The 72089-nt window shown below is 39.5% G+C and overlaps 1 protein-coding gene across 5 annotated transcripts; it reads right to left on the bottom strand.

Annotated features, from left to right (window-relative positions):
* Positions 1 to 17749: 17749 nt before the first annotated feature.
* On the bottom strand, positions 17750 to 67947 carry MYB (MYB proto-oncogene, transcription factor). Of its 5 annotated transcripts, XM_070733563.1 has the most exons (17): positions 67812 to 67922; positions 62057 to 62174; positions 56864 to 56935; positions 56071 to 56163; positions 54814 to 55034; positions 52215 to 52434; positions 50275 to 50355; positions 49525 to 49629; positions 46036 to 46290; positions 43892 to 44242; positions 43048 to 43116; positions 42654 to 42796; positions 40351 to 40465; positions 38611 to 38736; positions 36481 to 36591; positions 35397 to 35501; positions 17750 to 19176 (listed from the first exon to the last, which is right to left on the bottom strand). In XM_070733563.1, exons 1-17 carry the CDS (start codon positions 67832 to 67834, stop codon positions 19060 to 19062), a joined length of 2325 nt encoding a protein of 774 aa, XP_070589664.1. In that variant the 5' UTR covers positions 67835 to 67922; the 3' UTR covers positions 17750 to 19059. The 5 variants fall into 5 exon arrangements, with proteins under 5 accessions (XP_070589664.1, XP_070589661.1, XP_070589662.1 ...); XM_070733560.1 differs by lacking the exon at positions 43048 to 43116 and having other exon boundaries at positions 67812 to 67947; XM_070733561.1 differs by lacking the exon at positions 43892 to 44242 and having other exon boundaries at positions 67812 to 67929.
* Positions 67948 to 72089: the final 4142 nt, after the last annotated feature.

The following is a 72089-nucleotide window of genomic DNA, read 5'->3' as shown; positions in this document are numbered from 1 at the left end:
GGTATTGGATTTGTTATTATGTATTGTTTTTATCTTGTTGTGAGCTGCCCCGAGTTTTCGGAGAGGGGCGGCATATAAATCCAATAAATCTAAAATCTAATCTACTGGGGAGTGGGACAGGGAGCTGAGGCTCTGAGTTTGTCTTTATAAACATGTTTCTCCTTTAAAGAAGGAGAATATTTCATTTTCCTAGGAGAGAGGTGGGTGCTAACTTCCTACACCAGCAACATTAGTGAAAGCTGTGGCAAAGTTTTGAATGCAGGATCTTTTTATACATGTTTTGTAACACATATTGCAACATCCTCCCACCGTCCTGAGATCCCTCTCTTGGTGGACCTCCTCCGCCCTGGACAAAGGATCTCCTTTCAGGATTCCATGAGCAAAATGGCTTGAACTTTCTAATGAAAACAGCACCTTCTTGTAATCCATTATAAAGCATCCCTTTAGCTTCAGTTATTTAGGTTACAATAATATTAATTTGAAAGTATAGTTACATCAAATTGCCTTAAAGCTTTATACCATGGCTTCTTTCCTGTCTATTTGTCAATCCTCTGGGTAAGTACCGTAATAAACACTACTGCTTTCCCATTTTTGTGTCTTGAACTTTGAAGAAATGACATATTTGTCCTCTTAATAGCCCCTATGGCTTCCTTTTACATTGCCTAGTGAATTTGGGCTATCTTTTTGGTTTTGCTCTAGACAGTGTATTTACTGCATTCCTATCCCTTAACATCCAGTATTGGACTCAAAATGAATCTGGAAGCCTTCTATGATTCTGTTTCCAATGTTGAGAAATTTAGGAATATAAATGTTTATAGGAACAGATGTCAATGCTTGGGCGTTAGGCAGGAAAGAGTTATATATCCCTGGGAACGAACATTAATATGTCTATAATGCCCTTTCAAGTTATGGAGGAACCATTTTTTTATTTTTAAGGGGATTATTTTTTTAATGTTTCTTTATGTACTCAAATACTTTCTCAAACGTCTGGAATATAATCTATATGAAGGTCATTGATTTGAGGAAATCTGGAATAAGCCAAACATACTTAGCGCTGAATTACCAAATTATTTGAAACTGAAGGAAGAATAAAAGCCAAGATCCAATTTGTCTGCTAGGTTGAATATACAACAAATGTCTTAACAATCTATTCCACAAAAGCTAAAATGTTGCAACAATGTGTCAAGCAGCTTACTTACATGGGTAAAAAACAATTTTCCAAAACTGAAAAACTGTTCTAGCCTATCAAAAATACTTTTTGTACAAGTAATTAACTCCAAATTTTTAATAAATAAAACACTTTTAAAATAAATGCCAGTGGATTGCAGATCCCTGCTCCTTCACTAAAGAAAGAAGCAGAATCTTTGTACTGAACAGATAATTTAGCATTGGGCCAGAACCTTAATTATGAAATAAATAAACATGGCACTCTTTGAATACATTCTCGCACATTTTAAATTCATTATTGATTCAGTCTTGTAATTGCAAAATAAAGGTCACCGAGATTCTTCCTGAGAGCCACAGATTTCTCTATAGGCATTGCCTGCATAATTTGTTTGGGGTTTTTTTCAATTTGGTGGTCTTTCATTATTGGACAGTGCAATTCTATAGGGATAGGAGAGAAGAAATTGAGAGAGAAACAAAATAAAATTAACCAGATCTCTAGTGTTTAGTGAATTCATTAATGCTCTCTTTGAACAACTTACCGCACGAATCCCAGCGACCGATAAGGTCCCACAGAGTTGGCCTTCTCCGGGTCCCGTCGACTAAACAATGTCGTTTGGCGGGCCCCAGGGGAAGAGCCTTCTCTGTGGCGGCACCGACCCTCTGGCACCAACTCCCCCCGGAGATTAGAACTGCCCCCACCCTCCCTGTCTTTCGTAAACTACTCAAGACTCATTTATACTGCCAGGCATGGGGGAGTTGAGATAGCTCTTCCCCCTAGGCCATTACAAGTTATGCATGTATGTTTAGTTTTATAATAGGGGTTTGTAGTTGTTTTTATTATTGGATTGTACATGTTATGTTTATTATTGTTGTTAGCCGCCTCGAGTCTACGGAGAGGGGCGGCATACAAATCCAATAAATTATTATTATTATTATTATTATTATTATTATTATTATTATTATTATGCCGAAATATCTGTTTTTGCCATTATTAACAAAGCAGAAATGGCGAGAATAAAGCAATGAAGGTTTTTGTAACTGTTATAGTGAGTCTCTATAAGTCAGTAACAAGACCCCTCTCAGTCCTAAATTCTTCAAAATATTCTCTTAGAGACTCAATGAATGTAACCTTACTCTAATGTGATTGGATGTTGATGAATAGATTGACTTCTGGGTTCCATTTCCTTAAAAAGTCATCTGACTTAAGTCTGGGGTGAGGTGAGGTAATATAATATCCACATTCAATATGCTATTAACTCAGTGTATAGGGGAAAAAATCTTTGGTTCCCTTTTATCTTCCACCTTCAATAGTACAAAGAACAGTCTTTGATAGACATGTAGCCAAAGCACTGAAATCGGATTAATCTGAGCACTGATCCTTAAACACCTTTTATGACTAAGCAGAAATACTGCTGATATATTTTTTTTAAATATCAGAACTGTTTGGATGCAAGGTTGATTGTATCTGCCAAATTAAATTCCACAGAAGTTAATTGACTACCGTAAGTCTGCCCCCTCTTTCAAAAACATAATAAGTCTTTGGGTACATTTGCCTCAATTAGCATGCTCAATGTTACAGTAGACAGGTATTTCCTTTTCTGAACTATTACCTGCCAAATAATAGATCAATTGCCACTTTCAAAGTGGATAAGCTTTGAAAAAAAACCAAGAGAGAGAGAGAGAGATGAAGATGCATATGACTTAATCTAGTTTTTACAGGTGGCAATTATGTTACCAGGAGATTTGATGTGTGGAATATTTGTGTGGAATTATGGCATGCTACCTGTATTTTTGCAGAGCCAAAAGTAAATATACCCCAAGGTAAATTATTACAGCTCATTCTTATTCATTGCAACATTTTAATAAGCATTTTAACCTGATGTGTGTGTTCTTTTTTTTTCATGTGCCGTGGTCTTAAATTTGATGGCAATTAGATAAGACTAATCAAAGGAAGAAATAGAATGTTGACAGAACTTTTTCAGCCCAGGTGTTCCTAAAGAGCAAAGTTTCAATTTGCTGCCAAAGTAGTCAAAAGTTTTGCATGTGGATTCTTATGAATGGTTGTGAAGATGTTTGCTCTGTGACAGCACAATTCCCCTCTGTGTCGGATTAGCATAGACAGCTGTGTCTTTCAACAATGGGAGGCATTGTTAGGACAACTTTAAAGGAGGCTCTTTAAGTTAATGTGATTATGCAAATATTGCTTGAACTACCTTCTATCTTTCACAAGTGAACACATTTCATTGTATGCCTCTAGTTCTGCTGTTCAACCTTGAACTCTCCGTTAAGCAAACCAATTCTAACCTATAAATACAGCCTGGTGTTGCCAGTTTGCTTACTCTAAAGCTTCTGATTTCGAGAAACTACCAGCAATAGACTGCACTGGAAGACTACATTTCATTAAGGAACAGTTTTTGATACACATAGATTTCCTTGTCCTCAAATAAGATAGTATTCTCAGTCGTCTTTAGCTACTGTGGAAGGGGAATAGCTCCTGTGATTCATTAGTGTAGGGCTGTCAAAATAGCAGCTCATGGGCCAGGTGCAGCGGTGGGCTACGAGCCAGAAAGCTAAATTGCACTCACCGCCACAGCTCATAAGTTCTTGCAGGATCAGTGCAATTTTGCTGCTGCACCTGTGGAGGAAGCAAAATGTGCAGAGAGTAGCAGGTGCGCCCGTGTTTCAGCATGCGCTGAAGCAAAAAAAACCTTGTCAAAACACGGGCACACCTGTGGCTCTGTGCGCAATTTTGCTTCCTCCACATGTGCAGCAGCAAAATTGCACTTGCCCCGCAAGAACTTACGAGCCACGGCGGCAAGTGCAATTTAACATTCCGGCTCGTAACCAACCACTGGCTGGGTGCATCATGTGCTGGTCACGCCCATGCCTGATTTAGCAAAGGGGAAGGGAAGTTGCGACATGTTACGTGATGCTGCCATGATAACGTGAGTTCGACACCCTTACACTAACGGAACAGAGTCATTTGGTTCTTTTGCTACAAGTGGTACTTCTACTTACGAACTTAATTCGTTCCGTGACCAGGTTCTTAAGTAGAAAAGTTTGTAAGAAGAAGCAATTTTTCCCATAGGAATCAATATAAAAGCAAATCATATGTGCAATTGGGGAAACCACGGGGAGGGTGGAGGACCTGTTTCCTCCCAGGAGATTCCTAGAGAGGCCCCACGGAGGCTTCTCCTTGCCTTTTCCGGTTACAGGTTTCGGAGGCTTGGGTTTGTAAGTGGAAAATGGTTCTTGAGAAGAGACAAAAAAATCTTGAACACCTGGTTCTTATCTAGAAAGGTTTGTAAGTAGAGGCATTTGTAGGTAGAGGTACCACTCTAGTAGTAGAGCTTTTTGTTACTATTTGAATATGTAAGAAGGGCTGATTATGTAATCTGGTTAGAAGTTTCCCAATTCCTTGTCTCTAGCCAATCTAGATTGTCATAGCAGAGGTTTGCCATGGAAAACACAGATTTTGTTTGGTCATTTGCGGAAGGGTTCATGCTCAATTCAGATGTGATTTCAACTTGATGATGATTTTATAGAACAAGGGTGTCCAACTGGTAGCCTGCAGGGCTGATGCATTATGCACAGGCCACAGCCACCCCAGCTCCACGAAGGGGAAAAATATTGTGTACATCATGTGATGGCAATGTGACGCTGTAGAAGATGTAGCTACAGGTAAGAAAAGTCAATAAAGATAACTTTATCATCATTTAGAATTTGCTCATTAAATTAAGTATCAAAATAGAAAATTTTGATGGAAGTTTTCCATTGCAAATGTTTAAAATGATAACACATTTAAATTTCTGGTATACCGCACCAAATATTAAACAGAAAGAATACTACAGTAAACCACATAAGCAAATTGTTAAATCTGAATTGGATAATATATGGCTAGTAGGGGATTTTAGCATGGTAGTGGACCCAAAAAAAGATTACAAAACAGTCAGGAGTAAAATTTTAGAACACTACCAAAGACCTTTTTCGAAATGATTCAAGAATTAAATTTAAAAGATGTTTGGAGAGAAATCAATCAATAAAAAAAATCAATATACATACTTCTCCAACGCACACAATTTATGGTCCAGGATTGATATGGTTTGGATGGACCCAGAAATGGTAAAAGATGTACAAGAAGTAGAAATAAAATATTTATTTGGGAAAATCATAATCCGCTAATAGTTAAATGGAAAGGGAAGGGAAGAAAGAAAAAGAGATGGATCATGAATCAAAGGGTGACGAAAGAAAAGAAATTAGTGTCTTTTCTGAAAGATAATTGGAATGAAGAAACAACTATTCAAAACCTGTGGGATACAACTAAAGCCTAAGTCTGGGGCCTAACATTGACATATACAATACGGGGGGGGGACACAATATATAGAACTGCAAGAGAAATTGAGGAAATTGGAATATAAAAAAGAACCTCAAAACCAAGAAATTAAGGAAGAAAAAGATATACTTAAACACAAATTAAATTTAATAACATAAGAAGTGGCCCAGAAATTATATTAAGTAGACAAAATTACTTTGAAAATGGCAATAAAGCAGGGAGATGGTTGGCCTATAAATTAAAAAAGAAAAAGAAAAGAAACTAATAGAACAATTGGAAGATGAAGGGGGGGTGATACATTACTAGCAGAGAAAAATATATTAATATGATATTTTTAAAATTTGTATAGACAAGAGAATATAGAACAAGATGACATTAAAACTACTCAGATCAGAGAAACCTGCAAGATACATCAAAGGGACTACTGAATGCGCAAATAACAATGTCAGAATTAAAAAGAACAATCCATAATAAAATAAAATAAAACTTTGGCCTGGAGGGAATCCCAGCGGAATTTTATAAAGAACTACATAAACTATTTGAGAATCTAGTACTAGAAGCATAACGAAGTACTAGAGTGAACCAAGACACCAGAATCTTGGACAGAGGCACTGATAATCTTAATCCCCCAAAATAATACAAAAATGTCAAAACTATAGGCCAATTTTGCTGCTGAATGCCGACTATAAGATATTCATGACAATGTCAGAAAGGATGGAAAATATACTAAATGAAAGCATTCACTCAGAGCAGAATGGATTTCAATCCAATAGACATATACAAAATCATATAAGAATAATAAACACATTAGAATATTACAAAATACAGTCAGAAAAAAAGGTAGCACAAAAAGCATTTGATAATCTAAATTTGGACTTATTAATTATCAATTAGCAGAAATTTCTGGTATACCTTGTGAAAACATTAGGAATTCATTAAGCAACTTTTTCATCAAGAATTCTAATCAGTTTTGACAATGCATCACAGAAGGTAAATGTCATAGTATTTTAAAATTAATAATACTTTGTTAACAGTATATATTTATTTTTTAGAGTTGGAAGGGACCTTGTAGGTCATCTACACTGCTCCCATCCTACTGGCCTTCTGTAAGGCCACAAAGACCTGGCTCTACCGGCAAGCCTGGGGGCCACGAATTGTACATCTTTCATGGCCAAACTGTATGAATGGGAATTCTCAAGGCTGAAATTTTAGTACTCTGGAAATTGGGAAGGCTGCTCTAGAGAACAGAGAGCATAGTAGTAATACAGAGAAGATTATAGTATCTCCTATTTAAATGTCATTGGCAACAGTGTGCGAGTCATTTCCAATTTTGTCCCCTATTATTCTATTATTATTTTATTGATTGATTGATTCAATTTTTATGCCGCCCTTCTCCTTAAACTCAGGGCGGCTTACATCATATTAGCAATAGCACTTTTTAAGAGAGCCAGCATATTTCCCCCACAATTTTACCCACCTCGGAAGGATGGAAGGCTGAGTCAACCTGGAGCCGGTGATGAGATTTGAACCGCTGACCTACAGATCTACAGTCAGCTTTAGTGGCCTGCAGTACAGCACTCTACCTGCTGTACCACACCAGCTCTATTAATGTTGAAGATGGCAGGCTGTTAATCATTTAACATGCACCCCAAAACAAGAGCTTCACGAACTTTTAGGAGCCAGCAAGTACCTACCTAATCTGATGAAACTAGAGCTTGGACGATCTATTGCGGGTCAGATGGCACTCTATGGTTAGGCAACTGAAAGGAATTGAGACCCTAGAGTCGTGGATTGCTAGAGAGAACATGAAACTTTGTCTTCCTGCTTCCTAATGGAGGATTGCGTGGCTCTTGTACTTTTTCTTGGGTCAAAGTGGCAGCTGGAAGGTGAGTGGAGGGCAAGTTGGGCTGTTTGGCTTGCTCCACGTTGTAGTAGCAGATAAACAACTATGCTGAAATATGTCGTCTCCTGCATATCCCCCACTCCCATTTCTCCAGCCCAATTTTATTCCACAGAGCTGCATGTTTTAAGTTGCCTGCATCTTTCTGTTGATTGGGAGATTTCACCTAAAAGCAGGACTTTTTAAAAATGCAATGACATGCAGGAAAATGGCTAAAAATTGGGACTGTCCAGCCAAAAGCAGGACTTCTGGTCACCTTATTTAAGTTACATTAATTATTTTATTTAGACCTCACCAACTCCAAACTGACTCTGTGCAGGCTTGAATGTAAATAAAATTACTATATTTTAAAAGCAACAATACAAACAAAAATTGCAATCATGCTAGTTTTCACACAAGCTTATTTATTCTGTGTTTCAGAAGCATCACTGGTTGATACTACTCAGTGACTTAGTTACGTGCAGGACTGACCAAGGTCTGTTTCCTACCTGAACATTTGCAACGTAGCCTTAGAGTCTGGAAGGAGGATTAGGTATGTTCACTGCCTTGAGTTATTTATAAAAATAATAAAGATGGGATAAAATAATCTCAATTGTTGGGGAGGCACTTATTCGGCAGATGTAGAACAAACAATGGATTATATCAGGCACTATTTTGCCAGAACTGAATTTACCCATCCAACGTGTACATTTTTGGAAGATAATGTTAACAGCCCTGTTCTGTCTGAAGTGAGGGTGACATGGACAGAACAACAGGTCTTTTCTGTAGGTAGCTGCCTTTAGAATGGCAGCTTTATACCCCAAAATATATAAAGTTTCTTACCTTATGGGTTTTAGAATATTTTTAAGACTGGTTTTATTTTTGCAGGCTAACTCTAAAATAAAATACATTTTAAATACATCCTTCCTTTAATTATATCCCATCTTCCTGGGAGAAAAAAATTATTGCATTGTCGATTTTTAATTATTCTGATCTATTTATTGTTGCATCAATAGTTTTAACTTGTTGTAAGTTGCTTGGAAGCCTTTTGAGTTGGATGACTTAAGAAAACTGTAAATTAATAAACAAACAGATAAATTATGCAAATTAAGGAAACAACAGGCAGGGAACATTTTGATATTAAACTATACACTAATATAGGAGGAGTGCAGCAATATTTCTATATAAGCATTTTCAGATGCATCAATGGGTTTTTTCTATGAATATCAGTCACATAGATAGGCACTTTACTCTGAAAAGGCTGCCAAATGCCAGCCACATATTGCATGATGGGGCTAGTATTTTAACAGCTTATATTGGGTGTCAGTTCTCCAGGGCAACTACAACATTCTGAGATTAAATACTACTGATGTAATGCTGGGAACCCGGGCACATATTTGACTGAGAGCACTGTAGAAGCATGTCTAATTAAGATTCATGTTCGCGATATAGATGGGAAGCAGTGGCATCATACACCATGTGTGCAGCTTTTCTCTGTGGGCATAAATCCTCAAAACCTTCCAGTGATGCTATCATGATGACTCACTCTGTTTTAAAAGCAACAACATGTATTTCCTTTATATATGTTTATATATATGCTTATATATATAAAATGTATCATATTTTTCGGAGTATAAGACACACCTTAGTTTTGGGGGAGGAAAATGGGGAGAAGAGTCTGCTTACCAGGTATTTATCTGGCTAGTGTCTTTAGTCTGGTCATCTTCAGTACATTATTTTATCCCCTGGTTAGGGCTTTTTAAAAAAAAACCCTTATTTAGAGAGAGTAACAATGAAAGAGCTTGCAAGCCAGTAAGAGCTGGGAACATCATTAGTACCCAGGAAGAAATGCTTGGAGCAAGTGGAGCAAGGAAAAAAACCTGCAAAGACTTAGGGTTTTGAAAACATTCTTTGCAGAGAATAACAATGAAAGAGCTTACAAGCCAGTAAAAGCTGGGAGCATTGTTAGCACCTGGTTAGGACTGGAAAGAAACATTTGGAGCAAGTAGAGAATGAAAAAAAAAATCCTGCAAAGACAGGGTTTGGGAAACATTCTTCGCAGAGAGTAACAATGAAAGAGCTTGCAAGCCAATAAGAGCCGGGAACATTGTTAGCACAGGTCTAGGGCTGGAAAGAAACTTATTCAGAGCAAGTTAGAGAAATGAAAAAAAAAACCTGCAAAGACTTAGAACTTGGAACACATTCTTCACAGAGAGAAACAATGAAAGATCCTGCAAGGTAAGCTGGGAAGATAATTAGCAGCTAGTTAGGGTTGAAAAAAAAGCTACATTCAGATTATAAGCCGCACCCAAATTAGGGAGGAAAAAGGTGCATCTTATACTCCAAAAAATATGGTACTTTTATGATTGTACTGATCTGTAATAATCAATTGCCCCCAGAGATTCGTATTGCCCCCAACCTCCCAGCATTCCACAAAATTTTAAAAACTTACCTCTACTGACAGGCCTGGGGCCATTGAATTTTTAACATCCAGCCCCGACCAACGATTGAATGCACAATGTATATGGTAAGATAGGATGAAATGTGTATGATTGGCTTTAATGTATTGGGGTTTTAGAACATATTTTTAATATTAGATTTTTTAAAATGTGTTTTGTGTTTTCCTCTGTTGTGAGCCTCCCTGAGTCTGCAGAGAAGGACGGCATAGAAATCTGATACGTAAGTAAGTAAGTAAGTAAGTAAGTAAGTAAGTAAGTAAACAAACAAACAAACAAACAAACAAACAAACAAACAAATAAACAAATAAACAAACAAACAAATAAACAAATAAACAAACAAACAAACAAATAAATAAATAGTAGGTAAGTAAGTAAATTTATCAATAAACAAACAAACAAACAAACAAACAAACAAACAAACAAACAGATGCATTGAAATATGTGCTGTGAATCTATTGTCTTGCCTTGTATTTTTTGGTGTCCCAGACCTGTTGTTTGAACCAAGGCTGCCATTTTGGTGATCAACTTTCTCTGGTAGATCCTAGATCTCAATGGAGCATGGCTTTTGGAGAAAGTGTGTCAAGTGGACATGTTTCTCTACCAACACCAGGCTGCAGTCTGTAATTTTTTTTTAAATTTCTCAAGAAGGCCTCCCAGGGGTACCTGGGACTCAGAAGCATTCCTAGAAATAAAGATTATTTGGGGAAGGGTGGTTATTTCCAATATGTTGATACTGGCAGATACTAAAGGCTTCTCTGTGGCTCAATTTCACCAACATGCTCTGTATGTTTGTGTTCTGCCAGCAAGTCCCAACCGCCCGTAATTACAGGGTAATTGGTCCAGAAAGACACACACCACACGATAGAAGGAAAACCAAAAGTCTTTAGCAACAGAAAAGCAGAAAAAACTCCCTTTTTAAATATCAAAGAGATTTTCTGGTATACACAAGGCACAGGTTAAATGCAATCCAATTTCTCACCCAGTAACTGGGAAATTGAGTCCAATCCCAAAGTCCAGAAAGTCCACACACAGTCTTGAACATGGAAACAGCAAAACCACGATCTTGACGAAGCTATGAATCAGATAAACTTCTAAGAGGCTAAATCAGCACACTGCTCTTTTTGTCTGTAGCACTAATTACAGCAGCCCCACCCAACCACAGGTGGCCTCACTTATCTCCTGTAATAATCCTTCAGTTGTTCTCTCCTATGCATCACTCTAAGCATGCGTGGGTCTGTGATACGCTCTTGTTCAGAATCCAGGGATGATAAGGATGATTGATCTCCTTCTGGGCTGTCTGCCAAACTTCCCTGCTACTCATGCTTCCTTCGTCAGAGGAGCCTTTGTCGGGAGATTCTATCGGGAGCAAAACAGGCCTGTGGCATGTGGATGTTTCCCCCACCTCCACCTCCACATTCCTTGGGGCAGGAGCTGGGCCAGAGCCAACCACAACAGTTTGACACATAAAAGCTTTGCAGTGTAGCTTTTTATCACATAGCATGCAGAAATATTATCCAAGTGACTTGAGATTTTCTATGTATGCTTGATGACACTAGCATGATATTGTACCCTACTATTACTAAATCAGGGAGGGGTCACCTGTTCAGATGCTGGGCCTTACCTCCCCATGCTAACAAACCAAAAAAGAAACAAGGTGTCTGCAACTAATGTTAAATCTGTAAAATTCAGCTACCTTATATTCCGTTCTTCTCACATCTTTCATAATGCCTCATGCAAATCAATTGAAAGTTTGTGAGTGACATTAAGGTCATCTCCCAAGATTTTACATTTCAAGCTTCATATTTACTTCTCCTTCTCTCCTTCCTTGCTTTCCTTCCCTTCCTTCGCTCCTTCCTTCCCTTCCCCTTGCTTCCTTCTTTTCTTCTCTCAATTCCTTCCTTCTTTCTCTCCCCTCACTCTTTTCTTCCTTCCTTCTCTCCCTTCCCTCCTTCCTTCTCTCCCTTCCCTCCTTCCTTCTCTCCCTTCCTTCTTTCCTTCTCTCCCTTCCTTCCTTCTCTCCCTCCCTCCCTCCTTCCTTCCTTCTCTCCCTTCCCTTCCTTCTTTCCTTCCTCCCTCCCCTCCCCTTCTCATTTGCCTGCCTGCCTGCCTCCCTGGCCTCTTTCTGCCAAATTCTGTCCTTATGTCTATAGAGGCTGAGCAGTGCTATGCAAAACTTTGAAAAGTGCTTGATTTCGACAAAGATTTGTGTCATTCTTGAAACTACTTTGCAAGGTGACTCTTCTGTTTAAAGATTGCTACATTGATTTGCTTCAGCTGTAGATTCAGCTCTAAGAATCAGCATGTCAAAACAGTCACCTTGGTCTCTTCAGTCTTGAAAGACGGCATTTAAGGGGTGACTTGATCGAAGTGTATAAAATCATGCATGGGATAGAAAAGGTGGATAGAGAAAAAATATTTTCTCTATCACACAATACTAGGATGAGTGGGCACTCCCTAAAGCTCATAGGTAAGAAAGTGAGGACAAATAAAGGGAACTACAGTATTTCTTCACCCAGAGGGTTGTTGGTTTATGGAATTCACTTCCAGAAGAGGTCGTGACAGCTGTCAGCCTTGAGAGCTTCAAGGCAGAATTAGACAGATTCATGGATGCCAAGTGTATCGGTGGTTATTGAAACGGATGTCCATGTGCCGCCTCTATGTTGGTTGAGGCAGGCAGGATTTCCTTGAGTACCATTTGTTGGGGGTCAAGGCAAAGGGAGGGGTTTGCCTTCTCTTTCTGCTCAAGATCCCCAAGGACAATTGATGGGCCACGGGTGACACAGAATGCTGGACTCGACGGGCTTTGGCCTGATCCAGCATGGCTCTTCTTATGTTCTTATGCCACAATTGCTATTGAAACTAAAGGCTTGTTACAACTGCATTGCTTTCTTAGAAGCATATTCCAGGAATATAAACCTGTTTTTGAGTAATTAGGGTTCCCAATTAAACTTTTAAAATATTGGATTAGATTAGATTAGATTAAATCTCTCTTGGAATTGTTGAACTCCTTCTGATAAAACATGCAGGAGGTATGACAATGATAATCCTAGATAATGCTGATAGATATGTCTACAATTTCTTATCCTTTTTTAAAATATGCTTATTTAGATTTATATTCCACCTTCCCTTCCAGAGCTGTGTGGCATATATGGTATGCTTTTGTATTTCCCCCCCTTCCAGCAGCTATGACTATTTGTTCTTAATAGTTTGCTATTGCTGATTTCTTCTATTATTATTATTATTATTATTATTATTATTATTATTATTATTATTATTATTGGATTTGTATGCCGCCCCTCTCCGTAGACTCAGGGCGGCTAACAACAGTGGTAAAAACAACATGCGACAATCCAATACTTAAGCAGCTAAAAACCCTTATTTTAAACCCAATCATACATACAAACATACCATACATAAATTGTAGAAGCCTAGGGGGAAAGAATATCTCAGTTCCCCCATGCCTGACGACAGAGGTGGGTTTTAAGAAGCTTACGAAAGGCAAGAAGGGTGGGGGCTATTCTAATCTCTGGAGGGAGTTGGTTCCAGAGGGCCGGGGCCGCCACAGAGAAGGCTCTTCCCCTGGGTCCCGCCAAACAACATTGTTTAGTTGACGGGACCCGGAGAAGGCCCACTCTGTGGGACCTAATTGGTCGCTGGGATTCATGCGGCAGAAGAGTTATAATAGTATCTTCATTTTATGCTCTTGAAAAATGCTATGCAATTCTCTGGTGTGGATATATGAAAAAAAAAGATAGGCAGAGGACAGGAGTATCTAAATTTATCAAATTAAAATAATATAGTGTGGTCATTGGGGAAATCTAACACTGATGGCTAAGCCAAAGTGGCTATCTAAGAACTAACTTTTTCTATCTACTGTACAGGTAAAAAAGGAAGTGAAATACAAACCAAGCTAAAAAATATGTCAAAGAATTGTGGTTTAAGAAGGGACACTTAGAAGAGACACAGCTGGGCTATTTTACTACGGTACAGCTGGGATATTTTATTATACTTACAACTCATCTGAGTAGTTCTAGTCTGAGAACCTGAATAGTTGCCAAACTTCTTAACAGGTAGCAGGGGAAAGGCAATATTTATTGCAGTGCTTAACCCGTCCTTCACCCTGTTTTTCTACTTCTCTAGTTATATGTCACAGATGAGGAATAAAGGGCTTCGCTTTCCACTTCTCCAGATCTGCCCAACTTTGAATGGCTAGCGCAGGGGTGTCAAATCCCGCAGTTGGCAGGCCAAATGCCTCAAGATTTGGCCATCCCCACCCCTCTTTTAGTGGAGAGAAAAGTGATACGTCACATGATGACATGACGCTACAAGTTTGACACACCTGGACTATAGGATCACTCATCCAATAGGATCCATTCCATTTGCTTCAAAATGTAACACTCATGAGCATAGTTCCCTCTAAGCTGAGCAGTGAGCAATCGCTCACTTAAAAATCATCATCAACTCAGAGTTTTCCAAACCTGCCCAGAAGCCGAGAGGGAAATTTTATTATTATTTCTGTGCCGCCCAGTCCCGAAGGGACTGCCGCTCAGACACTATACTTTTCCGCTCACCCCCAAAAAAATTTAGAGAGAACACTGCTGAGTTAATAAGGACACCACAATCAGGTTGTAGTTTAATTGGTATCTACGTTTACGGATCAGTCTTTTCTTATCATATAATCTATCTTTATAGGTAGTTATGGAAGAAGTAAATGCCAATTAAGTTAATAATGGTGGAAATGAGTAGTGATATTTTGCAACATGCTATTGAAATTTTTTTGTGCATCAGCATGAGTAAGATTTCCTGAACATAACTCTCTTGAACCTGCCATTTCAAGGTTTCAACTATGAGGTTTCAAAAACTTAATGGATAAAGAACATCAGTTTAGACTGTTGATAGTGGTGACCAGAGGACAATGAAGAAATATCATAACACTAATTCCACCTCTTACGTATTTGCACGAAATATTGATATATTAAGAGATGTGGCATGCATTGTAATACAGTGATCCCCCGGTTATTGCGTCCCCAACCATTGCGAACAGGGTAATTTGCGATTTTTGAACCCAGAAGTCAAAACACCATCTACGCATGCGTGCCCTTTTTTTCTATGGGCACGCATGCGTAGATGGGGCCCGGCAGATCAGCTGCTGGGCGGCTTCCCTGGGTCTTCCCCCTCTTGCTGGCGGGAGGGCGAGCAGCGGGCATCAGCAAGGAGTTTCCCTACCGCCCACGCAAACTCCTCGCTGCCGCCCGCCCTTCGCCCGCCCACGCCGTTCATTCTTGCCGCTTTCGAGCTGAGTCCTGAAGCGAATTCGCTCCAGGACTCAGATCGAAAGCGGCGAGAGCCAGCGCGGAGAAGCCGTTCGCCGGCGCTGGCTGTCGGCGCTTTCGAGCTGAGTCCTGAAGCGAATTCGCTCCAGAACTCAGATCGAAAGCGGCGAGAGCCAGCGCGGAGAAGCCGTTCGCTGGCGCTGGCTGTCGGCGCTTTTGAGCTGAGTCCTGGAGCGAATTCGCTCCAGAACTCAGATCGAAAGCGGCGAGAGCCAGCGCGGAGAAGCCGTTCGCTGGCGCTGGCTGTCGGCGCTTTTGAGCTGAGTCCTGAAGCGAATTCGCTCCAGGACTCAGATCGAAAGCGGCGAGAGCCAGCGCGGAGAAGGAAGCCGTTCGCTGGCGCTGGCTGTCGGCGCTTTTGAGCTGAGTCCTGGAGCGAATTCGCTCCAGGACTCAGATCGAAAGCGGCGACAGCCAGCGCGGAGAAGGAAGCCGTTCGCTGGCGCTGGCTGTCGGCGCTTTTGAGCTGAGTCCTGGAGCGAATTCGCTCCAGGACTCAGATCGAAAGCGGCGACAGCCAGCGCCAGCGAACGGCTTGTCCGCCGCCTGCCTGCCCGCTAGCGAGGAGCCGAAGATTGGGGGCGGCGCGGCTGTTTTAAAATGTCGCCGCCGGCATGGGGGCTTGCCAGCACCCCCCGGACCCCCAACCCGGGTTTGGGGGGCTGCTAGGAAGCCCCCCATGCCGGCGGCGACGTTTTAAAACAGCCGTGCCGCCCCCAATCTTCGGCTCCTCGCTTGCGCTGCGGGAGTAAAAACACCATCTGCACATGCGCAGATGGTGTTTTTACTTCCACAGCGCTACTTCGCGAAAACCCGCTCGTTGCGGGGGGTCCTGGAACGGAACCCTCGCAACGAGCGGGGGATCACTGTATAACAATAATTATTTCTATTTGGTGTTTATTTATTTATTTATTTAATTTATTGGATTTGTATGCCGCCCCTCTCCGCAGACTCGGGGCGGCTAACAACAGAATAAAACAGCATATAACAATAATCCATGGTAGATCCATGTCATGGTAGATTAAGTGGAACAGTATTATATATTTTTGTAGTCAGCCATTTTAATTTTTACTGCACCTTTGTTGATTAATACGGAGAGTTAGATTTAGAGATGAGTTCATAGAAAATGGGTCGAGGTATGGAATGGAGGTATTTAGTTTTTTAATAAGGTAATGTTGAATATACTTGCTGAGGACAAAGGGGGAAAGTTTATTTTTCTTACTATTTCTCCTTTTGGGTGAGTTAATTTTTAATATTTCTTTTTTAATGTATTTTTGTGTTAGATTCATGTTATTTTGATCTGCTTAATATAGTTCTTAATAAAATTCATTGAAAACTTGGTGTAATGCCTGTTTGATGTTTATAGAGAATTACTTAAAAATGGAACAAATTATATTGTAAATAATTAGTCATGTTTGATATGAAAGATGCACAGTACATTACTATATGGTAAAATAGGTTTTTGTTCCTAATAATCTTGCAATATTCTCATGGATAGGTTGGGAATTGGTTTATGCCATGTAATTTGTATTATTTTCTGCAAAGGCTGGATTATCATTACTTTTTCAGAGATTATTTCAAATTCTCCTGAAGCTGCAACACATATCAATTATAATTAAAACCAAAATTGTATCGAATCATCTTTTACAAGTCATTCTGTGCTCAACAACTACAGTCCAGTCTTATTTGGCTTTTACTGTGTTGAATGATTTGGACAAAACATCTCTTAAAAATATAGGAATATTATGTATCAAAACTCCAATCCTATATCTTCATGATCTGGTTCCACTAGCTAACTAGAAATTTTGAAATAAGACACTTTTTTTGTATATAGATATCAGAAATTTCAAGGGCCCTTAAATTAGTTTTGGTAGTTCTACTTTTTTTTTACACTCTATGAAAAAAAAATTAGGGCAAAATAGTTTAAATGTGTTTGTCATGTAGCAATAGATCTTCCCAAATTGTTGCCCTACCACCATGGCCTTTGGATAGATTACACAAAAACATTGCGATCTGTTTTGAGAGATGGTTGAGTTCTATTCCTTCACTGCCCTAATCAGAAAGCATTTGGTGTCTTATGTCTATTTATTGTATGAACCCTCCAATTGTGACTTAATCAAGGCTAAGCAAACCATGGATTATAAAACATGTGAGCCAGACGCAACATATATTAGAGATGTGCTGTAATTAAAGCAGGTTAGGGTACTTTGGATCCACAAGTACCTTCTTCTCTGTATCTCTGGCTACTCTTTATAAGGTACAGTGGACTCATGCAGGTTCAGAAAAATGTACATCTGAGTTGCAGTTTCACCATCTCAACTGACTGAAATGATTAAAACCTTGCCATATTGTCCCATGAGAATATAGACGATTCTCTACATACTCGTATTGTATGAAACAAGAATTTGGTTATTTTAGTTTTGAAATGGCAGAAACAGCTCCGACTTAAAATAGGTGAAGCTTACACATTCTAGTCTTTTTTTTTCAAACCCAACAGAACAAATGGATATAGTCGAATGACGTTTTTGATGAGCTTGCTAAAATGCCAGCTTATCTAAGGTAATAAACAAACAGTTAATTTTTACAAAATGCCACACTTTATTTATCTACAAGGCAGTACAGTGTATTATAAAAAGGGCAGACAAAGCTGCACGTAATTCTATTAAGGCAGCAGTGTCTGACATAAAAAAAAGAAGCCACTTTCTCTTCACACTGAGAAAAAATCAGATATGGCAGTCCCAAGGCCATAATTTTCTTTTTGAATTGTGCGGAGTCCAAGTAGGAATCTTTAAACATGAGACAATAATTGAAGACGTAAGCAAGATTGTGTTCTCCCAAAATGCTAAAGATCTGCATTCTATGTTTTCAAATCCTTTGAAAATACAGACACGTAGGCACATAAAAACTCTCAATAAGTGTTTCGAAATATTGCTTGTCCAAGAAAAGAGGGAGCCTCAAAACAATATTGCAAAAAATCAGAAATGCTAGTGCATAGTCAAATAGCTACTTGCTCCCCGACTAGGGTTTTATTTTTATATATATATAAAACTTTATGGTCCTTTAGTAGTCCATCTACATGCTACCAGTTCGCAGCAGCAAGGAACATTACAAATAAAAATAAAAAAACACAACCCAACCCAAAGTCCATTTGGCATTTACAAAATTAAATTACTGAATAAAAATATAATTTGTTTTCATAAAACTATGCTTCATACAGTAAAAATAAAAAATAAAAATAAAAAAGCAAGCTTTTCTTAATAAAAAAGGAGAAGCTATCTAGATCTCCATTAAGTAGAACAGTACTTCAAATAATTAAAGGTAAGTGAGCATTTATAAACAAGGTATGCCCTGCCTTAACTTTTTATAGTAGCATTTGCAGTAATGCTTTTCTTGCAGTATTTCAGACCAAGACATTTGTTCAATGATTTTAGCATAAGCTACTGATTTGAGTGCCAGCTCTCAAAATGAAAAACCTAGACAACATTTTCACTGGCACTGGAACTCAGGTAGCCACTCTTCACTGAATTAATACTGTGCACTTGATCTCACCAAACATTTTTAATCATGTAAAATCACCGTGTTGTAAAAAATCTGCATTATTAATAACTGTGTAAAACTGAATGCCTGATAACTTAGTACAGTAAAGCATCATCAGTGTAAAAGAACGCTGATTTGTCCATTTCCCTTTTTAAAGTTGGGTGAATTCCAACCTGATTAATATATGCTTTTGTGAATGTATGCACTTTGTGCTGCTCCCAAGTGTTGTACCATAACAACAAACAAACAAATATACAAAAAATGTTTTTCTCCCATGTAGAAGAAATGGTAAAACTAAATCAACTGTTAAGTGTTTTGAAAAAAGAGAACGCAACGCTTGTTTGTTGGCTTTCACATAACCAGAGTTCGAGCTGAGAATGCGCCCATGTATTTGCGTGCTGGGTCGGAAAAAGTCAGCTGATCTTCCATCTTTCCGCAGAAAGCTGAGTCCCACGTGTTGCTAAAATGCTAAAGACAAAAAGAAGAGAGAGGAATTGAGAAACAGGGTAGAATGACATTGGAATGTGTCAGGACACAAGCCCTGGCCTTTTGTATATGCATCTTGACCTCAGATACAGGAATCAAGGGTATGGAATTGTAATACAGTGTTCCCTCGATTTTCGCGGGGGATGCGTTCTGAGACTGTCCGCGAAAGTCGAATTTCCGCGAAGTAGAGATGCGGAAGTAAGTACACTATTTTTGGCTATGAACAGTATCACAAACCTTCCCTTAACACTTTAAACCCCTAAATTGCAATTTCCCATTCCCTTAGCAACCATTTAGATTATTACTCACCATGTTTATTTATTAAAGTTTATTTAAAAAAAATATTTATTAAAGTCAGACGAAAGTTTGGCAATGACATATGACGTCATCGGGCGAGAAAAACCGTGGTATAGGGAAAAAACCCGCGAAGTATTTTTTAATTAATATTTTTGAAAAACCGTGGTATAGGCTTTTCGCGAAGTTCGAACCCGTGAAAATTGAGGGAACACTGTACATGTTTCATCACTTGTCTGTGGTCTTAGATGTCCCAAGGGAAGCCAATGGATTTCAATCTAAAACACATAAGCAGGGTCCCTTTGGGAAGCAATACAGTGCTCAAAGAGGGGACGTAATCAGTGGTGGGCTCCTGCCGGTAGGGCTTATTGTGCGCAGCTCCGCATCTCTGGCACAAATGTAGGATCAAGTGCAATTTTGCTTCCTGCACCTGTGGAGGTAGCAAAATCTTGCATGGGGATGAAAAATTGCGCTCAATCTCGCACTCGCATGCCAGACCTACAGAGCTGCATGCAATTAGCTATACTGGCAACAGTCCTCCACTGGGCGCATACAGGACACATACATGGTCATGTAAAGACCAGTCTAGAAGAGCTCAACCCTAACCTCCAGAAACCTATTCTAATTTGTTACCAGCTTTCTAATTAACTTGGCACTCTTTCTCCAATCTGCTTTGTTCGTAAGATTATGTTTTGATTAGGAATCCATTATTCTCTCCAGAGGCCTTCTATTACAAATTGCTAAAATCATAGGACCCATGGCAGAAGATGACAAGTTTATAATGTCTTCTCAACCATTTATTAAACTTTATGAATGTGAGCAGGAGCAAATTTCTGTTTTGTGGCTCTAAACAGATGACTGTTATTGGTTGCTTTTGATCTGGATATCATGTTAGTTTTAGGACATTTCTATGAGAATAATTCTGATGTTGCAATGTGGTTATTTATTCACTACATGAATCATAGGGTGCAGCAGGCAACATGAAATTCAGGGTTATGATAAAATGCATGATAAATTCAACATGGAAGCAGTCTCCATTGTCCTGTGCTAAGGGAACCAGTGAATCTTAAGACTGCCTTCTTCTATATTACCCTGCTTGGGTGTTAAGATCCTTTAAGGCTCTCTGATGCATAAGAGCAGAAGTAACAACTGCAAAACTTCCTATGTGCTTTTTATAGTATGCTGTAGGGGAATACATGCCTGGAATCTTTCTTCTACTTCTCCTCATCCTACTCTGACATTATTATAATTATATTTGTACGGGCCCTTTCAAGTTTTTAGGCTTTGGTCCCTAAGACACTGGGCATTGTGTGCTTTAGCAGACTGCTGCTACTTTCAGAACTGCCATCTATTCTGCATGTTTTGAACTGAAAAAAAAACAGTATATAAAAACCGAGCAAACACTTAAGAATATTCTAAAACAAGAAAGAAGCAACAAAATCTTTACATTAATGCACAAAAGGAGGGCCTGTCTTCCCTAGAGAAATGTAGGGTGAAAAGTGAAAGGCCTGCCAATAGAAACACATTTTTTAATTATAGTCTGTGCTTGCGATGTTTACAAAGATTGAAAACTCATCACAACACTGTGCTGGAAAATGATAAACTTGTTTGTACTCTTGCAAACTGTATCTTGCTGCCTCCAGTCATCAGGAAGGACAAAAATGTCAACATACTATGGAATTTGTTGATAGCGATAAGTATTGCTTTCTTCTAATCCACTTGTTAAAATTTACTGGTGGGCAATCAGAACTGGTACATTCACAGCAGCAATTTCAGCAATCCTAATTACAAAACCTGCAAAGACCCACAACCATCTATCTCTATGGCAGAAAAGATACACACTATGGCAGTGATGGTGAGCCTTCTTTCCCTCAGATGCCGAAAGCCTGTGCGCGTGCACTATCGCACATGCACAAGTGCCCACACCCATAATTCAATCCCTGGGAAGAACGAAAATGGCCTTCCCCGCCCCCGGAGGCCCTCTGGAGACCAGAAACAGCTGGTGTCCCAATTTCTGGTGGACCCGATAGGCCCATTTTTCACCTTCCTCAGGCTCTGGAGGCTTTCCTGGACCTGGGGAGGGCAAAAATGCCCTCCCCCGCCTACCTGGAGGCCGAAAACACCTTCCCAGAGCTTCCTTGCAAGCCAGAAATCAGTTGGCCGATGCGCACATGTGCATTGGAGCTGAGCTAGGACAATGGCTTGCATACTGGCAGATATAGCGCCGTGTGCCACCTGTGGCACACATGCCATAGGTTCGCCATCACTGCACTATGGCATGGAATACTACATACAGTGGTACTTCTACTTACGAACTTAATTTGTTCCGTGACCAGGTTCTTAAGTAGAAAACTTTGTAAGAAGAAGCAATTTTTCCCATAGGAATCAATAGCAAATAATGTGTGCGATTGGGGAAAACACAGGGAGGGTGGAGGCCCTGTTTCCTCCCAGGAGATTCCTAGAGAGGCCCCACAGAGGCTTCTCCCCGCCTTTTCCACGTATGTTTCGTACAGTTTTGGAGGCTCGGGTTTGTAAGTGGAAAATGGTTCTTGAGAAGAGGCAAAAAAAAAAAATCTTGAACACCCGGTTCTTATCTAGAAAAGTTCGTAAGTAGAGGCGTTTGTAGGTAGAGGTACGGCTGTATATATATTTAAAAACGTGGTCATTCATTGGCCATCCAAGCTGTAGAAAGATTTTTGTGATTGCAATCTCCAATGCCATTTATACCATACTTCCATCAAAATAAGTTTTCCCATAAAGCAACACTTATTCCAGAGCTTGGTAATGGTCCTTAATCAGGACATTCCCATATTAAAATAATGTGGTGTGATGCAAGCATTGGACAAAGATAAAATTTATCATTTTTTTTCAATGGTATTACTATCTTGAGTATGCTGCAGAACTAAAATACAATTTAACCAAGAATTGATTTTTAGATACCATAAAACTCCATATCAGAGATATAAAACTCCATAAAATTAAAACAAATCAAAATCATCTAAATCCCTACGGAAGAAAAGTGATGTGACCAAGAATTTAACCCTCTAATGTGAACCTGAGTTAACTATGCGTCTCCCCCCTGATCTATATCTCTCCCTTAGTTCTTCTTTGGTCTTCAGTAGTCCTCTCATTAAGCAATCAACCTTCATGTCAAAAACAGTCCAAATATGTAGCTATGGATTTGGAAAACAGCACCTTCCCACTAATAGTTTTTTTTTTTTTACACAGCATAATCCTCTGCAAACCACAGTCAAGGGCAGGTGTGACATACATTTTACCACACAGATATACCACAGTGCTGTTCCTCTTCATGATTTCACTAGACAGCCTCCACTCTCTTAAGAAGCTGGTTAGACTTCCAGTAATTTTCAACACTGTGTAACTCTACTGAGTCAGATCTGCTCAGGGGAAGTAACAGCTGCTGCCCGAATGACTGATCTCTTTTTGTAAAGGATACTGGAAACCCAAAAATGGTTCTGACCATAGAAAATGATGAGCTTCTGGTATGCTCTGCAGAGAGTAGTGGCAGTGGTGGTGGATGCTCCTTGACATAATAGGGGGATAGGGCATGAAAAAAGGGTTCCATGTCCATTCTACTTATTGGCTAGCAGGTTTTATTCTTTTAACAAAGAATATTGACCAAAATACATATCCAGAACAAACTGGCCAAAAATGCCCATCTATCAAACTAAGAGAAAGAATTTAACAGATCTTATTTAACGGATAAATTGATAAATACATTCAGAAAGTGACTGTGTGAGTTTAATTTTGTGATAAAACCTATGCCATAAACTATTATCTGATTTTGTCTAATCTGCTGCAGAAAATTGGATTAGCACAAATGCACAAATACACATTTTGCATACGGAACTAGAAACTCTAAAATCAGTGATATGTGAGAACAAGTAATGAGTTTTGGGCAAAACTGCAACACTCTGAATCAATGGTAATTGCTTGATGATTATGTGCACTGTATTTCTGTTTGCTTTGAAGATTTGGTTCTAGATCTATTTGGATGGCAAAAGAATGAATATAAATCTGAAAATGTGATTGTTGAAAGGATAATGATGAAAGACTGAACCAGTAAAGAATTCATGGGTGATAAAAATTTCTGAATCATTTTTAATTTTTTGTAGCGTGAAGAGTGAAACTTGGGGGGGGGGGGTGGAAAGGAAAAAAAGCAGAGGAAATAAGAAAACTGCAAGAAAAAAGAATGAGTCTTGTATGAAAAAATATTAAAGACACATGTCTTTCAGCAGAAAATATGAAAAATTTATTTAACAAAATGAATACTAGAGTGTGAATGATGGAAAAAGAAAAGGCATCGTATGGTATGTTTATAGAGCAAGATAACCGAAAATAAACTTTCAAACAGAACAAGACAAAAAAAACCCTGAGAGATTTTAAGGAAAATTAAAAATCGAGAGCAGACGGTTAAATAAAAATCACAAGCAGAAATGAATGGAATTAAAAGCAAAACTGATAAAATTGATTTCCAATGAAACAGACACGAGGGAAGGCTGGAAAGTGTGTATCAGAGATATGTATAGGACTATGTTGGTGTCTAAGAAATAAACTGATCAAAAGAAACTAATGAACGCTTTGAGAATACTGAAAAAATAGTAAGGATGATAATGTAGATTATACAGTGTTCCCTTGATTTTCGCGGGTTCGAACTTCGCGAAAAGTCTATACTACGGTTTTTCAAAAATATATTAATTAAAAAATAGTTCACGTTTTTCCCCTATACCACGTTTTTTCCCACCCCGATGACATCATATGTCATCGCCAAACTTTTGTCCGCCTTTAATAAATATTTTTTTAATAAACTTTAATAAATAACCCTGGTGAGTAATAATCTAAAAGGTTGCTAAGGGAATGGGAAATTGCAATTTAGGGATTTAAAGTGTTAAGGGATGGCTTGTTATACTGTTCATAGCCAAAAATAGTGTATTTACTTCCGCATCTCTACTTCGTGGAAATTCGACTTTCGTGGGCGGTCTTGGAACACATCCCCCCGCGAAAATCGAGGGAACACTGTATAACTGGGGAAATCTTAAAATACGGTTATGATTTACACTTAAGGAGTGGCTGTGCAACTTGCCAAATGTGACTGTGAAGTTTGCATTCATGGCTGATGACTGGAAGGCTACAGTAATTGTTCCCTCTTTTACACTCTATAACCGTGATGGTGAATCAATGGCACACAGAGCCATATCTGCCGGTATGCAAGCTTGGCTCCCACGGAGGTTCTGGGATGGTGTTTTCAGCCCCCGAAGAGCTGGGGGAGGGGCAGGAGAGGCTGTTTTTGCCCTTCCCAGGTTCCAAAAAAGCCTCTGGAGCCTGCGGAGGATAAAACTCCCCTCCCCCCAAATGGGGCAGCAGGGTGTGTGTGCACGAATGCGCCGGGAGGGGGGGAATGGCATGCACATGGGGATTGAATTATGGGTGTGGGCACATGTGTGCTTTGGGCACCCGAGTGAAAAAAGGTTCACCATCACTTCTCAATAATCTGTAAAAGCTATGGTGTAATGCAACCAATTATATGTTCAGACTCTGGAGATTGATGACAACTCAACTCCTGAACAATTTTTACTCTAGTATCTAAAAATTGAAAGAGAATGGATCAAATGGTCCAGGAACGTATGTTCATTTTCAGCTTTGAACGTTTTATAAAATGGTTTACAGAAGCTTTAAGGTACCAGGTCCACGTTTTTAATATGATTTATTGTTTGGTAGGGAGAAGGCAAATGTTATTCCAAAATGATAAATAGTCCCTTTATGACTGATGTCCTGGTTTCACATGATATATAATGTAAACAGTACCCTGACCTTTTTATCTAAAACCTACAGAAATGAGTAAGGATTGATATTCATTTACAAGCACTCTGTGACCTGATAATTACCAGGCATTGTCACACCCTAAGGCTCATCACAACTTTGGCAGTCTGTAAGCAAACAAAAACAGAGATAGTTGATTTACGAATAGCTCCCCTTTCAAAGTGTTTGACAAAGTTTAAAGTAATGATGGTCTTACTTTCTTGCTCTTCATTACCTAGGCTGAGAGTGCTATGCCACTTGTAATATTACCAATATTTTTGTGGAACTAATACTAAAGCAGATGCATTGTATTAGTTACCATATGCAGCTCTATATAAAAATATTCACATAGCTCTCATAGGAGCTGGGAATTATTATTATTATTTATTAGATTTGTATGCCGCCCCTCTCCGTAGACTCGGGGCGGCTACTTTCAAATGTTACAATAGGCCAGACGGGCTACAAGAATGGTGGAAGGTCTTAAGCATAAAACATATCAAGAAAGACTCAATGAACTCAATCTGTATAGTCTGGAGGACAGAAGGAAAAGGGGGGACATGATTGAAACATTTAAATATGTTAAAGGGTTAAATAAGGTCCAGGAGGGGAAGTGTTTTTAATAGGAAAGTGAACACAAGAACAAGGGGACACAATCTGAAGTTAGTTGGGGGAAAGATCAAAAGCAACATGAGAAAATATTATTTTACTGAAAGAGTAGTAGATCCTTGGAACAAACTTCCAGCAGACGTGGTAGATAAATCCACAGTAACTGAATTTAAACATGCCTGGGATAAACATATATCCATCCTAAGATAAAATACAGGAAATAGTATAAGGGCAGACTAGATGGACCATGAGGTCTTTTTCTGCCGTCAGACTTCTATGTTTCTGTTTCTGTTTAGAAGTTGGTTTTGCACACGAGCCCTTGGAATTCTCAGCTATTAATGTCATACTTGTTTATTCACATACAGGCATATTCATTTTAAAAATAGGATAGAGCAGAATAACAGGGTTGGAAGGGACCTTGGAGGTCTTCCAGTCCAGCCCCCTGCTTAGGCAGGAAACTCTGCACCACTTCAGACAAATGGTTATCTAGCATCTTAAAAACTTCTATCTAATGTTGGAGCATTCACAACTTCTGGAGGCAAGTCGTTCCACTGATTAATTGTTCTAACTATCAGGAAATTTCTCCTTAGTTCTAAGTTGCTCCTCTCCTTGATCAGTTTCTGCCCATTGCTTCTTGTTCTGCCCTCAGGTGCTTTGGAGAATAGCTTGACTCCTTCTTCTTTGTAGCAACCCCTGAGATATCGGAACACTGCTATCATGTCTCCCCTAGTCCTTCTTTTCATAAGGTTAGATGTATGTTAAATAGTCTTTCTTGACTTCTGGTAATATTTCACTGGTCTATTTATTTTTTATGAAATGGTCTGAGATTGCTAACTGCTCATTTTATAATATGAAGTTATAACATTAAATGATATTAAAGAGAAATAAAATAAAAGTTCATCTGGAAGAAAGAAGCTATTTCTTTCCAAGGCACAAAAACGGTAATTGCATGGATGCTTAGGGTGCTAGAAGACAAAAGCTTTGGATGCTATAGAAAGGGAAGGAAAAGTCACAATCAATGCTAGACACTAATGAAAACTTCCACACCCTCTGAAATTATGACTTGAGCTTACTTGCTTACAGGGGCCAGGAGACACTATTGAAACCAACACATTTTTGCTTCCTATAGTGAACAGAATGCTACTGTTTTTGTTCCCCCTAGTTGTCTTCTTGAGATGATTGCGCAAAAGGAAAACACACTGCCTAAACAGTGACGCATTTTCTAGGCAGGTTTGAAGACAGGTTTTTATGATCTAGTCCTACAGCAGCCATCCTTGGTCTGGATGCCTTCCTGCACTACATATCCGAAGTCCCAGAATAAATGATAAATGGCCATGCTACCTATAGAATTCTTGGAATTGTAATTTATTTATTTATTTATTAGATTTGTATGCCGCCCCTCTCCGTAGACTCGGGGCGGCTCACAGCAACAATAAAACAATGTACAACAAATCTAATAATTTAAAAAACACTAAAAACCCCATTATTAAAAGCAAACATACACACAAACAAACATACCATGCATAAACTCTAAAGGGCAGGGGGAGATGTCTCAATTCCCTCATGCCTGACGGCAGAGGTGGGTTTTAAGGAGTTTACGAAAGGCAAGGAGGGTAGGGGCAGTTCTAATCTCCAGGGGGAGCTGGTTCCAGAGGGTCGGGGCTGCCACAGAGAAGGCTCTTCCCCTGGGTCCCCCCAGACAACATTGTTTAGTCGACGGGACCCGGAGAAGGCCAACTCTGTGGGATCTAACCGGTCCTGGTATTCGTGCGGCAGAAGGTGGTCACGGATATATTCTGGTCCAATGCCATGAAGGGCTTTATAGGTCATAACCAACATTTTGAATTGTGACCGGAAACTGATCGGCAACCAATGCAGACTGCGGAGTGTTGGTGTGACATGGGCATGCCTTTGGAAGCTCATGATTGCTCTCGCAGCTGCATTCTGCACGATCTGAAGTTTCCGAACACTTTTCAAAGGTAGCCCCATGTAGAGAGCGTTACAGTAGTCGAACCTCGAGGTGATGAGGGCAAGGACCATCCATCCATCTTGAAGCATTCTCACAATGGGGAAGGTTTTCTTGCAGGAATGCTAGTTGGTTAGTCAACATTAGCATCCAGGTATTCCCACTGCTTCCTTCTTAATGATGCTCACTAACAGATGCTTAGGGTTCCACTCACTTAAAGCCTCCCCTCATTAATAATGGCCTTTACCATAAACCACTACATTTTCACTAACTGCCATGTGACAATGCCATACACAGATCAAGGCAACAGTGGTTTTCATGTTTCTATTTCCTTCTTTTCAATACAGTTTAGTTGGAGCTACTTTTAACTTGGTGGTGCCCCATCCAAGGCGGCCTGAATGTTTTGACCACGGATCCTATGAAAATGTGGGCAATCACTGTTATCCTCTCACCCTCTTAACAAAACACATTTCTTTTTTCAAAGCAAACTTCCTGTTAGCACTTTAAAAAAAGTTAAAATATGGATAACAAAGGATGTCTTCAGAGAGGGGCGGCATACAAGTCTAATAAATTATTATTATTAATTATTATTATGTTCACATATTACCATCAAATCATGGAATATTTTAAGCTGTGTCACTCTTACTTCATTCTGTTACATCATTAATCCTATCTGCATTTCCTTCTTCTGGCAACAAAATAATCTCACTTATCCTGTAACGTGTCTTCTGTTGCCCCAGGGAAGAGTGAACAGTAAACAAACTCTCCAGAGTTTAACTGGGATATCCAGTTAAGTAAAAGTGAACCTCCAGGGAAAACACTGCAGTAAAAGCAAGACTGCAAAAGTGCTTTCTTAAACCTACTCAACACAATGGCCGGTTCACATATTACATTTTCCTGCAAATAAATACTCAAGAAATAATGCTGGGTCAAACCAGTCTTCTCTCATCTGTCATTGTCCATGCTAGTAAACTCCAAATATTTTCAGTAAAATGTTTTTTTAAAATATACCTCAAATTTATTATATATGTGTACAAGAAGAAAATATTATAGTGTCCATTCATTCATTTATGTATATTGAAAATATATAGAAATGATTTTGCACATTGAATGTACCATAGCTGAATTCTTCTTAATTTTTCTTAATATTCCAGAGTAATAAAATGAACAAATTATCTAGCTGTCCAAGAAACCAACACTTTTTATCTAGCTGTCCAAGAAACCAACACTTTTCAATCAATTAGTCTAAGTTTAAGATATTTTCTCTTCTGATAGTAGCAGCTCTTCTTTATTTCTCCATACAGTCATTTAAAAATTATTATGACCTCCAGAGCCCCTAAGGTGGGTTTTGCTGAATTATGGTGGTTTTGCAGAAAAATATTATCTTCGAGCAACACTTCTATGAAAAGTTTATTTCAAACAGAATCCCACCCTTCCACTTCTACATCTGAATTGTTAAGTTTCTATAGGCAATGGAGATAACTGCTAAAGCACTTTCATTACATGAGCTTAGAATATGTTGAGGAGCCTCATAACATTTCTTTTGCTAGTTCGTGTCTTCAAAGAAACACACCAAAATGGTTGTGTATTGACATAGAATAGAATAACAGAGTTGGAAAGGACCGCAAGAGGTCTTCTAGTCCAGCGTTTCCCAACCGGTGTGCCGCGGCACACTGGTGTGCCGCGAGACATGGCCAGGTGTGCCGCCAAGCTGCAGCTGGGCGGGGCGCTGCCGGTACTTCCGTCCTGGGGCTCCCGCTCGCAGCTGTCCCCCGCCTCCTGCTCGATGCCGCGGTTTTCGGCGCTCTCCTGCTGGGCGCCAAAGAAGGAAGGCAGGAAGAAAGAAAGAAGGAGAGCTCTATTCTTCGCGCCTTTTCCCCGCCTTCCTTCTTTGGGACCCAGCAGGAGAGCGCCAAAAACCGCGGCATCGAGCAGGAGCCGGTTGACAGCTGCGAGCGGGAGCCCCAAGACGGAAGTACCGGCAGCGCCCCGCCCAGCTGGAGCTTCTCCTGCGTCGACGGCAAGTTTCCTTTGTGGCCCGGCGGGAGGGCACTGGCGATGGGAGCGGGGGGCGGGGGCGGCCGCAGTGGCCGCAGGCAGTCGTGGGGAGATGGCGGCGGCGAGAGGGAGCGCTCTCTCTCTCTCTCTCAGCTGACTGCAAGCGGGAGCCCTGACGGTGGCGGTTGGACGTGCTGCTAGACGTCGTACATGCTGGCGCTGCGGGCCTGGCATATACGGTGTCCAGCAGCACGTCCAGCTGCCGCCGTCAGGGCTCCCGCTTGCAGTCAGCTGAGAGAGAAGGAAAGAGAGACATATAAGAGAGGCAGAGAGAGAGAGAAAGAGAGACATAGCAAGAGAGGCAGAGAAAGAGACAGAGCAAGAAAGAGAGGCAGAGAAAGAGACAGAGAGAAAGAGAGACATAGCAAGAGAGGCAGAGAAAGAGACAGAGCAAGAAAGAGAGGCAGAGAAAGAGAGAAAGAGAGAGAGAGAGAAAGAGAGACATAGCAAGAGAGGCAGAGAAAGAGACAGAGCAAGAAAGAGAGGCAGAGAAAGAGACAGAGAGAAAGAGAGAGAGAAAGAGAGACATAGCAAGAGAGGCAGAGAGAGAGACAGAGCAAGAAAGAGAGGCAGAGAAAGAGAGACATAGCAAGAGAGGCAGAGAAAGAGACAGAGCAAGAAAGAGAGGCAGAGAAAGAGACAGAGAGAAAGAGAGAGAGAAAGAGAGACATAGCAAGAGAGGCAGAGAGAGAGACAGAGCAAGAAAGAGAGGCAGAGAAAGAGAGACATAGCAAGAGAGGCAGAGAGAGAGAAAAAGAAAGAGAGACATAGCAAGAGAAAAAGAGAGACTTAGCAAGAGAGGCACAGAGAGAGAGAAAGAGAAAGAAAGAGAGACATAGCAAGAGAGACAGAGAGAGAGAAAGAGAGAAAGAGAAAGAAAGAGAGATAGCAAGAGAGGCAAAGAGAAAGAAAGAGACATATAGCAAGACAGTGAAAGAGAGAGAGAGAGCAAGAGAGAGAGAAAGACATAGAGGAAGGGAAGGAGGGAGAGAGAAAGAGAGCAAAAAAGAGAGGAAGAAAGAAAGAGGGATGGAGAGAGAGAAAGAAGGGAAGGAAGGAAAAGAGAAAGAGGGAGAAATAGAGCGAAAGGGAGGAAGAGAGAGGTTTTTTTTGTCCAAACTTTTCTTTAGCCCCCCCCCCCCCGCCCCCCCCCCCCTTTCAGTGTTCCCCGGGATTTTGAAAATATGAATAATGTGCCGCGGCTCAAAAAAGGTTGGGAAACATTGTTCTAGTCCAACCCCTCGCTTAGGCAGCAAACCCTACACCTGTTCAGACAAATGGTTATCCAACATCTTAAAAACTTCCGGTGTTGGAGCATTCACAACTTCTGGTGGCAGCCTGTCCCACTGATTAATTGTTCTAACTGTCAGGAAATTTCTTCTTACTTGTTTGTTTTTCTCCTTAATGCATCTCCACCCATTCCTCCTACTCTCTGGTGCTTTGGGGAAATAGCCCAAATAGCCCATGAGATATTGGAACATTTTTATCATTTCACCCCCTAGTCCTTCTTTTCGTAAGACTAGTTATACCCAGTTCCATTTTTTAAATTACCACTGTGGGTGTGGCTTGATGATCATGTGATGGTGGGCATGGCTTTGTGGTCATGTGACTGGCTGGGTGTGGCCAACGTGACGTCATTCACTTCTAGGGTTAGGGTAACTGGGCTCTACTCGCCTCAATGAGATACAATTTCCTTGTGTATTTACTACTACTGAATATCCAAAATACACTATTTAATCATATGTACATATGCCATATATGTACGTACATACATATTACACATAGGCACCCAAAAAGATACCTTATCTACTACATATACTGTATGATATAGGGTACGTGTATGTACACACACACTCATATACACCCCTTTTCCAAAACTACACATTTGGAAAATCAGACCCAGAGGATACTTTCTGCCACACATTTAACCATAACGTCTTTACATTAGTATATTACACATGCCTTCAGATGTTCTTCCCTAGCTTGCATAATCACGGCTAGAGCCAGGAAATGTCATGGGTTGAAAAAAATGTGGTGAAACTCACTTAACAACGCTCTTGCTTAGCAACCAAAATTTTGGGCTCAATTGTGGTCATAAGTTAAGAACTACAGTATCTCTGCTTTCCTCTGTATAGCAGTCTTGTCCTAGTAAACTCCTTTTTCTTTCTGGCAATTTTTCTCTCTGTTAGAGGCACCAAAATAATCCAGACAATGTAAGATTTCCTGCTGCATGACGGGATTGGACTAGATAACCTCCGAGATATCTTCCAGCCCTAAATTGCTGTGATATTTCAAAGTGTCTTTTGAAGCCAAGTCTAGTGGCAGGGTTTGTGGTGCTTCCTTCCTCTCTCTCTCTTCTCTCCCTTCCTTCCTCTTTCTTTTTCTTTCTTTCTCTCTGTCTTTCCTACTTTTTCTTTTTTCTCTCTCTCCCTTCTTTTTTCTTTTTCTTTCTTTCTTATCTCTCTCTCCCTTTCCCTCTTCCTGTGAAGAACCCCAGAATGTCTTTGGTAGCAGGGAGAAAAGCCAGACATTTTGAAACTGAGAACATGCCCATTGATCATCCGGCATTCTTAAGAGTTCCACTGTTGATTAGCTTAGTCTGAGAATATCTTAGCAGCCACTTGCAATATAATCTCTCAACTCAATGAATGTGGGGATCCCCAAACAATGAGGATTTTTCTTTTCTTTCTTTCTTTCTTTCTTTCTTTCTTTCTTTCTTTCTTTCTCTCCCTTGGAAGCACTCCCTGTACTCCTTTTGGGCCTAGCAAGCCTCCCTACAGCACTCTGGGAGCCAAAGGGGGCGTGGGACGGGGGACCCTGGAAGCAGGGGCGTTCTAACTTACCTCGCTGCCAGTTCGCTTCCTCCTATGCCGCCTAGCAAAAAAACCCCCAAACCCGAAAAACAGATGGTGTCTGCATGTACAGTGCAGAACTCTGCTTCTGCGCATGCTCAGAAGGGAAAAAAAGTCAAAAAGCAAATTTCAAAAAAATGATGAACAGCACCGACTGATCCAGTTCAGTGACATCATCAGTGGGTTGTTACTGATTCAGGCGAACCAGTCTGAACCCACCCCACCCCAGTTTCCAGCAATCTTTATATGTTTTAGCCTCCAGTCCCCTTATCCTCTGTGTTGTTCTTCTATGCACTCTTTCTAGAGTCTCAACATCGTTTTTACATTGTGCCAACCAAAACTGAATGCAGTATTCCAAGTATGGCCTTGCCAAGGCCTTATAAAGTGATATTTATCAGAGATAGGAAAAATGACCAAAGGAAGAATAAACACAATGAAAGCTGTATTAAAGAAATGGATTGTGCCACTATGCCTGGAACAGTTGTGAGAGTAGGAAATTTAGCTTCTGTGTACATTCCCATACAGGTCTCAAAAGCGATCATCATCTTTTTAGGTTAACAAAGGGAGGAAACATCACGTACAAACATATTTTCCCTTTTTGTGATCCAGCCCATCAAGCCATTGAATGGACTACTTAACAGCTACTATCTCCTGATTACAAAGGGGAAATGGATCAGGAAGTACACTATCCGAGTTCCCACATTCAATTATTTAAACAACTACACACAAACACAGATTTCCAGTCTAAAAATCTCTGGCTACCCAAGAACTGGAATGGGAAAAAGGCCATTTATTTCTCATTTGTGAGTTCACACTAAAGAAATAACAATCCAATGCCAACTTTAAGTTAAGGTAACAAGCCATTTCTATTTCATTTACTTAGGGAATAATTGTTTCTAATGTACTTATTTACATAAATAGCAGTAATAAAATAGTCTACATATTCTGTTGGCTCAGCTTTGTAGAAGTGATTAAGAATAAATTCTCATGAACTTGGCCAGCATAGCAGTAATTGTTGTCTAATTTATATTTGCAAATAGGAAAGCCGGAGGCAAATTTCCATGTGTTATGCCTACGAGACACGCTCAAGCATTATCACTTATTTAATAGGTGAAATAGATTTTCATCATTAGGCCATTTTATGTCGGAACAAGAATGAAGCACGTGAATCTAATCTTGTCTACAGTATTTACTCCAGATTGTCCTGAACAGTGAGAATTGTTTCTTATCATTATGTTCTGCTAACATGCTTCCTGTAGGTATCTAGCAGACTGCAGTGAGAAACTAGATAGTAAACTAGACACGGATCTTTGGTTTCATCTTCCAGGGTTTTTCTTATGATTATTAAAAAAATGCAATGTATATCCAAATATTCAGGAATAACCTTGCTAAATTCAAAACGATTCATTATGAGTGGACATCCACAGGATTGTACTGCAAAGGTTTTTGCATCAGTTTTCTATTGGAAGCTAATTTAAAAAGTCAGAGCTCTGATCCAGCTGGCTTGGTATTTTCCATGCAGACTACCAATGTGGTTCTGTATTGAGAACTTCTTTTTGAGTCTATCTGAAGAGGTCTGGTACTACTGCATTAGGTTCTCATTGCCATTCAGAACAAGTCTGAGTTGTACTATCTCCGGGACTGCCTTCTGCCGCACGAATCCCAGCGACTGATTAGGTCACACAGAGTTGGCCTTCTCCGGGTCCCGTCGACGAAACAATGTCATCTGGCGGGACCCAGGGGAAGGGCCTTCTCTATGACGGCCCCGGCTCTCTGGAATCAATTCCCCCCGGAGATCAGGACTGCCCCCACCCTTCTTGCCTTTCGCAAACTCCTTAAAACCCATCTCTGCCGTCAGGCATGGGGAAATTGATTCCCCCGGGTCATTCTGTTTTATGTATGGTTTGTCTGTGATGTATGACTGTTTTTATATTAAGGGTTTTAAACTGTTTTTTAATTATTGGATTTGTGCTGTGTATTGTTGTTGAGAGCTGCTCTGAGTCTTCGGAGAGGGGCGGCATACAAATCTAATTAATAATAATAATAATAATAATAATAATAATAATAATAATAATGATGATGATGCAAAAAGCCAATCCTGCAAGATTTGCTACTCTTCCATTCAACTCAAAACTTCAAATTGAGTTTCATATGGTTATCTGGTTGAAAATAACCTGATCTGAGGAAGTTCATATTGTTACAAAAACAAGGACACCGGAAACGAGGAGTCAAAAAGTATCAATGTTCCTTGGCATCCTTTTACTTTACACTTCAACAGGGCACCCCCAAATCACTCCCCCCCCCCCCGACTGCAGAAGAAAAGAATGCCATTTTTCCACTATTGTCAAGAAAAGTCAACAGGTTCAGTTATAAAGTTTTCCTAAGAGCTTCTTGTTCCTGAAATAGTCTACTTGGTCAATAATACTGGATTCAATAGCTAATTAGGTTTGTGTTAAATACTTATACAAACACATCTACAACATTTCCTCCTTATACAATAAAAGTGAGATCTTCAACATTTACAGAGTATTCTCTGAATTTAAATAATTTCTCTATTGGGAAGTTCAAGGATTATCTATGGAATTTTACAAAATGAAAATGTTTACCTGAAGGGGGCTATTTGACGATCTAGTTCTATGAAATGTGAATAATTTATGATTGTTGTCTTCTTCTGATGAAGGCATCTTTAAATGTGAACTGGTCAGCAGATTCTGGAGGAAAAAGACCCACAATAAAATCTTAACAGTGTAAGAATGATGCATAATACTGAATGGAGTATTTATGATATAGCGTTACAGGACTATTTGGTTCTCTCTCTCCACCCTCCTTTCCACACTTGAAGTGGGGTCACATGACTATGGGGATACTGCGATGGCTGCAACTTTGCAGACTGGGTCCTAAGTCCCCCTTGTTCACTGCTGTTGTAATTGCGAACAGTCACTGAACAAGTGATTATAAACCAAGGATGATGATGATGATGATGATGATGATGATAATAACAACAACAACAACAACAATAATATATTAGATTTGCATGCCACCCCTCTCCGCAGACTCGGGGCGGCTCACAACCATAATACTAACAATGTGATAATGTAACAAGTCTAATATTTAAAAGAAAGCATCTAAAAACCCATCATTTAAAAAACCATACAACACAAGCATACCATACATAAAACTATATAAGCCTGGGGGAGGTGTCTCAATTCCCCCATGCCTGGCAATATAGGTGGGTCTTAAGCAATTTACGAAAGACAAGGAGGGTGGGGGCAGTTCTGATCTCTGGCGGGAGTTGATTCCAGAGGGCCGGGGCCGCCACAGAGAAGGCTCTACAAAGTCCTCTAAATTGTCACAATATTTATCTGACAGAACTTTTTAAAGAACTTAAAGTGAATTTCTAACTGACATTATACTGATGTTATGCAATCAAACCAAGTCACATTAACAATATGGCTACTAAATAATGCAGGACTAAAAGCTGGCAGGTAACAATCATCCTGAAGTAGCTACTGAGAAGGGTAACAGCTACTTGTAAACTAGTAGGGAAAAGGAAAAAAAAATCTTTTTAAGAGGAGTGCCCAGATATGGGGTATTCTTTTCTTCTTTTGGCCTCGGACCAATCAAGGTTGCACAAACGAAAACCACAACAAAAGCACCCTAGATGTTGAGATGTAGGGCATTAATACATACAGGCACATCTTCTGCTGATGAGGCATATGGGAAAAGCTGTGCGTTTAACCCTTCGCCTTCCCAACTATTGGAGCAAAGGAAGTTTTCTGCTTTCCCTGCTGGAGAATCCACCTGCAGGCAGGAACATAAGCCACATTAAAATAGAGTTGATTGACACATTCGGTCTTGCTTAACAGCAAGTGCATTTTGACATAAGCTTTGGCACCAAATTCTAATTCGGTCAGCATTCAATGTCCTGAGCTGCACCGTGCAACAGAGATAAGCAAAGTGTTTCAAGTTTGAAACAGCTGTTTTTGGTGTTGTGAGTGTGAAAGAAAACACACTGTTCTGTTCCAACATGAAAGCATTTTGAGTGTTTGGACTGGGCTCTTTGATGAATTATGATTAGCCTGCTTTCTTCAAGTCTTTTCCACCTTAACCAGCAGAGTAGCGGGAGCCCATTATCTCCTTGATGCTATTGCTTTAGCTTATGTGGGGTAATACAGGAATGAAGTGTTGAAAAGAAACAATGAACACAGGTAGAAGACTATTGGAGCTGCCTGTTAAATTATTGCTTTTCAAAAAGGTGACATTTGAGTTTTCATCTGGTGGGTCCACACTGGTGCAGTGGTGGGTCCACACTGCTGTAGGCGATGCATGTTTGCGTGCATTGCTTTGCTTCACATAGATACTATTAATGCTGCATAAGCCATTTAAATGTAAATACTACTGGTGCAACACTGGCTTGCTCAAATTTGCCATGAATATGCATGCTTTTAGAACTTGTTTTAATGTTATGTTATTTAATTGCATAAATAATGTGGTGTTATTTATGCAATTCAAAAGCACTAACAGCCTCCCCTCTCTCCACGCCAGTCACTTGATACCCCTCTATGCAAGCAAAAACATCATCATTATTATTAAAAACAAATTATTATTAAAAACATCAATAAAAGATACAGTTGGCTTATTCTTAGCTGTCAAGCTAACAGCAAAAGAAAAAAGATTTACAACAAAAGATAAAAAAAAATAAAACATACTAATTAAAAATAATATTAATAATATGCTCTTTTTGTCCTGCAATCTGTTGGCTGAGTGCCCTATAAAGTTTGTTTTAAGAAATTGAAAATATTTCTTTCAGCTGAATGGGCAAAAATGGGTGGGTAATAACAGATATTAATCAAAATAGATTTCTCAGTTGATGAACTGCATTCCTATTGTCTCTTAAGTATTTTACATTAATGTTTTCAGTTAAAAACCTTGTCCTTGGCTAAGTATTCATAAGTTAGGATATAAACATTAGTCAATATGGCCACCAACTTGCTTACTCTTCTTGCCCTAAAGTGAAAAGTAAGGAACTAACAGCTGATAATAAGTTACTAGAACTGGAATAATTAGAATACTTTTGCATTTTGTTCAGAAGGAACGCAGAACATTCAAGTGCTCAATTATTCCAAAGGAACAAGCCAATTCAAATCCTTCTGAGAGAGAATTATGAATGGAGCAAATCCGTTCCAAGCTTGAAATAAATGGATTTCCTGTGTCATGAACACCTCTAACAATGAACTCCGGCACTCAGGATCTGTTCACTTTAAACAGATTTAAACTTGCTCTTATTTGATTGATATAACTTGAATTTAGCCAGATTTCAAAGGCATTTCTTTTCTACTAAAGATTGCATACTATGTTGAAAGATGTCTTTTCATTAACTGGATTATAAGCCTGGACATGTTTTGTTAAATGCAAATTATTACTCTACTACTGATACCCAAAATAATCTAATCTTAATAGATAGAGTAAAATAAGCCGTAGTGAAATATGCTTCACTATATGCATCGTGGAATTACATGAAATTAGAAGTCAGAAATAACAGTATACTATGCCATTTTTATAGAATTATTAAATTTCATTGGACTTCCTATTGGCAACTTCATGGGTTACTTTCAATTAAACAAAGTTTAGAACCATTTCTGAATATTCTGATTCATTTCTGATTATTTCTTTAAAATTTAAATTGGAATAACAAGTTCTTTTCTGAAAGTAAGGTGCGAAAGTTGATTTGATGAGGCAGTGCCTAAAGCGATTTAGAAGCACTTGTTGGCAAACTGAACAGAGCTTAATGTAATCTTAAGTAAATATGGTTTAACTTGCCTCTTGTTTGATTTTCTTCAGCAAAGGAGAACCATTTTCACATAGGCTGGATACAATACCAGATTCATCAGACTCCTGTTTGATGACATCTTGCAGGTCATCCACCAGGTGAGTTGGTGTCTGAGGCTAAAAGGAAGAGAGAAATGCACATGAACAGCAGAAAATGAGTTATAATAGAGCAAAACCCCAGAAATTTGCTGTTGTGCTCCCAAAATTGCCACAAAAATCCAATGTGACCTCAGAAAAAGAAATGGTATTATCTATATTTCAATCACTATAGGCGCAAATTAAATTAAATCCAATTTGATCCTACTATCTTTCGGCATGCATTCTTGGCTTGTTATAGCCAAGTGCAGTCATGTTCCTTCATTCCCAAAGAAAATGGGTTTACCAAGAAACATCATTAAATTACTCACTAGCTTCCTATTTACTTTTTTATCACTTCTGAAATTCTGACAGGCCTTCACTTTGGCCAGGCTGCATGCAGACATGCCTTCTCCTGTCTGTTTAGGTGCTACAAAAATATTTCCTTTCATCAGTGTGTATGCTTTTCACTGCTCTCTCTACAAAGAAGCCCCAGTGATATACATACAGCGAAGGGCTGCACATTTTTTACTACCATTATGGGCGTGGCTTATTTTGTGGGTGTGGCTTGCCAGACATGTGACCAGGTGGGAGTAGCTTGATGAACATGTGACCGGGGTGGCTTAAAGGTCATGTGACTGACTTAAAGGTGGCCAACATGATGTCACTCATGTCAAGGGTTAGGGTGCATGGCCTCTCCTCACCTCAAAGAGATAAAATTCCCCCATTTATTTACTATTACTGAACATCCAAAATATACTATTTAATTGTATGTATATATGCCATATGTGTACATACATATTACACACAGGCACACAAGAATATATATTATCTACTGTGTACACACACACGCACAACTCTTCTAAAATTATACACATTCAACCTCATTTACTGTGGTAGAAAAACATACCCACAGCCCAGAAGGGAGAAACATAGAAACATAGAAGACTGACGGCAGAAAAAGACCTCATGGTCCATCTAGTCTGCCCTTATACTATTTCCTGTATTTTATCTTACAATGGATATATGTTTATCCCAGGCATGTTTAAATTCAGTTACTGTGGATTTACCAACCACGTCTGCTGGAAATTTGTTCCAAGGATCTACTACTCTTTCAGTGAAATAATATTTTCTCACGTTGCTTTTGATCTTTCCCCCAACTAACCTCAGATTGTGTCCCCTTGTTCTTGTGTTCACTTTCCTATTAAAAACACTTCCCTCCTGGACTTTATTTAACCCTTTAACATATTTAAAGAAAAAAATTCAAAATTTTTCTACTGGTTCTGCGTACCTGACCGTACCCCAGGAGCCCTGTATGTATGCATACATACACACTGTATGTATGCATACACACACACACACACACGCACACACACAAAATAAATAAATAAATCCTATCCTGAAGAAATTTCAGGGTAAAGACAGCATGACTTCTGCTTATCAGTTCTTCTGCAGGCCATGGGTTGAATGTATCTTTCGGAGTTCACCACAATGAACACTATCTGCCTTTCCCTGGGTCTGAACATTTGTATAAATGTCGTTTCATTTTATCTTTATATATTTTCATTTTTGCTTGTTTTGTTATTCTGACTTCTGGCCATATGGCTGTTAACAAAGGTTTGACCGATCATTAAATTAGTGCCCTTTTCTTCTTACCAGCATTTTTAGGGGTCCGTATTTTAATTCTTGAGCTGCAATTGCGTTTTTAAATGGAGTTGGTGTTCTGGGAGAACTCTCTAATATTGATCTTTTGATGGCTGGAGTTCGGAAACTTATCGAAGCGAAAGAAATAAAGAGATGGGGGAGGGGCAAGAGAGAGGAAAAACAAGTTTCAAGACATTAGTTGAAACATTTGCTTAGACTCCAACCAAAGTATTTTGCAAGAATTAAAATGTGTTACGGCTGTAAATTCCCAGTTTCACTCTCCCATTTATATTATGAAAATATTCATACTGGCTTGTCGTACAGGCAAGCGACATATATTTATTGATTTGTTTGTTAAATTTATTTCCACACAATTATTGAAACACTTAGAAGATGATACAGAATACTAAAGGTTTTTTAGCACTCTACATCTAGTCCTCATTAACCAACAGTTTGAACTTAAGATGGTGCTGAAGAAGGGGACCGGTCACCTTTCTCCATAATTGTATCAGTCTCAGCATTAACGTTCACATAATCACAATCACAATCAGCCGGGGTGGCGCAGCAGGTAGAGTGCTGTACTGCAGGCCACAGAAGCTGACTGTAGATCTGCAGGTCAGCGGTTCAAATCTCATCACCGGCTCAAGGTTGACTCAGCCTTCCATCCTTCCAAGGTGGGTAAAATGAGGACCCAGATTGTGGGGGCAATATGCTTGCTCTGTTAAAAAGTGCTATTGCTAACATGTTGTAAGCCGCCCAGAGTCTAAGGAGAAGGGCAGCATAAAAATCGAATAAATAAATAAATAAATAAATAAATAAATAAATAAATAAATCTGGTTACTCATCAACTGGCTCACAACTGCAACAGTCACAGCATCATTGTCATGAGATTATCATTTACTTGAAACTTCACTGCTAGTTTCTCACAAGCAAAGTCAACGGGGAAACTGGCAGCAAGTAGCAAATGACTATGCTGCACTTGCCATTGTAAGTCAGGACGTAAGTCACATGACACTGCACTTTGCAATTGCGTTGCTTAGCAACAGAGTTGCTGGTCTTAATGATCACTGTTAAACAAGGCCTACCTGTTTTTTTTAATTTCAACATCAATTGTTTAAATAAAGCAAATTGCCTGGTGTGAACGAAGTACTTATTGTGAATACAGAACGAACCTATACAGGTAGTCCTAGACTTACAACAGTTTGTTTAGTGACTGTCAAAAGTTACAATGGCACTGAAAAAAGTGACTTATTACCGGTTTTCACACTTTTGAGATCATTGCAGCACCTCTATGGTCACGTGATTTACATTCAGATGCCTGGTAACTGACTCACATTTATGACCGTTGCAGTGCCCCAGGATCATGGGATTCCCTTTTTGCTACCACCCGAGACTAGTAAAGTCAATGGGGAAGCCAGTGTGATGCTAATTTAAGAACTGTGGTGACTCAATTAACAAATGTGGCAAAAAAAGTCATAAAGTAGGACTTCCTCACTTAGCAACATAGATTTTGGGCTCCATTGTGGTCATAAGTTAAGGACTACCTATATTATATATTTTACAAACAGTTTATAGAAAGGATTCTGCTATAAACGGATAATGTGAAGACGCAACTCTCAAAGGTTATAGGTTATGACCTATAAAGCCCTTCATGGCACCGGACCAGATTACCTCAGGGACCGCCTTCTGCTGCACGAATCCCAGCGAACAGTTAGGTCCCACAGAGTGGGTCTTCTCCGGGTCCCGTCAACCAAACAATATCGCTTGGCAGGACCCAGAGGAAGAGCCTTCTCTGTGGCGGCCCCGGCCATCTGGAACCAATTCCCCATAGAGATTAGAATTGCCCCCACCTCCTTGCCTTTCGAAAGCTGCTTAAAACCCATCTCTGCCGCCAGGCATGGGGGAACTGAGATACACTTCCCCCTAGGCCTTTACAATTTTATGCATGGTATGTCTGTATGTAATGGGTTTTTAACTGTTTTTAGTATTGGATTTTGTTATATACTGTTTTATTGCTGTTGTTAGCCGCCCCAAGTCTGTGGAGAGGGGTGGGATACAAATCAAATCAAATCAAATCAAATCAAATCAAATCAATAAATAAAGCCATGACAAAACTCTCTTTATGAATCTCGCCACCTTAATCATATTGAAAAGGGTAACATCACTTATGTGCTTCAAGCACCAAGCTATCTTTCACCGAGACAAAGGAGAAAATAATTTGCACAGCAATTCCACACAGGTACAAAATATCTGCCGACATTGTCACTGAGAGTTAAAACTGCTGTCAAAAGTATAATTTAAGAAGGGAGACTTACGCATTATTTTCTTTTTGGCTCCTAAACGCTTGGTCTTTTTGGAGAGGTGCTGTAACAGCGACTTTGTGAGCAGAGAGTGGAGTGGAACTTAAGAGGGGATTGTCCAGATCCAGACTGTCTTGGATAGAAGAAGTGCTGAAGAACTGCAAATGTATATTTTTATGGAATTAATGGTTTTCAGCTTTTGAAACAGCGTAATCAAGTAAAGCCAAGAGAAGTGAAGAAAAGGAACTCACACCGTAACTTTGTGCATCAGTACTAATTTCATGTAAGAGTATGTATGCTGTTATGACTTTTGATTATCGCATTTCCAAAATTTTACATTTCTATTGCTTAAGCTTATTCAAATCTATTTTTTAGATTTGTTCCAAGATGATATTTAAAGAATAACTACCTGTTTCAGTGGAATTTTAGCTATCAGGGAAGTACAAATTTGCTTTCTGAAGATTGTTGAATCCTCCAGCTAAAGTAGAACAAACATAGGATTTTTTTTAAATAGAAACAAAGAAAATATAAATTCATATTTTCCTTATCAAAACATTACTTTGCTATAACAGCATAGGTAGTAAAGGATGCACAGAGCTTTTAAAATGTAAATATATTATTTTGTTTGCAAAATACTGTTACAATTTAGGGGGGGAAACCTGAACTGCAGTACTAGTAAAGAAAAATTCATTAATTCATCATTTTAGATTGTTCCAGGAAAAAGTCCAGCAATTTATTTAAGCAAACACTTTTACGTTTAAATCTATGAGACCAAGACAATTTAAGTACATCCTTTTAACTGATTTGTAAGTCACAATGCATAGTTCCTCCAATACCCTCCAAATTTATTTTAATTATTAGGTTAATTTGATTTTCTTTTTAAAAAGTCGACTTGTTAGTACATAATCTGAAGTTATTGTTTAGCCCAAATTCTGAGATTATATGAAATATCTTGCAAAATGGATGAAATAAATAAATGATTACAGGAAACAGGAATGCTGATTTTGGACAGATAAAGGAATTTACAGAGTAAAGCAACAGACAACAAATCCTCCCCAAACCATCAAGAATTAAGTATACAGGGGAGTTAGATTGTTTGCTCTCTAAACTCAACAGCGGATAGATTCAAAATCAGAATGCAATTAACAAGCTCAGCAGAGATTAATAATTTGCCCCAAAGATTAGTTTCTCCGTTTTGTTAACACTTTACTGACTTAAGAGAATTAGTAATATTTTAAACAGAATTGCTCTACCTGGGAAGGAGAGAAAGGCAGGTTTTTGACAGGGGAATGCTTAGGAGTTGAGCTGCTGACTTCAGCAAGAATGAAGGATTTATTATGACCATTGGCTAAATGGTTCATGGAATGGCTTCTCTTTGCATGCAGAATGACCAGTGGAGATGGGCCACATTTGGAACCAGTCAAGGATTTTGGTAAGGCAAAGGAATCCTGACTCAAGTCTGCAAGAGAGTGTCCTTCAGGCCTACACAAACTGCTGTCTGTTTTCTGAAGCTGTGGGGTTCTGTCTGAGGGAACCTGGGTAGGTGAAGCCTTTGATGTTTCTGAGAATTCAAAACTGCTGAGATCACCCCATGACGACAGATCCTGGAAACAATGGGGGAAGCCAGGAGTCTATGAGAGAATGCATATTCCTCCCACCTATTTTATGAAGCTCAACTGAATTACTAACATAACAGAATTAACCAAAGGAGAAAGATCGATTCTTTTTAACTTGAGTTTGACCTAGTTGTGATACTTTCCCCAAATGTACATATTAAGATGCAAATCATTCTAATGATGTATTCAAAAACAACAACAACAACCCAACAAGCTTTCTCAAACTGGCTGTTCATTCAATTATAAAAAGTCTTGTTACACAAATATATTTTACTGACTAAACTTATATAATGGCAACATCCTTAAATGGAAAATTGTGTATCCATCAGTATTTAGAACCTTTTATAAATTTCATGTATTTTAACTTATTATAACTCTTATTTCAAATTACAGTGCTTAAAGGTAACATATTTTCTCACTCTTTAGTTAGAATCTTAAAAAATGCAATGGTTGCATTGAAATTATGATAAAGGAATTTCCAGAATACATGCATTCTACAATTTCCAGAATACATGCATTCTACATTTATATGAATTTAATAAATACTACATTCCTCAAACTAGGCAAACCTGTTCTTACTCAGAAATATTTGTATTTACTTAATAAGACTTTTTGTTTTTGCTATAATTAGGTAAATCATACTATTTATAAAGTTTGTTTATTTTATTAAATTTTTATGCCACCCATCTTCCCTACAAGGTGACTCTGGGTGATTATTCAGTGAGTAACTGTTTCACATGAACATTCATATTGAGCACAATTTCCAGAATACATGCATTCTACATTTATATGAATTTAATAAATACTACATTCCTCAAACTAGGCAAACCTGTTCTTACTCAGAAATATTTGTATTTACTTAATAAGACTTAACAAGACTTAATTCCATGTAGCCATATAAATGACTGAACTTAAAAAAAATTATGAAACAAACATTTTAGTAACCACAGAGCAATGGTGAAAGCTATTACAGGTAGTCTTCTAGTTACAACAGTTCATTAAGTGATCATTCAAAGTCACAACAGTACTGAAAAAAGTGACTTATGACCGTTTTTCATAGTCACAACCTTTGCAGTATCCCCACGATCAAAATTCAGATGCTTGGCAACTGACCATTGCTATGTCACCTTTCGTGACCTTCTGACAGGCAAAGTCAATGAGGAAGCCATGCTCACTTACCAACCGTGTTGCTAACTTAACAACTGCAGTGGTTCACTTAACAAATGGGGCAAGAAAAGTCATAAAATGGGGCAAAACTCGCTTAGCAGATTTCTCACTTAGCAACAGAAATGTTGGGCTCAAATGTGTCCCTGAGTAGAGGACCACCTGTATTTAGCCTGAAGACCCACTTTTGTCGCCAGGCGTGGGGATAATTACCATCTTTCCCCCTTTTTATTATGTTTTTGGCCTTTCTGTATGATAGATGAGGTTGAATGTGTGTGACTGCATAGTTAGGGGTTTTATTATGTTATTAATGTCTTTTTAAATGGATTTAATTTTTTATTATTAGATTTGTAATGTATTGTATTACTGCTATGCTGTGAGCTGCCTCGAGTCTTCGGAGAGGGGCGGCATACAAATCCAATAAACTATAACTCTATCTATCTATCTATCTATCTATCTATCTATCTATCTATCTATCCATCCATCCATCCATCCATCCATCCATCCATCCATCCATCCATCCATCCATCCATCCATCCATGAAAATATTACTGCTGTAGTCATAGCATCCAGATTCTCCTAACAATCACATTTTAGAAGATGATAATTCTACTTACGGAATCTATTAGCTGAAGTGTTTCTGCAAATTCTAAGAGATTTTTAACATTGTCCAGGAAGTTACTCTGGTGAACAATCATGCACCTTGCAGGAGATGCACTTTCTTCAGGCAAGCAGCCATGGTCCATGGGTGGGGATGCGGTGCAATGATGCTCCCCCAAAGAGGAAATGGCCGCGCCATTACCGCTGGTTCTGGTACTGTCTGCAATTGTGGTGCTGTGCCATCCTGGATAATCTGAAGTGTGATTGTGAGTCTAAAAAAAAAAGAGAGGGGGAAGCGAGGGTGAGAAGGGAAAGTGGAGAAAGAAAGAGAAAGGCAGAAGGAACTTAGTAATGAAATTGCACAAGGCGTCAGATGGCTGTTGAAGGAAAAGATAAAAGCGGTTGCATCATTTAAGCACTTAATGCCTATGAAACAGTTGTCAAGATGTTTCCTTTCATCAGTGCAGCAAGAGCGGGTTTTAGAAGGGTAGATGATTTATACAGTAGCTCTCATTTTGGCATTACCTCATTTCGGGCAACAACTCTGCATCCTGGGCCAGTAAGTTTAATTTTAAGCCACACAATCATGGTGTTGTTTCACCAAAGTGGCTGAATTCGTTTTTCTGTTGAGAAGCAAGGAAATGGCATATTTTCTTTAATGCAAGCTCAGGCTTGTCTGTACCTAAAGGATTTATTTAGAAGTTAAATAAATGTGCTCTATAGTACATCTGAAGTTACCTGAACTGGTCTGATTTATTTTTATGGGTCAAGATTAGCATCAGCATTGACTTTTTTGTGACTTTTTCCTGTCCCTGTTTAGTACTATAGCTTACACCAATGCAGTGGAAAGGCTGTAAAATCAACGTGGTTTGAAAGCAGAAAAGCAAATTAATAGAAGTCTCTTTATACTATCACCATGCAAGACAAGAAATTGCAAAATGTAAGATAAAACCTAGAAGTGGCCAAACTAACACGGCATCATGCACACAAGTTGCTTTGTCATATTAACCAGAAATTAAGTATTAATATAATTCAATGATACATAAAAGTTTCCGCTGGCTATCACTTGGGGTTTTTTCTCTGCAATATCTGTATTAATTCAATTCATAAATTGGTTTGGTTTTTTTTTCATTTTAAAAGAAGCAGGGAGGGAAAACAAATTTATTTATTAAAGTACCTTAATAGCCAGCTCTGGTTTGATGCATGCAGTTATGGAATCTAACTTTCTTTAAAGAAAGCACGAAAAAGATCATAACACGACTTGGACTGTGATTCCCAAACCACTTGGAACTGTAGTCTTCAAGCCAATTAAACTAGATGCAACATGTCCACAATGCAATATGTATGCCAAAGGTGGCCCAGGTAAATGATGCTTGTGGCATTCTGAAAAGCAGCAGGTAAGTAGGGTGTGGACAGAGAGAAAGGCTTCACTCTTTGCCTGCTTCTTTCCTGTAATGTTGCTCACTTGCTTCTGAGAAGAGCGCTACTGGGGTTTGGGCGGAGGGAAGAGCTACATATGTCTCGTATTATTACTATTATGGTTGATTGCACAATAAGCCAGATGTTTAGGCTGGATTTGGCATTTGTATCCATTTACTGAGTCCTTCCCAAGGACTTAAGGTAGGCAGGTGCTGTTTGATGGTATTAAAGGAATCAGCGCAGGATGTGGGCTGTTCAAATAAATCTACCTTTTCCAATTGACCAGTGGTGATTTTCTCATTGCCAATGATTTGTTGCTCCAGTTATTCTGGAATTGCACCCAAGGTGCCTACTGCTATTGCTCCTTTAATATTCTTGCCTGCTATTATCCTCACAACAATACTGCAAGTGGGTTGGACTAAAAGAGAGTTAGTTTAATGCCCCAAGAGACCACTCACTTGGCTTTCATATTTAAGGAAAGTCTAAAACCTAGTGTCAGCATCTGTCAGAAACCATTGTTGTATGTGGTAGGCCAAAATCTCCAAATCAAAATAGGGCTTCGGCCTGACACTTAGACTTCTGCCTTTTAGTAAAGTACCTTCAAAATTACATAAAAATAGCTTTAATAAGTGTTAAATATTTAAATAAATAAATAAATATTTAATATTTAAAGGAAGAATCAATACAATAGTTCATTTGGATTCTTCTCAAGTTTATTTTCTTTTTGCCCCCTAAGTTCAATTCAAGATTATCTCAGGGAACCGCCTTCTGCTGCACGAATCCCAGCGACCAGTTAGGTCCCACAGAGTGGGCCTTCTCCGGGTCCCGTCAACTAAACAATGTCGTTTGGCGGGGCCCAGGGAAAGAGTCTTCTCTGTGGTGGCCCCGGCCCTCTGGAACCAACTCCCCCTGGAGATTAGAATTGCCCCCATCCTCCTCGCCTTTCGTAAGCTCCTTAAAAAACCCCTCTGCCGTCAAGCATGGGGGAACTGAGATATTCTTTCCCCCTAGGCCTTTACAATTTATGCATGGTATGTTTGTTTGTATGTATGTTTAGTTTTACAATAAGGGTTTTTTAGTTGTTTTAGTATTGGATTTACATGCTGTTTTTTATTACTGTTGTTAGCCGCCCCGAGTCTACGGAGAGGGGCGGCATACAAATCCAATCAATCAATCAATCAATCAATCAATCAATCAACAAACAAAAAAACAAACACATCCTATTTCTACCACTGGGTTAACTATGCATGGGTTTGGTTTTTTTAACTGCATAAAATTATAGTTCTTTCTTTGTATGTTAATTCCCACAGATCAGGATTGTCAAACTTGATTTCATCAGGGTTGTGTTTGATCTTTGAGGGCCAGGGTGGATGTGGCCAGCTTCCCGTTATTCGTGTTGGGGGCGCCTGTGGTGGCTCGAGTGCTTTGCCAGCAAAAATGGGCTCCTGAGCTCCATTTTCAGCTGTGACAGCCTCCTGGAACCCTCTGTGAAAACAGAATTCGAGAGGGTCACACACAGCCCTCTCGAGCTCTGTTTTCACTGATAGAGGCACCATGGGCTGGTTATTCACTGTTTACAGGGCAGCGGGCTAGATTCAAGCATAAACACCCCTGGCTGAGCCCAGCCCTCGGGACTTGACTTTGACACCCTCAACATAGATGCATTTTGTATGCAGTTTTGCTTAGCATACAGTATATTTTTGCAAACAAGCAATAAATCTAGGTAATAGGACACATTGGGTGAAAAGGATCGCCATTAAATTAAATATTCTATGGAAGTTTCAGAATCACAGGACAAAATAACACGTAGCTGAACAAATGCACCACGGACAAACAAAATGCTAGAATCAGACACTACATTTCCATTATGCAAAGTCATGTAAGTTCTTCCTATCTCATATTTCATCTCAGCCTAAATCAGGTAAGAAGGCTATAATATTTTGTCCCAGTCAATGGAAATATAGAGTCCCAATTAGTATCACATAAAAAGAGAGAAAATGAAGGAAGAGGAAGAGAGAGAAGAAGTGAAGAGAAGCACTGGGGTAAAGCTGCTATCCCTCCATCCAAGCACATGGCGACATTCTTACTGGTAATGCCTGCTGCCCTTTCAGTTCATTCTCAGTCGACATTAGTAGCAACTCTAATTCCTTTATTCGTTTTTCTTTCTCAGGATCTTCATCATTATAGTGTCTCTGAAATTAAGAGTTAAGGGAAAAGAGAAAGTAAAGGCCCAATCAGTCACCAGGATAATAATGGCCTGTGCCATGTTATAGACAGGCCTAAGAAACTTCTACTAACTGAAGAATGTCTCCACTAAACTTTTATAGAGATTCATGTTGAGAACATGAGACTAAAGATACCATTTTGGAGTGATTTCTAACTTTTCACTTCGCATTTCAACGTTGCATCCTCGCTGGTCTCCTTTTTAGAATGGAAATATAACACTGGTTTCCCTGATAACTGGGGTGAGCAAATTAGAGATTAAATTCAACCAAGTATGCCTCCTTTCGTGGAATATATTTCTCCCTTCTGCTTTTGCAGTTTTTCCTCACCAAGTCTGAGTTCAGTTTCTTCTAAACCAGTGTTTTCCTATCTTGTAAACCTGAAGATGTGCAGACGTCAACTCATAGAATTCGACATCTTTTCAAGACTGGAATCGAATTTGCTAGCACTAGAGCTAGCCACAGCATTTTATCTACAAAATTATTTCTTTACATTTGCCATAAAACACGAAAGAGCTTTGCTTTTGCTTGACTGCAAAATAAAGTATTTGCATCTAATTTGCACATCAGATCTACATCAAATTGACTCTTCAAATTATCTTTAAAATAATCTACCTGAATAGCTGCAGCAGCTGGCTGGGGTACATTAACAATATTTACATGAAGTGCTACTGGATACGGGATCTGAGGAGAGACCTGTACCAAAAAATGAATAAAACAAAACACAAATTAAAAAATGTAAATTATTTGTCATGCTAAAATACTTCCCAATTACATAACTGGTTTAAAGAAACAACCAAAGCCTTCACATTAATCATTCTATTTCCTTCAAATACAACTGTATGTTCTTTTGAAGTTAATAATTTCAATAAAAAATTACAAGTTCTCAAGTTGACAGGTAATTACGAATGAAAACAACACTAACAAATTGGTGGCATCACGACATTTGGGCCATTAGGGCCACTCCTGGAATGATTTTTTATTATATTCAGCAGAAAATTAAAGAATGCTGTTCTTGCCTTTTAGAATTAATTACTGGTTTACAATAGATCTTAATGCTTCATAAACATTAACAGTAAAACATGGATAAACCATTATGGCAGTGAATCTAGAATATCATATTCTATATTACAGCTCAGATATGAAGGAACAGAACAAAATTACCTATTGTGTTACCTTACATAAAAATGCACAACCATCTGATGTGGTGCATTGTAAGGTAACACAATAGGTAATTTTGCTAGCCAAGTGTATTTACATCAACATTTCATTTTATCACAAATGTTATGAAAGTTAAAATTAAAAACCCAAAGAAAATATACATATTTGTCTTATAAGTTGACATTTTCTGAGTCCTGGCAATTTTGAACAGTTTTTTCTACACTTTCAAATTATTCTATGCATAATAACCAATTAAATTTTTTAAAGGGCCTTTCTGGATTTGTGGAGATTTCTTAGATCTATTTTATGCCATTAGTAATGATTATGGTATATATCCATGTACAGTGAATTTGTGTAAACTAATTATTTGGTCTCTAGCCAGTTTATAAACTAACAGATGTATAGATTAGGAGAGGTAATATATATTTAGATCCAAAGGAAGCATTAAGTTTTTTCTTTGCATTAACTTCCAAGGAATTATTAAAATATAAAAAAATAAAATATTTACAGTACAGTATCATCAAAACAAGATAATAGATGCCTCTCTGCATTTACTCCACTGTGATCTAAAGTCAAAAATATTGAGCTATCTGAGCATATTTGCTGACAGCTTATTTACAAGAAGCAATTTAGAGAGCAATCCAGGCAAAAAGGGTTCCATTTTAAGCAGGCTTTATTTTCAGTAAAATCAGTACATGCCTGCACTATGCAATACATTTACAAAGATCTACAAGTTAACTGAGAAATTCTAATTTGCGCTTTCCGGTATAATCTGAGAGTATCTAATGCTGTAATGTTGATCCAACCAAAAGCTACCTAAACCTCATTGGAACTTTGGATCACAGATGCCTCGTATCCACACAAAATACTATTGCCAAATTATGTCACAGATGACCGTTTTCTGCCGCACGAATCACAGCAGCCGATAAGGTCCCACAGAATTGGCCTTCTCCGGGTGCCATCGACTAAACAATGTCGTCTTGCGGGCCCCAGGGGAAGAGCCTTGTCTGTGGCGGCCCCTGCCCTCTGGAATCAACTCCCCCCAGAGATCAGAACTGCCCCCACCCTCCTTGTCTTTCGTAAATTGCTTAAGACCCACCTCTGCCATCAGGCATGGAGGAATTGAGACATCTCCCCCAGGCTTATATAGTTTTATGTATGGTATGCTTGTGTTGTATGTTTTTTTAAAATAATTGGTTTTTAAATATTTTCTTTTAAATATTAGATTTGTTCATTGTACACCGTTTTATTATTGTTGTGAGCCACCCCGAGTCTGAGGAGAGGGGCGGCATACAAATCTAATAAATAAATAAATAATAAATAAATAAATGCAACTACACTATTTCAACTGATGAGAAATCTAACTTTTAATCCAACTGTTTCCATTAGCTTACATTTTGCGTCTCAGAAATATGGTAATACGAATAGTCATTGGCTGCTGTGGCTTGAGTGTCTGTTGACAGATGTACAGAAGGTGGAGTATGGGTAAAACCCATCAAATGATTGTTCTTTGGAAAAGACTGGTTGACTTTTGAAGACTCTTGAAGATAACCTTCTTGTTCAACCTTTCGGCGCATTGTAGAATTCCAATGGTTTTTGATAGCATTATCAGTTCTGCATAAGAACATTGGAGAAAGATATATATATATATATACACACACACACACACATATATTGCACAAATAGAATTTTCAGACCTGATTATGTTGACTGGGAGGAAACAATTATTTTTTTTACTATGAGTTTTATTTAACATTTCAGAACTCTAATAGGAGCTTCTTCACTGTGAATTTTAGTTATTCCTCCATCTCTTTTTAACCAGACACGAAATACAATAATACATAGTTGCATACAAAGCAAATTTCCCACTACTTCTAAAGCCAACTCATGTTAGCCTTCTCCGATCCCAGACACTGCATCCCTAACATAAAGTTCAAATGGGGACATGGAGCAACTTCCTTGTTTTTCTGGGGTTTTTTGGTATAATGTATAAGGGCTCTTCGCTTGTGAAATATAAAGGGAAATCTAAAAGAAACCTGGCTGCATGAAACCAATGCACATATTTAATGCGAAAAGGATTGCCTCCTCCCACCCTCCAGACTAATGAATTAAACCAACTAAATGGGCAAATGAAAGAAATAGCTGCTTGAAGTTAAGTACTATATGGAGCTACCCCAAATCAATAAGCATCCATCTGAGAAATACATGAGCAAGAAGAATCCATAACATTATTAATGTTGCTTGAATTTAATGAGAACCTTGTGAAAACATTGAAAAAAATATGTAGACCATTGCAAAAATAAGTTATTCTTCCCAAGTTTCTCATGAAGCTGGAAGATTATGGAAGTGATTAATTCCCATCCATCTCTTTAACCACTAGAAGAGGGTAAAGGGATGGATGGGAATTAATCACTCCCCATAAGCTTCTAAGATCAATGGAGCTGTATTTATAATAGCTGTTATTTACTCTCACAGATCTCCTGCACCCCATTCATTTTGGTTCTCAGTTACCTTAAGAAGCCTTAGCAAAACTGTGTAAACTTGGTATATTCTTTTAGAAGAGTGTTAAGGTAGTTTACATACAGCAAGAGGGTATCTATTATTTCTACTTACAGGGACAAAACAATTGTTAACAGTGACTACTATATTTAGGACCAACTTCCAGCTTTTCCACATTCTCATCAGAAAAATGGATTGCTTAAGTATTTGGTCCACTCTAGCATAGCTTGAACATACAATGGGCACTTTCTAGTAGGATTTTTTTGGTATGCAATCTTTAAAAGAAGTCAAGATGCTTACATTATGAAAAATACGTTTACTATAAGCGCTGTGTACATTAATTAGAAAAAAAGGAAGTTAATTATGCTTCCTCTTTTTTTGTATCCACAGGAATCTGATTAGCAGGACATGGATACAGCACCCCCAGAAATGTCCATAAGCCACTGCCCCATCTCATTTAATTCTAATTGTTATAGAAGCATTAAGTACAATATTTCTTGCTTGGTGGCGATACAGGGGATGATCTATGTAATCATATGAAGGAGTCTATAGATCAGACATAACTGAGAAAATGACCTCTGAAAAGAAGCTCTATTAATAAAGAGTCAACACAAAACATACATCTAGCTTGTTCCTGCAAACACACAAAATATAAATGGGAAAATTGACTTAGTTCACAATGTTATATAATGTTCATACCCCCGTGTACATGTTTTTCCCCCTGACATCTGCATTTTCTCTAGACTTTTTGATACAATTTTGCAGACATTTTGGGGACTGAGGGTTCAAAGGATTTTTAAAAAATCCATTATTTGGGCTTGGTGTGTGTGACTAGTGCAGGGGAAGGCAAAGTTGGCTCTTCTATGACATGTGGACTTCAACTCCCAGAATTCCAGAGCTAGATAATTGGCTCAGGAATTCTGGGAGTTGAAGTCCACAAGTCATAGAAGAGCCAACTTTGCCTATCCCTGGACTAGTGGATCACTTAAGAGAGAATCTGTGATTCTAAAGGGAAGAAGATGGAAATGTAAGTGTTTTACTTCACAAAACTGTTAACTTGATTTACCTCACTTCTGTGTTGTTGCTAAACCCAACTTTTAAGATGTACAGCTGTATATTTTAGATCTTCTGCTATTAACATGCAATGCTATGATCTAATGGTACCCCACAACTCACGAGTTTCAGTATGAAACTTAGTTGAAAAATCTGAACAAAAAATACATAGGAATATGTAAAAAATGGATTTAAAAATGTATTAGAAATATACACAAAATGCATCCAAATGTTGTAGTTTTTTTTAAAAAAAGGATACAGTAGAACTAAATAATCTTTAATTTAAAAAATTATAAATGGAATTAAACCTGACTGTCTTGTCTATTACTTGATGTATCATAATACAACTGATATAGCAACATTTAACTTTTTAAAGTGCAGAATGGAAGTGCAGAATCTCTCCACTCTATCCAGGTTTCTTTTCAATTGTTCTGACTTTACCGTCCAGGTAGCAACTTTGCAATTTCTGCCCATCTGTTTCCAAGCCTCTTGTGTGCCTGATAAATAATTCTATCTTCTTCCTCTGTCCAGGATGTTTTTTTCACTTCTGGATTCAAATGGTTGTGCCAACGCTCCCTGCATTGTTTCCCAATCCTTCCCTTTAAGTGCTTGGCGATGACAGACCAGCGTTTAGGGCCATACTTCTGAACAAGCTCTATTACCTGCAAATAAACAACAACAACAAAAATTATATCTAGTAGTTAAGTGTTATATAAATAGAGTCAAATTGAAATCATTAATACACTGCATCAAATAATTGTCTGTTGCCTGATTAGAGAAATCTTAATTAAAGAAAACTCACAGTGAATTGCAATTTCAACTTATAAACAAGCTTCCCTAATTTGCAACATACTTCAATGAGATAGCCTATCTCCCTCCTTCAACCTGCTGTGGGTGACTCCAATGCTAAGAAACAATCAGCTGAAATGAAAGGATATTCAGTCTGGTGGTTTTACTCTGTATTTGAAATTCATTAATCCACCAAGATAACAATTATAAGCGCTCTCTTCTGATGAGTCAGCCATATTAAGCACGGGAGCTTTAATTTCAATAACAAGAGCATACCATGCATTTGTAAATAAAACAGTTTTCTGAAGAGTATAACAGACTGTTTGCTTAATATGATATGTGTGTCACAATATGCAAGGTTTTAGAGAGGATACTATTTCTCCAATATAAAAATGAAATAGAACCTATGTTATTTTGAATATAATATTCAAAATTAAGTAACTGCTACCCGCTAAATACTTTTGTTTGAAAAGTTTTAATTACTAACTTAAATAAGTACACCGCAATGTGTTTGGCTGTACTTATAGGAAGTTTGCAGCTTTCACCAGTGATAAAAGCAGAATCATGCTACAAGCTCCACCCTTTCCATATCCATAACATTGTGTATATACAAAAGGGGGGGGGGGGGCTTGTATTGAGACACTGCTTCCATCCTTCATTCCCCTTATAGCTGCTGTTGAATGTACTTGGCTTACAGCTCTCTGAAACATTCTACACTAAGGCTATCCCAATGGAACAATTTCATGCTGGTAAATTTTCAAGGGTGCATGGGAGGAAAAAAATGTAGCAATAAGGGGAAAAAAGGCAATGCTCTATATAAATACAGAATTTTTACTTTTGGAATACAGTTTGTTGGGACACAATATTAAATGCTAAGGAAGCAGTACAATCCAGATTATTCAAACATACTTGCTGATCTTCTTCTTTAGTCCATGGACCTTTTACAAGTTCAGGATTTAGCACCTTTTGCCATCGATGCTGGCACTGTACATCTGTCCGATTCTAGGATTGCAGAACGAAATCCAAAGCAGATTATTAGAAAATGTTACAGATGTTAATATGCCACCCAGAAACATCTAAACTGACAGCGCTTATTGCAGGGTTCCACTATCCTTTTTATTTTACTGCTCAGGATGCCATCCGTACAGCTACAAACGGCTAAAAGTCAGCTATCTGGCTTTTTCAGCTCCCAGACACTTTGTTGTGTTTTTTCATAATTCACAGCATTTTAATTTTGGATCATATTTATCAACCCAATAAAAACAAGTTATTCTTACTAATATATATTTCACCTTTAGCATTTTGGCAACCATATTTATTTATTTATTTGACTGACTGATTGATTGATTTAGATTTCTATGCCGCCCTTCTCAACTGATTCAGGGTGATTTATTAGAAATATAGAATTATTAACAAGCAGCAGCAACCCAAGATTACAGTCCGCTTCTATTCTAAAGTTTTTGTTGTTTCACTATGTGAAATCTATGATATATCAGCCATCTGTTGTACATAAAATCTCCCCCCAAAGGCTCTTTATATTTTCCGTCCTTTATTTCACATGAGAAGTGAAAGAAGTGTATATAAATTTGAATTCTGCAAGTCTCCCAAATGCCTATTTAGTCTCCATCTGTAATTATGAAACAACCTCTCTCCTTGCACACTGATAAATGTGTGGTTATAAACAGAAAAGAGGCCTACTTACAGGAAGGAAATTGGCAATAACTTTCCAATCTTCTGTGCCATTCTGCTCCACAAGTTTCTTTAGTTTCTCATCCTAAGACAGTAATATAAATTCCATTACTTGGGGGTTTCATTTCAAAACAGGGAAAAGACCAAACTAACAATACACATTGTTGAATACCCTTGCTTTCTATAAACATGAAAGGTGAGATTTCCAATTTAATTGTTTAAGGCAACACGGTAGTGTTTTTCTTCCCCATTTCTCAACTGGATAGTTTTCTTCAATGAAAACAGCGTGACATTTTATATTTGGAAAGCTGTCAACCAATAAGCTAAGCTGAAATAGGCACTGAAAACCTAGTATGCTTGATAAAGATCAAAACTGCCACAGAAGTCAGGAAAATTTATGTAATTAAACTTTTTAAAGGTCATTTGCTTTTTGCTTTTTAATATGCCAGGGCTTTGTCTTCAGAAAAAGAAACATGATATAGATTCTGCCTGTTTCTCTCTCCATCCATCTATATATGCATTGACTGCCAAGGTTGGCTATTCTTGACATCACCAGAAGTTCAGGGTGAAACATGCATGGGGATGGAGATGGCCAGGGATGTATGTATACATTTGGAGAGGCCAGGATTCCTATAAGTCAACAGTAATCAACCAGGATTACAATTTATTTTTAAAGACAAACTTATGGAAGGAGTCCCAAATGTATAGCTCTTCGCAATTTCACCTTATCAGCCCGACGTTGGCAGAGATTTGGGGTTGTTGGAGCATATGAACAATAGGGTTGGCCTATTGGCTGCATTCCTAGGTACACACCCCATTTGAGACTTGCATGCATCATATGCTTTTATTATATTCAGTCAAGTCAAAGGTTGGGATGAAGCCAACTGCAACAGTGGTACAAAACACTGCAGGTCATCCTCCACTTACAGCCACAGCGGGGACCAGAATTTTCATTGCTAAACAAGGTGGTTGTTAAGCGAGTCAGCCTGATCTTAAGATCTTTTTTGCCTCAGTTGTTAAGTGAATCCCTGAAGCTGCTACGTGAAATATGCGGTCATTACGTTTTTCCCAAGTGACTTTACTTGTCAGAAGCTGGCGGATATGGTTGCAAACAGTGACCACATGACCCACACAGACACCAAAACGGAGTAACCTGGTTGACTAGCCTGCCTCTTAAACAAGAATCAAACACATCATACATTTAGTTAAGACATCTACCATTATCTTAAATGTATAGCTGCGTAAATTTATTTATTTATTTATTTACTTATTTATTTCTATGCCGCCCTCCTCAGATGCATTTATTTGACTTATCCACACATTGACTTAAACCAGAAGTCTTCAAACTTGGCAACATAACTAAGCTATGCTGGCTGGATAATTCTGGGAATCCACAAATATTAAAGTTGCCAATTTTGAAGACTTAAACAATGTATTGTATATATAACGAACATATCTGCCATTGTAGACATCCAATTTTCATGACCTTTGGCATCCATATCACTAGCTAGAGATAGTTGATTGGTTAGATTCAATTGTACTATGTGAGAAGAATTCAATGGGAGAAATCTTTCGGCCAGCTATCTTCTCATAGTAAACTGTCCAAAGCCAACAAATGAAGATCAAAAATAGAAATGAAGAAATACAGAGACAGTAGCCCATAGTTCAAGTTTCACGTATAAACCCAGCATCTCCTAACTTGTGGACTCCAGACAATTTGGACTGCAGTCCCCAAATTTCCAACAAAGTTATGCTAACTGAAAATCACAAACCTGTAGTTCATCTTATCCAGAGGGGTGGGTTGAAGAAGACTGCTCTAATCACTTCCTATATTGGCACCATTTGGGTTGAAGTCATTTAATTTACAGAACAAAGGCGAATTAGAGAATTAACTGGAAAGTTCACTGAATGTGAAGTTAATTATAATGTTTTGGCAATCATTAATCCACCTGCATTTCAACATTATACTTGGTTGCAAGAATTATTATTTGTAATCATACAAGATAGAACAAGAAAGTCCTTCACTATGATAGTGCCAACATTATCTTGTAAATTATTCCAGAAAAACACTTCTTTTTATGCTAGAAGTGATCCTCAGTTAGCAATCACTTGCTCAGCAACGGAACTTACGACAGACAGTAAGCTATACTTATTACAGTCCTCAAAGTCCCAGGCATTGTAGCATCCCAAGATCATGTGATTTACAACCTTCTCCATCAGCAAAGTTAATTGCAAACCTTACAGGAAGTCAGGAATCACAAAAATGTGAAGTCCTCACTTAAGGACCTGCAAGGCTCTGCTTAACAATTAAAGTTGGGAACTGCCAGAACTGCCATTGTTAAATAGAGGATTGCATCACATTGTGTTTTACAACCAGATTGTTTAGTGATGGAAATTCCAGTCCCAATTAACACTGTTACACAATGGAACAATAACCACTGAACTATAGAGTCTAACCTGTGGCTATTTTCACAAATATGATAATAAAAAATGTGCCTATGAATGGAAAACTTTGTTCTACTTGGGATATTGTCTTGTGCTATTAGTAAAAGTGTGTTGTGTTTAACACACAAAGCATGAAGAAAGAAATTTTTTAAATACTATAAAAAAATAGCCATGCAGAAGTACTTTTCCACATGCAATTAAGGTCCAAAATTTTAACACAGGAGTACCCAATGTCCAGTGTGTGCACAGGTACCAGTCCGCGCCATGCCAGCAACTGGGCTGCGCAAACAAATGAAGCCTCATCTGTGGGATGCAGGCAGCATGCAAAACCACGTCCCCTCCGGTCCGCGGAAAAACTTTTTCCTACAAAACCAGACCCTGGTGCCCAGAAAGTTTGGGGGGCGGGGTGCTGCTTTAACTGACACCTTAATCAACTAACTTAACCAAATGAATGGTTTGAACAGCACAACAATCATCCTTAAACTATTCTCTGTAGCCCTATTAAAAAAATAAAAGGTACTACAGTGGTACCTCTACTTACGAACTTAATTCGTTCAGTGACCAAGTTCTTAAGTAGAAAAGTTTGTAAGAAAAAGAATTTTTTCCCATAGGAATCAATGTAAAAGCAAATAATGCGTGCAATTGGGGAAACCACAGGGAGGGTGGAGTCCCTGTTTCCCCATAGGAGATTCCTAGAGAGGCCCCAGAGGCTTCTCCCCGCCTTTTCTGGCCCTGTTTCCTCACAGGAGATTCTTAGAGAGGCCCCATGGAGGCTTCTCCCTGCCTTTTCCGGTTAGTTTCGGAGGCTCAGGTTTGTAAGTGAAAAATGGTCCTTGAGAAAAGGCAAAAAAATCTTGAACACCCAGTTCTTATCTAGAAAAGTTCGTAAGTAGAGGCGTTCTTAGGTAGAGGTACCACTGTATTTTGTTGCAATTTTGATGACTACTTCCTTGTGATTATTTGACCTAGTAACCTCCAGCAAGGGTTTAGAAAGCACAACATTAAGCCACAGAGGCTATTTTGGAGAATTGCCAAATAGTGCAGCAACAAACTAACTTTTAAATAAAATGACCTGTCAATGCTTACCTATCAACATGTTAGTCAAATCAAAGCAAACTAAATATGAAAATTGGAGTGTTTAGAAAAAGTCAGCTGAAGTTACTGCCAGCACGCAGTGTTGCAAATTGAGTATTTTAACACAGAAACCTGCGCCAAGCGAATACAATTCTTAAAATTTAGCTTTGTAAAAAGAGGACTCCTATTACATTTGGTTAGGTGGTAAACACTATTAATATCCTAAGAACCATTGTTCTAAATGAACAATTCAGTTATTTAGAAACTTTATCTAAACATACTCGAAGAATGTTTTAAGCTTAACACCAATTTTAATAAGTGGACAGTCTTATATTTTAGTTTTTGTTTTGAAATTAATTCCTTCTTGAAGTCTAAAACATAGTTTTCATGTTGTCCTCGTTCACACTTCATTTTAAACCATTGTTTGTTTAACCATGATTTATGATTAAACATGAACATTTATGGAGCCATGGTGGTGGTGCAGTAATTAGAATGAAATATTTTGCAGGCTAACTCTGCTCACTGCCAGGAGTTCGATCCTGACTGGCTCAAAGTTGACTCAGCTTTCCATCCTTCCCAGGTCGGTAAAATGAGGACCCAGATTGTTGGGGGCAATGTGCTGACACTGAAAATTGAGAGTGCTATAGAGCACCATGAAGTGGTATATAAGTTAACTTATAAGCTACTGCTACTGTTATGGAGTTAGCCATAGCTGGCTGAATTTGCTTTCTAATAATAATTGGGAAGCTAAAAACAGGGAACCATCTAGCTGAATATAATGTGCAAACCTAGTCATTACCCGTCCTATACTCACACTGTAGAGAAACTAAGAGGATGACCCTTTGTAATACTTTTAATTGATTATCTGTCTACAAGGGGATAAAGGTTATGCATTGTTAATTGTGACTGAACGAAGTTTCTTTTATGACAACTAGAAATGAGAAGGCTTCATTTATGTGTTATTGCTTCAGAGCCTGGCCCTCTGAAATGGTGGAAACCAACCAAAGCATGACATGTCAACCCCAGCAACACCTAATACTGATGTTTATAATGGCTTCTATGCATTTTCTATCAAATGCATAATGCCAATTTCTACACAATTTATTGCAGTTGACCAACAGCTATGAAATCAGCCGTTATCTGCATAAACCCTGTATACAAAATAGCTGAGCCAGTGCATCACCCTAGAACCACCACCATTTTTCATACAAACCAGCATACAAAAGACATGAGTTACTGTTGGGCTGATTTTCATAGAACACATGGAAGAAATAGAATTTCCACTGCCTGCTTGACTGTTCTCAGGCTTCCAAGTCAACATAATAATAATTCAGTCAGTATGTCTCTTATCATTCTCCTAAACTAGCAGAGCTTCACTTGTCCATTGTCTTTTAAGCTGTTCCTATTATCCTATCACTATGGTGCCAGTGTTGAGTAGGCCCCAACATTGACATTATATATAATTTCCCTCTCAAAATATATTACTTGCTGCTAAACTATTTGTGTGTGGTTTGTTTTGTAACACAAACTCTGCGTTTTTAGGCACAGGCCTAATCATGATAACCTAAAAGGAAAAGCTTCATGTTTATTAACCAAATAAATATTTATCCACTTGCTTGAGAAGCCAGCCACAAATGGTACTAAAATTGTTGTCTTCTACAGACATTTAGTAATGGAGCCAGTTTACCTCTCCCCGGGTCCATCGCGTTTTTCCTAAATGACGTTTTCCACCCTTGGCGAGCAACCCATCGTAGTCATGATCGTACAGCTCGACATCTTCATCCTCATCCTCACTGCTATATATGCTGAAGAAATAAAATACAGAAAGCAAAATTAAGGCAAAACACTGAAGGGAAGAGAGTTTAATTTCAATATCACAAGTTCTACAAAAAGTTAGCAAAAGTCAACAACTTTTGCAAAGGTTACAGGGGTAATTGTCTGGAAAGTTGCATGACAAGATTTTGTTCTGCATTCTGTTCTAGTATCCTGAACAGGTTCTGCTGTTTCTGGTATCCACAGATACAAGCAAAAGGTTGGCAACCTTCTGCTTACTATGCATGTTTAGACCTGCTCATGCTGTTAGATCAGTGGTAAATTACACATTTGGCAGCTGTTCAACCAATGATGGTTTCAAATTAAAATACAATGTTTAGGACAATGAAAGGAACAGAGGCTGTGTCCAAGTACATATTTGGAATCCTCATGCCAAATCATTCAAAGAACAACTCACAAAGAGGTAAAAAAAAATTCCACATTTTAATTTTCAGATGAAAATCAAGTTTTTACATTTTTAGAAGGCTAGTATTTTGTACTATTCTACTCTCATACTATTTAATAACCTCTCATGCTGAATAACTCTAGTACAATAACTCTTGTAGAAGTTTACTAGTTTCCTCAGTTTATGGCACCCCATGTGTCTTGGCATGCCACAATCAACCCCCAAACAGTTCCATTTATTAACAGTGTAAAATATTCAGTCTGGAACCCTGGAGCACAGAGTTTGGGAATCACATTCCTAACCAACTTCAAATTAGGACTAAGGTGTCTAGCCTGCAAAAATCTAGAGGACCACTAGATGGCAGCAGAGTGGGAACTATTTTTCCCACCATTTGTTTATGTTCAGGTTTTCTGCAGACCAGACATGATGATCCTAGCTCAAATTACAGAGTTTACCCTTTGGTATACTCCAGGCATGAAACAAATAAGCTCTACCTTTATTATATATAGGGATACACAATAGATTCTAGCCTGCTGCTTTCTTCTGTCTCCCAAAATCATTCCCACCTACCACTTACATGAATTTCTATGCAGTTGAAGAAAGAGCAGACATATTTTACAAGGGGAGATGCTACCAAATTCTTTGAGGATGACTTTGAAGAGGGTCAATTTGCACATGTGCATGGCATTGTAGCTTCAAAGTGTCCAAGGTCAATGGTCAATGCAAAATAAATTCAACTAGTCAGTTTGGTTTGTTTTACTCTTCAATGAGAAGAAGTTCACACTTCAGGGCCAAATACAGGTATCTCTAAAAATAATACAATCTGAACTTTTCCTACTATCGCTAATTCAATTCCATCTAATGTTCTTCAGTTGATGATTGCCCCAGCTTTTTTTTCAAAGCTAACATGTGAGCAGAACTTACTAAAAAAACATCCAGTTTAATCCATGCAGTTTGGTAAAATTCAAAGTATTTTGCAATGAAGGTTGCCTTACTTCAAATTCTATTGAGCAATACTTTATTTTCAACTGGAAAATGTAAACATAAGTTTTGAAAGCTTAGCCTAAAGATTGTATCTAAAGTAGAGAAGAAAATACAGATGATTTAGGGGTACCTAAGGGCAATATGCTAATAGAATGCGCTTTAATGCCATTTTTAAATACATTTTGATCAAACAGGTTAAAGTAAACTGATCCAATATAAGGATTTCTAAATAATTTTTGGTATTTTTCTAAATATTTGTACATATTTCTGCAAATAAATAAGCATGCATTTTTGTGCCACCTATTCTCATAATTCCAGACACTCACAAGAGACCAGTAAAAACTGGAATACAGTACTCAAAACCAAACTAAATTGGACTGCAGTGCAACCCTTGCTACCCAGGAAACCGACCCTGCAATCAAAAGTGACGTTTTATGAACTGATGTGACATGCAAAATTTGCTGATCATATGATTTGGCTGTTCCTATGTACAATGAATTTGAGGTTTATTTTACCTGCATAGTTTAATTTAAAGTATGTGGGTATCTATATAGAAACATAGAAGATTGACCGCAGAAAAAGACCTCATGGTCCATCTAGTCTGCCCTTATACTATTTCCTGTATTTTACCTTATGATGGATATGTTTATCCCAGGCATGTTTAAATTCAGTTACTGTGGATTTACCAACCACGCCTGCTGGAAGTTTGTAGCAAGCATCTACTACTTTTGATGCTCTTGATATGAGCTTGAGGCATTTGAGGAGCTGCGAAAACAGCTGAACATTTTTTTCTGCTCTCACATGTTAGTATAGATTTTAATTGCATGTTATAAGGTTCACCTACAAGCAAGTTGCATTTATTTTAACAGGCACCAAGGCATCAAAAATCATGATAATGTGAAAAAAAAATCCCCTTAGTTCAGTGTTTCCCAACCTTGGCAACTTGAAGATATCTGGACTTCAACTCCCAGAATTCCCCAGCCAGCATTCGCTGGCTGGGTAATTCTGGGAGTTGAAGTCCAAATATCTTCAAGTTGCCAAGGTTGGGAAACACTGCCTTAGTTTCCATTTTCACATCAAGTTTATAGGCTCTTTTTAGCGGAGTTCCATAAACTTTTGTTTTTCATATACTGTAATGAGGACGGCATGACTCAGATGCTCTCACATTTTGCAACTTTAAAAATAAAGCCAACCAACAAAACAGCCCAGCTTTCTTTCTAGCCATCTTGTCCCTTTCCTCCCTCCATCATAATTATTATTTTTGGGGGATCTTTAGAACCCCCCCCCCCCCATAAGCAGCCAATCGTTCATAGCAGTCTGAGATGACGTGTCAGGCTGCAGCAACGGAAAGGGTTAAGCCTGTTCACTCCAGCTAATTTGCGCATAAGTAACGCTACACACTCTCATGAATACGCTCTCGCCAAGGAACTTAGATTGTGCAACCCATTTGAGAGAGAGTGAGAAAGGGAGGGTGGGGACGGGGCGGGGAGGAAGTGATTTGTTGCCGCCGCTTACTACTACAGCTCCTACTATTACTACTACCGCCGCTGTCACTGTGATTGAAGAAAAAAAAAAAGCGCCAGCGATCCGCCCAGCCAGCCCGAAGGGCGGTCAACTAACTCGCGATCCTTGTCGCCAGCCTTCTACTCCGACAGGTGCTTGGAGAAGAAGCGGGGTTTTTATTTTCTCTGTGTGTCTCCTCCGTTGCCAAACGGGGGAACTACGGCCCTCCAACGATCCCGCTGGAGCAGAGGAGGCGGTGTCTCCGCCACCCCCTCCTTCCATTCAACTTCACTTCTTGCACTATGATTACGCGCCGCTTTAAAAATAAATGCCCCGAAAGTCCCCGAGAAGACGGCGCCTTTGGCACACACAGCCCAGCGCTTTTCTCCCAAGTGCAAGTGCAGAGTTCAATCGACAGCCCCCCCCCCCCCCAGCAAGAAGCGAGCGTGCGACCATTAAAAAATAATAATAATAGGCAGCGCGCAAGACTGACTCCCTCCGCTCCCCAAATCGTTTCTGCAGGCCGGGTCAGCAATGTTGCCTTGCATGCATGTATGCATGCAGCGGCCATATACTATATAAGATCACCCTTCCATTCTTCTGAAGTGGGTAAAATGAGGGCTCACACTGTTCAGGGCGATATATGCTGATTCTGTAAATCGCTTAGAGAGGGCTGTAAAAGCACTATGAAGTGGCGCGCACACACACATGTATGCAATGTCAATGCATAGACACACATATACATACATATATACATAGGATGTCAATGCATAAACACATATACATACATATATACATAGGATGCCAATGCATAAACAAACACATATACACATATACATAGCATACTAATGCATACACAAACACACACACATAGGATGCCAATGCACACACACACACATAGGGTGCCAATGCATACACACACATACATATATACATAGGGTGCCAATGCATACACAAACACATACATGTATACATAGCATGCTAATGCATACACACACATATATACATAGAATGTCAATGCATAAACACATATACATACATATATATACATACGATGCCAATGCATACACAAACACACACACATATACATAGGATGCCACACACACACACACACACACACACACATATATGCCTTAGGCGGTTTTGCAAGGCTGCCTCCTCTGCCCCCGCTTTATTTACTCTCCCCCCCCCTTTCTCTTCCTATAAGTTAAGCGGAAATGTCCGGAGTTTCAAAGGTTAGTCAGCCCTTAAGCTTTCCGTGCCAAGCAAAAAAAAAACACCACCATCAAGAGGGCGCGTTAAAAACGGAGCAGGCGAAAGAGAAAGGGCTTTTTCTAATCCCGACTCCACGTGGACGCTCGTCCCGGGCTAATTTAAGCAAACAGATCCCCGCACTGCACGAGGGTTTCTGCAAGACCACGAGGCGCGCGAGCTTTTCTTGCATTGCCACCGCAGCGCGAAGTGAGGGGGAAAAAAGAGAGTAAGCAAGCGGGTAGCCTCAGTCACCTCCACCCTGCAACATTTCCCCACAACCACAAGCCGTCCTCGCCCCGGACGATCCCCCGCCACCGCATGGACAAGCAACCTCAGCAAAATTTTGTGTTGTGTTTTTTAAAATTATTATTATTTTAAGTTCCCCTCCGTAGAAATTGTCAAATGCAAGGCCTTGCAAAAGCAAGGTCAAAAAAAGCTCCCACCGTTACCAAATAAGTGACAGTTGACAAACCACCGGTGCTTTCTTCTCTCCCCCCTCCAACCTGCAACCTCGTCCCATGCGGCGCTGCAGGGAAAGTTCCCAACTCCCGCAGAAGTTTAAAAAAACAACAGCGCCTGCAAAGCGAACCCAAACTTCACCACCAGAAACCCAAATTCAAAGGCGACGGGTCTGCGATCCCGAAAAGAAGCCGACCCGCTGCAAAGCAACGGAGGCTTTAGTTTTGCTTCCACCCTTGCTTGTCATTCACCCAGCCGCCAATAATGAATGAAAGGGCGAATGAATGAAAAAACCGGAATCGGGTACCTGCAAGCTCCGACATTTTGCTCTTTTTTTTTTTTTTTGCCTAAGGATCGGGCTGCCTGCTTCTCTTTCTCTCTTCCCTCCTGCAACTCCAAACGCTGGCAAAGCCCAGATCGCGATTGTCACAAGCAACGGATCCCCCCCCCCCTCTTTTGCAAAGAAACGGACGGCTTGTGTGGAGATCTTTGCAAAGAAATAAGATTTCGGCTCTCGCGCTCCACTTGCAACCCGGTCGGACCTTCTCGCCCACCCCTCCTTTTTTGGAAATTTTTGCACGGATCCGAGCGTTGTGATCTATTCACGATCGCCAATAAAAACGGCGGAGGTGGGTGGGTGGGGGATCTTAAAAGTTAGCCCCGAGAGAAACCGAGTTTGCTAAGCACCGACCGATTCCAGGCATATTACTGAAACGCGCCTCCTGACAGGTGAACTGGCAAGAGGACGCTTCCTCTGCACCCTGGGCGACGGGTCTCAATCTCTCTCCAAACTTTTTAAAAAATAAACTCCCCCCCCCCACTCCGCCAAAGAATCTTTGCCACTATGCAACAAAACAAGACGCTGGCGCGCGCGCAAACATTACCAACAAGAAAACCAAGAGACCGAAAGAGCCAACGAGAGAAACAAGCCCCCCTTTCCCCCAAAATATTAGCAATTATAAAAAAATAAAGCGATTTGCTTTGCCCTTTTTTCCAGTCTTCTCCTGATTTTTTTTTTAATTACCTGTGCCTAGGTCTCCTGGCCATCCTTGCATTAGTCACTGAGGGGGGGAAAAGGCGAGAGGTGGGCGGGCGGGCGGGGGAGGAGAGGGCTTTTATGCAGCTGGAAGCAGTGCTTGGCGTGTGTCTCCTCTTTAAAAAAAAAAGGGTTCTTATGCTGCTAAGTTCTCAGGAGCCGGAGAAGGGGAGGAGGAAACAGGTTGAGATGAAAGCGTAACTCTGTAAACAGATGCCATCTAACAAAGGCCCCTTTTTTTTTTGTGGACACTCCCCCTCCCGCCAAATCTGGCGCCCCTTGCAGTGCGCAGGCGCTCCTCCAGCCCCGGGCTCCTGCCAAGCCCCAGTCGGCTCTCGGGAAGCGCGCGCGGCTGAGGTGGTGGCGGTAAAAAAGGCTCCGAGCGGAGAGCGTCTCCTGAGAGGGACCTTCGAGCCGGGCGGGAAAGGCTGCGCTGTGCCCGCTCTGCCGAGGCGCACTTGAAAGCACCTCCCGCCCCCGCTGAGGCTGCATCTACGAACTCGGGCTGGGTCGTGAGGGCAGAGCGGCGGAGTTGGGACGGCTCCGACGGCCAGGGCATGCTCCATTAAAACCGCGGGGTTGCCTTCACCTCCCCCGGGCTGTGTAGCTTTTATTTTTTAAGGCTTGGTTCGAACTTTCTCTGGAGCTACTCTGCCCGTTTAGCTTTGCCGAGGAGGAAACCATCCTATTTGAACTGGGGCGCGTTTCTTCTTCCCAGTTATTTTATTTATTTAATTTTGTCCAGCACGTCTTGGTAGTGTTACATAGATATAACGCTGTTTGTAGCAATCGATATATAGACAATAGCTATATAGAGTTAGCTATAGCTAGTCCTTGGAGAGGGGCGGCATACAAATCCAATTAAATAAATATAGATTTTAGCTATATAGACTTATTATTTTGTTATTTATTATTTATTTGTATGCCGCCCCTCTCTGTAGACTCGGGGTGGCTCACAACACAATAAAACAATTCGTAACAAATCTAATAATTTAAAATACATTTAAAAAACCCCACAGAGTGGGTCTTCTCCAGGTCCCGTCAACTAAACAATGTCGGTTGGCGGGCCCCAGGGGAAGAGCCTTCTCTGTGGCAGCCCCGACTCTCTGGAACAACTCCCCCCGGAGATTAGAACTGCCCCTACTCTCCCTGCCTTCCGTAAACTCCTTAAAACTCACCTTTGCCGTCAGGCATGGGGGAACTGAAACACCTCCCCCGGGCATGTACAATTTATGCATGGTATGTTTGTGTGTGTGCTTGTTAGTAAACGGGGTTCTTTTTTAAACGTTTTTAAATATTTTAAATTTATTTGGATTTGTTACGATTGTTATATTTTGCTGTGAGCCGCCCTGAGTCCGCGGAGAGGGGCGGCATACAAATCTAAATAATAAATAAATTATTAAGCAGACATACATACATACCATACATAAATTGTATAGGCTCGGGGGAGATATCTCAGTTCCCCCATGCCTGGCGGCAAAGGTGGGTTTTAAGGAGTTTACGAAAGGCAAGGAGGGTGGGGGCAGTTCTAATCTCCGGAGGGAGTTGGTTCCAGAGAGTCAGGGCCGCCACAGAGAAGGCTCTTCCCCTGGGACCCGCCAAATGACATTGTTTAGTCGACGGGACCTGGAGAAGGCCAACTCTGTGGGACCTAATCGGTCGCTGGGATTCGTGCGGCAGAAGGCAGTCCTGGAGATATTCTGGTCTGATGCCATGAAGGGCTTTATAGGTCATAACCAGCACCTTGAATTGTGACCAGAAATTGATCGGCAACCAATGCAGACTGCAGAGTGTTGGTGTAACATGGGCATACCTTGGGAAGCCCATGATTGTTCTCACAGCTGTATTCTGCACGATCTGAAGTTTCTGAACACTTTTCAAAGGTAGCCCCATGTAGAGAGCATTACAGTAGTCGAATCTTGAGGTGATGAGGGCTTATATAGATTTCTACGCAATATAAGTCTATGTAACTTATATAAGTTATATACAATATAAGTTTATGTGTAACTTATACATAGACAATAGCTAGACTTATATACCTCTTCAGAGTGCTTTACATCCCCCTCTAAGCAGTTTACAGAGAGTAAGCATATTGCCCCCAACAATCTGTTGACCCATATTGTGGGGGCAATACACTGGCTCTGTTAAAAAGTGCTATTGCTAACATGTTGTAAGCTGCCCTGAGTCTAAGGAGAAGGGTGGCATTAAAAAAAAATTAATCAAATATATAAATAAATAATAAATCTGGGTCCTCATTTTACCCACCTTGGAAAGATGGAAGGCAGAGTCAACCTTGAGCCTACTGAGATTCGATCTGCCAAACTGCAGGCAGCCAGTGATCAGCAGAAGTAGCTTGCAGTACTGTACTCTAACCACTGCACCACAGAGGTTCTCCTTATATGCATGAGATGGGTACTAAGAAGAGGGAAACATTAGGACAGGGATGGTAGGCAAGATGGTGCACTTATGCACGTCCCTTACTGACCTTTTAGGAATTGGGTGAGATAACTCCGCCATGAGTCTGTGAAGAAGGATGGCATAGAAATCTGACCAAATAAATAAATAAACTCACCTGGAACAATGAGGGTGTGTGTGCATGTGTACCTTTCTTTGCTTCCTAGAATTGGGTCCATGACGGGCAGGAATTCAACAGGACAAGTACAGATAACTGCTGAGGACTTCACCTATTGAAAGTCTCCTTTGCTTGCAAAGCGCTTGGCTAAAGGCACAGCCAAAGGATATCAGACTAAAAAGTGGCTGCAATTCCCTTTTAAGCTTATCGTTTGTATGACATTCCATTATTTAGATACCAGGAATTGCCTCTAGATTGGCACCTAGAAACCTATTAGGAGCAGATATGAGGGGTTCATACAGTAGTACCTCTACTTACGAACTTAATGCGTTCCATGACCAGGTTCTTAAGGAGAAAAGTTTGTAAGAAGAAACAATTTTTCCCACAGGAACCAGTGTAAAAGCGAATAATGTGTGCGATTGGGGAAACCACAAGGAGGGTGGAGGCCCTGTTTCCTCCCAGGAGAATCCTAGAGAGGCCCCACAGAGGCTTCTTCCTGCCTTTTAAGGTTACAGTTTTGAGGCTTGGGTTTGTAAGTGGAAAATGGTTCTTGAGAAGAGGCAAAAAAATCTTGAACACCCGGTTCTTATCTAGAAAAGTTCATAAGTAGAGGTGTTCTTAGGTAGAGGTACCACTATATATATATATATATATAAAGAAAAAACACAAGTGATCTTCCTTGCCAGGATTCTGCAGTCCGTTGCTTGGTTTTGCTATTGAAGGCCCTAGCTAGCCAGTTGTATACATTTCCAAGGTACTCCATACTTTTCCAACTTTATTAAGAAAATGACAATGCCTGCCCAACTCACATTGACTCTGGGCTGTTTACAGAACCTCAGATAACAAAGCCCAATAAACCCTTAACCTCCTTGGTGACAATAATTAAACTACTTGATGGGCTCCATATTGCACTGGGGTCCCCAGTCCCTGTGGCAAAACCATGCTTTCAGGGTGTTTCAAAAGCTTATCAAGGTGGATGACAGCCTTATCTCCTCAGGGATGTTGTTCTACAAGAAGACACCATCATGGTGAGGACCCTACATCAGTGATGACGAACCTTTTTTTCCTCGGGTGCCGAAACCGTGTGTGAGTCTTTGGAGAGGGGCGGCATATAAATGTAATAAACTGTAACTGTAACTATATTGATTGATTGATTGATTGATTGATTGGATTTGTATGCCGCCCCTCTCCGTAGACTCGGGGCGGCTAACAACAATAATAAAAACAGCATGTAAATCCAATACAACTAAAAAACCCTTATTTTAAAACCAATCATACCTACAAACAAACATACCATGCATAAATTGTAAAGGCCTAGGGAGAAAGAGTATCTCAGTTCCCCCATGCCTGACGGCAGAGGTGGGTTTTAAGGAGCTTACGAAAAGCGAGGAGGGTGGGGGCAATTCTAATTTCCGGGGAGAGTTGGTTCCAGAGGGCCGGGGCCGCCACAGAGAAGGTTAACTATCATGCATGATTGCTCATACCCATAATTCAATGCGTGGAGAGGGGCTGTTTTCGCCTTCCCCAGGCATTGAATTATGGGTGTGGGCAATCGCACATACAAGATAGCGCATGCCTATGCTCTTTCGGCACCCGAGGAAAAAAAGGTTCGCTATCACTGTTCTAGTACTAGATTAAAAATTAGATCAGTATACTCTGGTCATTACTGTTGTATTCTTTAAAAAATAATGTAA

Source organism: Erythrolamprus reginae, chromosome 1 (assembly GCF_031021105.1).
Source record: "Erythrolamprus reginae isolate rEryReg1 chromosome 1, rEryReg1.hap1, whole genome shotgun sequence".
Taxonomy (NCBI): Eukaryota; Metazoa; Chordata; class Lepidosauria; order Squamata; family Dipsadidae; genus Erythrolamprus; species Erythrolamprus reginae.
Note: the sequence above shows the minus strand (reverse complement) of the source record. Positions and strands in the feature narration are given on the sequence as shown.

Coding starts and splice junctions, on each gene's coding strand:
- MYB (XM_070733563.1), bottom strand. CDS start 67,834: ATGGCCAGGAGACCTAGGCACAG. Junction 46,291..49,524: donor AAGGGCAGCAGGCATTACCA/GTAAGAATGTCG, acceptor TTTTTTTTTTAG/ACTCACAATCACACTTCAGA. Junction 42,797..43,047: donor CTAAAATTCCACTGAAACAG/GTAGTTATTCTT, acceptor ATACATTTGCAG/TTCTTCAGCACTTCTTCTAT.